The sequence below is a fragment of the Mastigoproctus giganteus genome, chromosome 6 (genome assembly GCF_048544385.1).
Source record: "Mastigoproctus giganteus isolate SK-2022 chromosome 6, ASM4854438v1, whole genome shotgun sequence".
In the NCBI taxonomy this organism is placed as follows: domain Eukaryota; kingdom Metazoa; phylum Arthropoda; class Arachnida; order Uropygi; family Thelyphonidae; genus Mastigoproctus; species Mastigoproctus giganteus.
Genome location: NC_143580.1, coordinates 54,433,636 through 54,505,724, shown reverse-complemented (window position 1 = coordinate 54,505,724; position 72,089 = coordinate 54,433,636). Strand labels below are relative to the sequence as shown.

The window sequence follows — 72,089 nt, the reverse complement described above, 5'->3', positions numbered from 1 at the left end:
GCAGGTTTCAGAAGGGGTAGAGGAACCAGAGATCAGATCTTAAGTCTACGACTGATTATTGAAAAATGCAAAGAATTCAATGTTCCAGTCGTTTTGTGTTTTATTGATTATGCAAAAGCATTTGATTGTGTTCAACATGAGAAACTACGACTATTATGGGTTTCCCAATCCACATAATTCAGCTGATTAAGCTACTGTACCAGGAACAGGAAGGAACTGTGTGAGAACGAACATGGGAAACACGGACTTTTTCACAATAGGAAACTCTGAGGAGAGTATGTGAAGCAAGAAATAAAAAAAGGAGTGACTGCTCAAACGATGTAAAGTGACGACAGCCAATTGCTAAAATGTTGGTCGCTGATCCAATAAAATTATAGAGAGATCATGATTTGCCCCCTAAAGACGAAACTGAGAATCATTGATTCGTTAATTTTTTCAGTTGCCACTTATGGATGTGAAGGATGGAATCCGAAAAGAGTTGACAGGAAAAAAATTAAGGCATTTGAATTTGTTGTGTTACAGGAGAATACTGCGTATTTCTTCCTTGGATCGAAGAACAAATGAGTGGGTATTGAATAGAATTGGCAGGCTTAAAATTCTTCATAGCATCGACAAAAGAAAACTCAAGTTGAAGCATCGACAACAGAATATAATGGAAGAGGTGCAGAGGAAGACCTGCAACTAGGTGCAAGGATGGGATCCGTGAACTTCTGGGCATGACACTTTGCGATGCTGCTAGTATAGCAACTATCGATATCGATGCAGTTGGAGGAATTTGTTGGTGGCCACAACAGCTCCTCAGGGACCTATGTGACTAGAAGAAGATATTGTATTTATCTAGTTGCAGTGAAGAATTTCTCTCTGCAATGAACAAAGAAAATTTTCAACATTTAATGTAATTCTAATACAATAAAGTATAATCTAATTTAGAATATGTCATACAGTATTAAACAACAAAATGGCGATTGTACATTTTGCATTGATTATACGGTGTAATAAGGTTAATTTGTAAATTTTGTATTACAGTAGTTACTCTGTACACTGTCTGTGTATAGGTGTACATACATACACTAAGTTATCACTGAATTATGACTACTCCTATGAAAAGTGAATGCGACCCGTTGACCACGTGAGGTACGAGAGTGTGCTCAGTTAGTCGACTACGTAGCATAGATAAGGTGTCAGTGGTTCAGTAGGTAGTAAATTTCCGAGCGTGATGGGTAAAAGGAAGGATTTATGGGACTTTGATAAAGGACATTTGTGGGTGCTCGAGAGCCGCCGTAGTTAGTGTACCAGGACTGGCGTCAAAATGGTCAAACAACGACCGGACGGCAAAACTGCAAAGGTCAGCGAATGTGAGAGGTGAGCGCTGGGTCCGACGACTCGAACAGGCGCAGCACTGTTGAAGAGTTGACTACCCAATACAACGTGAGCCAACCCGGAACAATATCTGGCATTACCATGCGTCGCACGTATGGGCTATACCAGCAGATGACCCCTACGCCATCCTCTCCTGACCAAGGTTCATCGACGTAAAAGACCCACCTGGTGTAAAGAGCATACACGTTGAACGTTAGAAGACTGGAAGAAGGTGTGCTGGTCGGATGAGTCACATTATTTACTCCACACCGTGGATGGTCGTATACGGATGTGGTGTCAACAACATGAGGCTCTTCATCAAAAGTGCAGGCCGGTGGAGGCGGTTGTATGATGTGGGGCATGTTTCACTGGCAGGAACTTGGACCCCTGGTGCATGTGGAACAACGTATCAGTGGTCTCCGCTATCGTCAACTGCTTGCTGACTGTATACACCCCGCAATGTTACCTTCCAAGATGACAATGCGCCGAGCCATCGGGTACTTGTTGTGCAGGAATGGTTTGAGGAACACAGTTCTGACTTCCAGCATATCGATTGGCCTCCGAATTCCGCCGATATAAATCTCATAGAGCACTTGTGGGACATTATGGAAAAGCATATCAGGAGTCTGGATACACCAATCACCTCCATACCTGCATTGCTGACCGCATTACACACAGCTTGGTTGGCCGTACCTCCCGACATCATGTTGAATCAATGCCACGTCGGTTAGCTGCTGTACTGAGGGAAAAAGGAGGACCTACAAAGTATTAGTTAGGTGGTCATAATTCAGTGTATATGTACTCGAAGTCATCCGATGGAAACAGATTGTGGCAACAAATCACAGGACGACTCGACACCCCAAACATCACTGATCTGATAAAAACTCCCCGAATTGCAGGAAGAAATCAAGTGTACCCAAGTTTCTACAACCTCAATGGTCTGGCACGCATGTTTCCAGGAAACACGGTAGAGCTGGTTAACAATCTACTCATCTACCTTGACAAATTCTGCCAGCAGCATACATAGAGACGCCAGAAGCTAATGGACACCTACAGAAATCTACCGTTTTGACTCACAGGAACACCACCAGAAGGAAAATATGGACTGCCTCAACCAAAGAAATGCTTTATATTTTTGTACATATATTTTTATTGTTCAGCACTTTTAGATAAATAACATTTTTCAAGTATGTAAATACTGTACCGTTCAGGTAAAGCATACATGTCCCCCCCCCGCAGCTTACTGCTGTCCAGTAGGTGGCTCTTGAGCAGAGCAATAAACAGATACTACTACTAATATATTAAGGTTCTTTCCATAGAGGGGGAAATTGGTTCAGACTTTTAAAATAATCTGTCAAAATGCGCTGTTTCAGTTTGCAGAGCATATATTAAAAAACTAATTATGAAGGTGCACAGTTCACAGCGGTTAATTCACTTTCGCTTTTAGACTGCGCTTAAAAAAGACTACGTAGAAGTTCTTATATTTGATGAGCGTCCTTCAACAAAACTTCGTGCTCAGCCACAATCAATAAAAATCTTACGTTTCATTACATATTCAACGAGTTCCTTCATTCGTGCATATCCTGAAACACGCAATATCCGCATTGGCCTAGTCTTCAAAACAAGCTTCCCCTTAAGTTTATCCGATGACGTACTTCCGCAAAAATTTCTTTACAATTATCGGAATACTGTTATTCGCGATTAATGGAGGAAGAAGCAAGCAAAGCTTTATTCTTTGTATTATTCAAGGTAAAAATCCAGCATGTTTTAGGCAGTTGGTGATCACTTTTTCTTCATCCTCAACCTATGCTGAAACACAAATGCATTGCCTGCACAATGTCGATTTAGCGTTTGGGACAAGACAATTTTGTTTAATAGCATTCGTCAAAGCACCCTGATCAAGTGAGATAGGGATTCCACGGCAATGAGGGGCACAGTTATCCTGGAACAGAAAATTTCCTTTGCTCATTTTACGATCTAAGTCTGATCCATTTGTAGATTTTTGATTTGGATGACATCCAAATCATTTTGCAGGTATAGACTGGTGCTCCATAGTCGAGCGAGCTCGGACGTAATCAGAACTCAGTATAACTGAAATAAAGTGAGATCAGCCCACTGATTTCTGAGAAAACTCGTAGCATCTTTAGGCAGTTAGTTCTCAACTCTTCTGACACACGTTCAAGAAATTTAGCTTATAGTCAAAGGCGACTCATAAGAACCAAATGTTCGTTTGAACTGGTATTGGTTGTGTATCTAATAATAATTCTGGGTCGGGATGAAGTCCACGTTGCCGACAGAAGTGAATAGATGTACTTTTATGCAGAAAGTTTGAAGCCATTCATTTGCGTCCATGTACCGGTACTTCGTTAGGGGCCCCTTGAAGCTATCTGTTTATATTTTGTAGTGAGAGGCAATGCTAAGATCAACAGAGTGCTGTGTTCCACTGTGTTTGGAAGCTGCTTTCAGCTATAAATAGGGCATGGTTAAGTACTGACCCTCCCTCTTTCTTCGAAAATGCTTTGGACGTTGTAGTTTTAATGCCTACTTAAATATGCACCTTGCAGAAAATTTTGTATGCAAATAGGTAGGTATCCACCGGAGTCCATTGCGATGCAATTCGCGAAGAATCTCGTAACCCCAAGTGGTAGCATAGTCTTTATTGATAACGAAACATACGTTGACTAAGAGTTCTGCTCGAAGGAACATTTCTAATGGAGTCTTCTAACTTTATGAATATATCAACCATCGATCTATTTCGTTTCACTCCGCCCTGGGTTATACGGATGATGTTCTAATTTTTTAGATACCATTTTCTTGAATAATTTACAAAAGCAGCTTGTTGAGGCAAAAGGTTTGTACTGTAATGAGTTGGATTGGCAGTATGATTTCCGGGTTTCAGGAAAGAGAATGGTAGCATTATTGTATTGGGTTAGGAGTGAACGTAATGGTCTCTTATTCATTTGCTTGACTGCCACATGTGAACGTTATCCGGTCCCACAGCGATGTTCCCAGATGCTGATATTGCTTGTTGCAACATGTACTGTATTGGTTATATTGTTCATCTCCTTTTGAAGAGTTTAACTTATGATTTTCTGAAATTAGTGAAGGGTTGTCATGGTATCTGCCATTCATTTTGCTGATCAGTTTCCAGATTTTTTTAGAGAGCTTCGTTGTGTACGTGTCTTAAGAGCCAGAACAACTAAGGCCATGAGGCGTCGGTATCTTGTGGGAGGATGGTAATTTATTGTTGAAGTGAAACGTATCTAAAAGGCCACTTAACTGGAGCGTCTAACATACCTTGCCACTGCGCGAACTTGTTTATATTGAAGAAGATTTGCCGTGGTTCGGTTGCGACAGAAATTGTTCCAGGATTTTCTCATTGAGTGTTTCAGTGGATGTCTTAGGAATAGCATTGTCAGCAGTGTGCATTATTTTTTTCTGTGACGATTGTCCAATAGTTTCCAAATCTATATAAAAAAGAAAGAAAAATCAATTTTCTTTTTATAATGTCGCTGTTTGATATTTTGCCCAGTCAGCTCTTTTCAGTTTCAACCTTGAGTATTTATTAAGATGGAGGTTTATATGACAGTTTCATTAGTATCGGAAAGTGGTCTCTATGAAGTGGATTACTGGTTGCTTTGCAGTTTAAGCATTGGAGAACGTACTGTTGGATATATTGCAGTGTCTATGCCTGAAGTAGTGTGAGACGAAGGAATTGTCTCACTCCTCAGTGGTGGGTTATTTCATTACTGAGGAGAGTGAGATTATTGTCATACAGGAATTTTTCAAATAGTTGGTGTATACAATCTACATGATTGTTTCTCCTTAGAGTGCGATGGCTGGTTGAAATATCCTAAAATACAGTGAGGTATTGGCAATTGTGTGCGAGGGCGTTGAGATCATTACATTGCATGTCGCAATTTGGCTGTGTAATCTGTTCTTTGTGTTTTAATTTCATTTTTACTCAATAAATTAAATGTGTATACAAAGAACAGATTGTAAGGTACATACCAACAACATTCTAGACAGCCCAACAGAGCACTTCTAGCTTGAGAAGACGCAACATAACTATCCTACTAGTTACTGGTGTGTTCTGAATAGCTAACGCGCGTACTGAAGAGTGAACATCACATGCAGTGGTTGTTATTGTTTATTTATTTTATTTTTTTCAAAAAAATGGATTTTACTTCGTTTCAGTACACAAATAACGTTTTTAGATTAAACCGCCGCGTGTCTTTTAATTTTGAAACATCCTGTACACATATAGTTATTGGAATTTTCACCAGAAACTCTTTGGGTAATAATTATCTCAACTTATGTTTATTTAACAACAGTTCGCACACGGACAGCAGAGTTCATCGGCTAAGTATCCCGCAGTTTCCTCGTTTAATTTTCTTTATCAGATAATTGGTTTTGTCATCAAGTAGAAAAAGAACACTCAGCAGCCGTTTTCATGGGCATATCATTGAGCTCATTCATCATTCAAAGAATGCAGACGCAAAGGATGTGTCTAGAGCGGAGGTGGTAAAACTTCGCCAGAAGATTTAGAACATCTGACTTTCGGTAGACTGTCTAGAAATAAGCACAACTTCTCGTAATATTACAGAATCTAATGTAATTACATGGAATCCCCGCACTTTGTTCCCAGTTTCGAATGAAAGCAAACGACCCCATTTCCTGAAATTAAAGATGCCAGTGTACAGCTGTTGTAGTGAGGCTTTAGGAGTATCGGCAACTAGGCCCATATTGCTTTGTGTATACTGTCTGAAAATTGCGTGTGTTCTGTGGTCGAGTTTCTGGGAGAAAAAAACCATGCTACCATCGCCCGAGACCCACTAACTCAGCCACGTTGTCAAAAAAGGCCCATAAAAATTTCTCCTGTCATCGACGGGACTCGAACTCGGGTCTTTTCCAGCCGGTGTGTGGAGGGCGGCGATTCTGTCAACTGTGCTACCACAAGGGCCAGTGTACAGCATGTATGAATTGAATTCAGCCACATATTATTAGTATCCGTATCGCAGCTATCCACAAGAAATAGTAAAAATTCTAATTGTTTGAAAGGGGACCAATATGGACGAAAAATAAAAGACACTGTTACATCACGTGAGAATTTATTTTAAGATGTTTACTGGAGTTTTACCACATCAATTCTATGCTTAATATAGGTTGGCTAAGTTTTTTCTTCTTCAGGTTGAATGTGATAATACTGAATACAGATTCTTATTTTCATTTAACTGCTAATAGTGTCAAATCACGTATCGTGTCCCTTTCAAGCAATCAGTTTTTTTTTTTTTTAACTGTTTTTTCCCCCACAGGCCCTGAACACAGAGTTCAACAGAAGTTTGGAACGTAGCCAACCTGTATTAAGTGTAGATTGATATCTTGAAACTAATTGTTACATGGTATGCTATGTACCTTTGGTTCTGAAGAATCGCGGAGTCATGTCCTTTATACACGAATTAGGTCTGAATTATTAAACACGGTCCGCAACTTACGTGAAGGCCAAGAATCTACTCTTCTGAACAACATCACTAACTTCGCTGCTCTACAAGAATTTTTTTGTGACGTCTTTGGAAAAAGGAAACACCTTTTCAGCCTTAAACGCAAATAACTGCCTCATCTTACAGTTCTACCTTCAACTTGACTTCTTCAGCATAGCTGTTCTTCATTGTCACAGGATCTTTTCATCTCCCTTGTCTGCCTAAGGATTGTATACATCTGTTAAACTGTTTTACCTTATGTCTTCTGCTTAAGTCTTTTGAATACAAACTACAAATCGACATCGAATTTATGTCCATTGTTCAGTACTCAAGTTGCAAAATTTTTATTTTTTCTGGCTTGGTCGTAGACCTTTTCTGAGCCAAGGAAAATGTTTAAGTTGAAGCCACTGAAGTTTATTTGTCTTCTGTATATAAAAACAGTATACACTCAGTGCTCACTGAATTGTAACAACCTACCTAATATCGTGTTGAGCCGCCACTCACACTGATAACAGCCGCAATTCGCCTAGGCATTGATTCCACTGGATCAGAAGACGTCCACGGGGAATCTGCAGCCATGCTGCCTTTCCAGTGTCGGTATAGAAGATGATTGTTGCGTGTCCATACGCCTCATTTCCCGTTCCAAAACATCCTACAGATGTTCAATTAGTCAAGGCGAATTTGGAGGCATCAAGATGGGTGATATTTTCACTGTGCCATCGAACCAGTTGTGTACAGTACGGGTCCGATGACATGGCTCATTATCGTCTTAGATGATCCCGTTTGTGTTTAGGAAGAAATGCAACGTGGCCTCCCAATAGCCGCCATTACACTTCATCAGTGAAGCGTTGGTGAACTAGGGATTCTAGTTCTTGCCAGCAAAACATGTCCCATATTACTCAACCACCGCCATGTGCCTGGATAGTGGGCGTTGTGCATGAAGGCGTCCTTCAGCGTGTTGCACCAGGTATTTGGACTCGTTTCCAGTCCTCCAGTATCCAATCAGCGCCTTGTTGACACCACAGTATTCGCCATCGACGACGATCAGCTGTGAAGAGAGGGTATCTCTTGGGTCGTCTGCTGTGGAACCCCAGACGTCTGAATATGCGGGGCATCGTCATTTCGGATATTGTTCTTTCATTTTCCCATATTGTTGCGATGTCAGCTGTTGCACAGTGATCTGCCGTTCAACCCCATACAACGCGCTGCACCCTTCACTCACTCTGAAGATCCACCTTGCGTAATCCTCTACAGTTCTGTCGGCAGGAGGTGGTTTGACGGCTTCGATACCATTCTTGGTACACCTTGCGCAGCCGACAAGACAGGTCGTTTCCGATGTGGAAGCACCCTACGCACGAGCTCCTACAATCATGCCCTTTTGAAACTCAATGAAATCTTTTCTACGTTCCATAATTGCAACTTCATCGCACGACCAGATGTAAATTATCACTGCTCTAGCATACGAAGCTTTTTATTCTGCAAGCTATGCGACATAATCTATTACGGATGGTGGTCAATTGTGATCACTAAGCGCATATACAGTATAATATGCACAGCATTTACCATCCCCCCTTTTCTTTGATACCCTGGTTAGGACAGCCAGTGGTACGGGATTCCTCCCCCCCACTGGTATCGCACTACCTCCAGTGGATGCGGGATGTTTAATGGGTCATCTATAGTTAGTAGATAGTCGAGGCCGGCCGCAGTACGTGCGTAGTTGTGACCCACCTCCCGTAGTGCAGACGGACAATGGGCAGGCTTTCCAGATGATCGCCTTCCTGGTGAAAAAGTGGCCAGGTAGAACTAAATAACCCTTTGATGTATAAACATAACATTACACACATTTCTGGCCGTTTTACAGAGTTCTGTATCATCACAGTATACCACTCTTCATAAGATACAAATACATGTCTACATGTAAGTTGGTACCTAATGACACTGCGTGGTCTTCCTGGAATATAAAGAGGAAATTTATTTATAATATAATTAGGTACAGAAGGAAAATGAAATGACATCTAAGGAGTGTTACGAAACCTCTTTCTGGATTCATCTTACTGTTCAGCATTGTAGAAGTGGAGATCTGCTGTTGTTCACTGAAACAGTACCGACTAACTGACTAACAAAAGCAAAGAGAACAAGGCGAAGAGATAAAGAGTCCATTATAGAATTGAATATACACGCAGACGTATAAAGACATGACGTACATCCATGGATACGAGTTTCCGAGCAGTTAAAAGTTGTCGAAAAATGGTTGTCAGATCTGTACAATGGCTATAATGGGGCCATTACCAACGTTTCACATGAATGAAGTGGCAGGAAGCACAAATAATATACTATTATGTCCTCTCGAAAAACACAGGATCGGGTTCTCCGAAAAAAAGAGCAAAAACAAGTGAAGAGAAGCTTCTAGTTATAACAGAAGAATTTTCTACTATAAGTACACTTGCTAGTCAATTTATTAGGATCTGTTCTGATATGTTTGTTGTTGTTAATGTGTGTGTGAGAGAGAGAGAAAATAGTAGTAGCCGATTTGCTGTTCTTTTCTTCGATTTAAAATGCGGAGTACGATTGAACAAAGTTAAATTTTGTGTGAACCTGGATAAAACCCCAGTGAAACGTTTACAGATGTTAAGGTTGGTTTATAGTGATTGCTACTATGACGAAGGAACGTTTTTAAGTGGTACAAAATGTTCCGAGAAGGAAGAGATGTTAATGATGACGAAAGGTGCGACGCTTCCGTACAGAAGAGGACGGATGACAATAACGAAAATCGTGGAAATAGTACATTCTGATCGCAAATTAACCTCTCAGATAGGTCACGAGCTTGAGGTTAACACAGTTCGAAAATTTTGGTGGAAAATATTGACATTAGCAGCTAAGCTGGAACCTCAACTTTTGATGAACGAACAGCAAAACGGTTCAATGTGTGCAAGAATTTTTTGAAACGAATCGAAGGAGACAATTTTTTTTATTTAATGAGGATGAAATTTGGTACTACCAATACGATCAGGAAGAAAACTGGCAATCGATATAATGGAGAACAGTGCATTCGCCTAGACAGAAGCATCTACGAATGGTAAAGTTAAAAACAAAACCATGTTGATCTGTTTGTTTTCAACGTTCATGGCATTGTTCACATGGATTTCATGCCAGAGGAGGCACCTGTGAATCAGACATTCTACGTGGAGTTTTTGAAAAGGTTAGACAACGTTGGGAAAAGGAAAGGACCTGTGGAAAAATCATTCCTGGATTCTCCATCATTACAATGCATCCGCTTGCTTCGATTTGCAACTAATATTATGAACACTGAGTAGTAACAAAGATTATTTATTTATAATCTTCCCTGTTCCTATGACCTAGCCCCGGATGTTCCATAAATTGAAAACTTTTCTCAAAGGAAGGGTGATGTTGAAGACATTAAAATAGCAGAGGCACTTCCCAGTGCCTCTGCTATTTCAATCCTTTTCATCCTTTGAGACCTTTCATTTTATTGCTAAAGAAGCCTTCTACTTTGCACACGTCACTGATAACATTTTAACCACCAGACAACCGGAACGAGTAGTAAGCTAATTGCCAGACCAATTAATCATTACGTTGACAAGTGCTAGAGCTGCACGCTTCACTCAGGCTATCAGTGGAGAAAGCAATATTTCCAGTTTATTATTTGTGTACTTTTTAGAAATACCGCCGCAGTTCCTGCTGTGGCAATTATTCATCGACGCTCGTGTCCGTGGTCAACAAATATTTAGGATGATGGTACAGTTCCTGTGTTTTTGACGTCATTAACCACGATTACAAAGCAATATTTCTAACAAGTATATTAGGCTGCTAAGCAAACCTAACAAATCTAATAAGGGGTAGGCAACCTTTATAAATGGCGAGGCAAATACTGTGAGGTACACGCGGGCCAAATTTTTTTTTTAGGATTATTAAAATGGTGTATAATTAAAAAATTGTCATAAAGTTTTATGTTATTTATACATACACGCGTATAATTAATTTTATTAATAAGAAAAACGAAATATCTTATTTTTATAATATTTAATGAGAGATTTTATACTGTTTAGTTTTATCAGTGAATCGATATTTGTCGTAGTAATGGAGGCCTTTTATTATATATTTTGAAAACGATCGCGGGCCTGAGGTTGCTCACCCCTTCAGGGGTGGCCAACTTAATTTGTGATGCAATCTACTTTTTTTCTTTTAATAAATATCTTAAGAATTTTATTGCACATGGTTAAAAAAGTTAAACACATATTGAAAAATGTTGTTTATAAAATTAAATACAATTTTAAATCTCTGTAGAAACTGACTCCGACTCAGCCACCTCACATCTGGTTCATTTTGAAGTCTCCTTTTAAGAGATTGTCCTCTGATGGAATTCACGATTTTGAAAGCTATGTGGTAACTAGCTTTCAAAATAATATAATGGTAATTATATTATGATGGTAACTCAAAAAACCTGGGAATTCATCATCCTTTTGGCACGATGCGATGAATCCATTAAGATGCCCCGTCATTGCTTTAGCTCCATCTGTTGTTATTGATACGAGCTTAAATAGTGGTAATTTAATTTTTTCATTAAAATTTTTGAATGCGTTAAATATATCAAGACCTCTAGTTCTTTCTTTTAACGAAACTCTACCCACAGATCTTCTCTAATGGTAGAATCATTGAAAACCATAAGAATAAAAACGAGCAATTGAGCTGTATCACTGACATCTGTAGATTCATCCAGCTGTAAAGAAAATGACACACAATTAGCAATGTGAGCGTGCAATTTGTTCGCTCACATTTTTGCTAATTTTTTGGAAGCGTCGCATCACAGATCTTGAAGAGCACTTTTAATTTCATTTTTGTTTTTAAATTTTTCAAAAAGAGAATGCTATTTCGAAAATGGCGAAACTACCAATACCGCTGGGTATGGTAGTTCCCCCACTGATCCCAACCTTTAACAACCACAGTTATGGTTGTTAAAGATCATCTGGGGGCCTATCGGCAATCTGGCTGGGGTGGAGGAAATCAGAATTTATAGTTTCGTCACTGCAGCAGATGCGAACTATGTTACCTAGCTTACTAATAACAACGTAATCTCACTTCTTCCATAGACATAACAGTGACTGTAGTTGCTATCGCTAATAATTATAATAAACATGTTTTTTTTTTTACTTTCATTTATAAATTGACAATTATAAAACTTAAATATTGATAAATTAAAACGGAAAGCTTCTACAGCAATAAAATGTAGTTTTATTATTGCTGACAATGAGGACAACGAATGGTAAAGAGAATGGTAGAACAATTAACAGGATTCCCACAGGGGATACTTCTGGGACATCTGCTTGACTTTCTTTGTGAAGTTCCTAATGACCATCCTTTATACTTTTAAGTACTGTGACTGAGTACAGTCCAAGGTCAAAATCTATTTCATATTGTGTAGTTGTAATGTAGTCTCTGCAGAAGCGACGCAATAAAGAATTCACTGATACAATCGTTTTCATACAAATAAATTTTCTATTTATGCTCCGGGACGATCATAAGATAGAGAATACGAGAAATATCACCGTATTTGAACCCCGATCACTCAAACCACATGTATTTATGCACCTCGCGCCTTGATCACTCATTTGACACTTTCAAATGAGTGATAAGTGCTGAAATTACTAGCTTTAAATAGCAGTTTTAAAGCTGCTATGCAATAGTACGTGCGTTTGAGTTGACCGTATTTGGAGCCCACATGATGTACTTTACAGAAACACGATGGTAGTTTTGCTGCGAATGAACAGTTTTATAATTCCGCAGTGGTGTGATGAAGCAGTCGCATGATTTCCCATAAAAATATCGATGCATGAAGTGGAAACAAACGCAAATTTCAAAATAATTATTTACTCAGTGGACGGTTTCCCAGCGGGGAAAAAGGAAAAAAAAAAAAAAAAAGATCCTTTTCAACTGTGTATTAAAGAGAAATACAAATGTTATTTCCTATTGTATACCATTGACTGTTTGAAGAGAACAGCTGAACAAACTATTACAGTTTCATATTGTAAACAGATGAAATACTGCCCATCGACAGTACACAGGTATTTAAAATTACTAGTGGTAATAAATCCGATAGCACTCTCCTACCCCTTTAAATCAGATATCATCCTTATTTGGCATACTTTCATTTTCGTTTAAGAAAACATAATAAAAAAAACTCTTAACCTTAATAAAGATTATATTCTATTAGGTTCTTTTATTTCTATTATTATTACATTCTTGCGCAAATGTTTGGTAAGACTAAATCTTTGTCTATGTACCACGTTACGTTGACTGCTCTGCTTATTGGATTGCATCCAATTTTTCTTTCAAATTGTGCTTTGTTCCCTTAACCATAAACTGTTTATTTACTGCTGTATAAATAAGCAGAGATCAGTACGTTATTTAAAAAAATATATATGTGTTTATAATGCAGCATGGCCACATACGTCAAAGGAGTTTACAACTGTACTAAGGAGAAAAACAATAGGCCGGTCAGAGCCATGCCATTTACTAGACGTATCCACAGAGGGAAGCCGTTTGAGTGACGTGTCGTTTTTTTTCTTATTATAATAATTAATCATATTTAGCATGTGACTGATATTAACCAGTCAGTTAAGGTGTGAGTATGTTGCCTGTAATTCCGTATATTTTTCGGTCGGTTTGTCAGATTTTTGGATGAACACCAGTTTTCCGGAGACCCACTAATACTGCCCTGACTCAACCACCCTTTCCCCTCTTCCTGAGGGGAAATGTTTTCAACGCCTGTCACGGAAATTGAACCTAGACATAAGAATCAGCAGCACTGTCCAGTGCCCTGTTTCCCACTTCTAACACAATGACTTTATTTTCATATTACCAGTCTTGGTTTATATCATTTTCATTTCTTTTATAATTTTAAACTACTGTACAAAGTAAATTTTCAGTTTCTGCTGATTATTTCTGTTTCGAAAATCTCATTAAAGGTAACTTAATAATTATATATAAATAAAACGCTTAAGTGCATGATACAGAGCAAATGTTTAGTTTATTGGGTATTTGATACAAATGTTCCAATTAAATAGATAACTTAACACTTTTTGGCTACGTTTAAAATTCACTCTGCAATTTGTTCCCAAGCCTGAAGAATGAGAACTACAACCTTGTATGTATTTATAGCTGCTGTTTTCAGATTTATTGCTATATTGTAAACATCGATTCCAGTGGCTTAGACAAAGTATAAAGAATCTTTCGTAGAGTGCATCTTCCAAAGCTTGTTTTGACTATGCAAAGACAGCACGAAATCTTGAGCATGGTGCGACTAAACTGATCCGTTCTCTTCTGAGATATGCTTATTCACATAATTTCTTAGTACAGATCATCATTTAGTCTGCCAGTACCACAAACTCTTCCTTCAGGAAGGCAAGGATGTGTACAGGAAGAGCACACGAAAGAAACACTCCCTCTTCCTCAAAATCATTTGTGTGCTGGCTGTGCTTTCTCGGGAAAGCCCTTTTACTCAGCGAAGCATTCATTCATTCATTTGAGAATTTGTCACACCATGCGTCACGTTCACCGTACAATCACCTTACAAGCACACGAGTTGTGCCATCTTCTGATTGGGCGATTTCCCTTCAAGGTTATAACTCAGGAAGAATTGCTTTTTAAAAAGGCTCGCCTTCAATCTCTTCTATGCTTTCCTTCGCAGACAGTCCACCACCTACTTCAACGAATTGTCGCTAGATGGCAGAACTATCGGAGTTCTCTTGAGTGAAGCAACAGTTTGAATGTGAAGTCGAGTTTTCACTTGCGACTCGTTTCTCTGACCGGACAGCCGGGTACCCTAGGGCAATGGAAGTGAGTGGCTTAGGATATGACTCATCGCTATGGTAACCAACATATAACCCTAGTGCATGGCAGACCGAGAGTAGTCACTGGGGAAAGCTAGCATTTGTTCAAACCCTGGGGTGTAGAAAAACACCAAAAGGACATTTGCAGATTAGTACACGCTCGTTTTCTCAATATTTGTCAAATAAATTGATTCTAGTCAAGTTGGTGACTCATAACTTTTTCTCTATTATGACAATGGCTCCAAGTGTATCAGTGGTCATCTTGTTTATCTCCATGTGCATTGCCATGGTAACCTCTGCAACCTCCGAATTATCGGCTATGGTAAGTCAGTTAGATAAAGATTTTATTTATAACATTTTAAAGTTACTTTATATGTGCTTTTACTCCATAAATTTGACAAGCCGTTGAGTGTGATTACTGATTACCAGTGTTTATCTTTATTTATTAGTATGATTGCTTGCTCGTATTGTATTCAAGAATATCCTTCTATGAACTGTAGTATTTTTTTTAAAAATATTATTGATCTATGATTGAAATAGAATAAACTGATGTGTGAGTATGTAGCCAGAAAACTGGCTACATACTCACAGTTTGCTTGATCGCTGTTGAATTACAATGAATAAATTGACGGGTGATATGATTGTAAATAAATCATCCATGCTTTCGCTAAATGTCATGCGCAAATATTTACATTTTTAAATGAAAAGAATATTTTGTAAAATTATTTGAAGGTATGTATTTTTTTAAAATTAACTAACGCTATCATCATAGTTCAAAATTATATATTTTGAATAAAATGAGACAAATATATTTTTAAAAAAAATGGAAAAATGCAAAATCTCAGGGGGCGCTGCAATCAACCAGTTTCTACGCGGAACTCATCACACAATGGTTTTCATCTGCTTCTTACACAAGAAAAAACTTAATATTTCACGAGTTTCTGGGAATCTGTAATTCACTGAAGCAAAACTATACGCCTGAGAAACTTTATACTTAGCTGAATACTTATTTTTAATGCTAATGGGAATTCGTAGGGTATCTCAAAGTGGAGTTCAATGTTTGTATTAAAAATTAAAGATCATATTAAAAAAAAATAAATAATTATTCTTAAATATGATTTCTACATATCAGGACAAATTCACTGACATCTTTTGCAAATGCAATGTTCCTTAGATTTTTAAAATAAAAAAAAATAGTTTACTCTTATATTTCAATGGCAAGGTATAACAACTTATTGTCTAGGCTTCGCGCGCGCACACAGAACTCTTGTTTCAAGAATTTGCCCTTAAATCTTTATCGGGTGAAGTCAACCCTAAACGACATCTGTTCAGTGCACTGTAGTAATTGGCCCATGAGTTTGTTTATGGAGCTAAAACAGATATTATCACTACCACCTGAAACAACACTGGTCTTTGAAGGTACTTAAGCAGTGTTTTTATCCAATTCTTCAACTTCCTACTTAGACGCAAATCGAAGCATAGTAGTGTACCAGTGCCTTCTGGTGGAGTCTCTATGCAACATTTAATTTTATCACTATCATTGCCAGTGTAATTTCTAGCGAAAGAGAAGCTTTATTCGGATTAAATGTTACCAGAAACTTTAAACTAATCAGAACTGTAGAGGAAATGGTCAGTTGACTTCCGTATATCCAGTCGATTGTGACAGTTTTGATACCTGTAAGTAGTGCAATGTTGAGCAATCAGTGCCTGTGTGTATTTTATTTTCTAACAAAGACAAGCTACTAATGAGGAAACTAGGCGGGAAACACGTGAGAGCTACATGTGATTTGTTGGATTCAACGAAGAATGAAGTGGAACAGAAAATTACGCATGATTCTAGTAATGATCTCAAACTGTCTGATAAATATTCCATTGTGTAGAAACGAGCAAATTGTACATGTGGCACCTGGATAATTATATTTTAAAAAAGTTATGAATAGAATTAACGTTCGTCACGCCGGACCCTCTGCTGGCGTAAAAGAAAAACTTAAATAAAATAAATCAAAAATTTGATAAAGTAATGATTTATTTTGAGACAGATTTTTCTTCTTATTTTTCGTAATTTATTTTTGCCTCCTTTTGTTAACTAGACTCAAAATACTAAGCAAATGTGAGCCCTGTATTTAAGCAACTATAACGTAAGCCACAGCACCTCTTATCATGCTGTGATACAAGCGAAAAGCATTTTATCGACATGTTCCTTGCTGAGATATGCTCCACACTGGGTGTGCGGCTGAAGGTAGTTGGACTATCATTGTAACCAACAAACAGCATTGGATAACTGTTGACAGCCATTGCTTACCGAATGAACAAATTATTCAAAATACAGGCCGTGGTGTCTGCATAAGAAAACTATCACTTTATTTAATACTCACGATAAAATCATTAAACTTCGGACTTCCACACAGTAATAGATCTTAAAATGATGCAAGGATTGACCTCTTTTTTTCATAACTGCGATAAAATATTAATTCCAGGTCTTCTGTTTATATTGGAAAAGATTTTTTATATATTTTTTGGGGTGTTTCCTCTGATTGCAGTATTTGGGTGGAGATCTTTTTCCTTTTTGTTAACGTCCGGCAACTGTTTTGGGCGTTACTTACCAAGCAGCTGCTTGAGCTGTTAAAAGCCTGCACAGAAGAAAGCAGAGGTTCAAGTTCAAAGTACCTTCTGACTACTAGATCAGTTTAAAAAGAGATTGATATCTATTTTGGATTCCTGCCTGTTATAAGGTTAAATGCCAGTGGCACAAAGTGACTCCGAAATATAATTCAATGTCCCCCACGTTTATTTAGTTCGAATCACGTGAAAATAAAATTTTATCTCTGCGAGAAAATTTTTAATGAAATTTATAAAGAATGATGAGAGATGCTTAAATGATTTGAAAGATTGAATAACATTATCCTGGATTCAAATGCGTATTAAAAAAAAAAAAAGTATTTTTCCTCAGATCATTTGTGTAGTAGCCTGTAAGGCCTGTTGAAAGAATGTCTGGGTAAGAGAACGAAATTAGTATTCAGCAACAAAGCAACCAAATACTGTTACTTACACACATAGTTGGGATGTCTTTGAAGACGTTGAACACGACTCCGGAGGTACGGACCACCATCCTGCTGTCCGTCATAAAAAAAATAACTGTCATGTTGTGAGTTTTGTGTATAATACTAATATCTCGGTTAGGGTTCTGATGTTCTGTTAAATAGACTGGTATGTGTCCTCTTTCAAGCGATTCCGACGCCATAAAACTTAACCTGATCCCTGTAAATCATACAACGGCAAGTCCTCCCACTGTCAGCAGTGAGGTTTGGTATGTATGCTTGCACATCAATATTATGAACTGCATCGGTGTTCCGGAACTTAGCTTGCTGAGAGATATAAAAGAATGTTCTTAGAAATGTTCAATAGCACCGGTTCGAAGCACCTCCACTAAGCTTATCTACCTCTTTCTTTTTCTTTTAAATATTTCTCTAATACGATGGTGCATCTTCCTTTATTTCTCCGGACATATACCAGTGCTTTGAAATTGTTAATTCCTCCCCCACTTCCCCTTCGCTCACCACATTCTCTTTGTTCCTGTCTCAGTGGATACAGCTGTTCTATAGTCCAGCCAGACGTAGACAACTGGCATTCTGTGTTTACGTCACTTATTTAACTAGTAACTACTTCAAAACGTACATAAAATGTTGATGACGTCAAAATGAGACGCAGAGAGTTTATGATATCTGTAAAAACTTCTTTTATTATTTATTACGCACAGCCTTGAAGAGAGATGGGGGGGACGGTAGGTGATGCTTCTTGAAGTTACTCCTTTTATTGTAGGGGAGAAAAAAAAAGCTAAAATAATGTATCATGTGAAAGGACAATCTGAAACCGTGGAGATAAGCAGCAATTCTAAGAATATTTAATCAATTAGAATTTTTATTTCAGTGTCCACTTATAAATACAACTGAAAATATTAGATTTATTTAAACTTACTTTGTTTTCCAGAGTACCCTACTATATGGATCTGAGATTTGGACTATAAAGGAAAGGCAAAAGAAGAAATTATTAGCTGTCGAGATGGATTTTTGGAGAAGATCTAAATTGGAAAGAGTCAGGAACGAAGATATAAGAAAGCAATGGAAGTTCAAAAAACAAACATCATAGAATGAATAGAAAAGACTAGAATGGTATGGACGCGTTATGAGAATGGGGGCAGAGAGGCTACCAAAAAAAGAAAGCAATGGAATGGATGATGCCGGGAGTGAGGGCGGCTATGGAAAAGAGGAAATTGAAGAACGGGGACTGGGAGGAACAAAATTAAAATATAATAAAAAAAAAAAGGGTTAGGTCATGGATAACCTTTGATACAACGGAGAAATCCAAGAAGAAGAACTTTCATTGAGTGAGGTTTATGGATAATAACGCCTTGGTAGAATCTTATTTAAAATTTTGAATTTGTGTTGGCTCGACTCATGCGCATTTAATTTATTTAAATTGCTCATGCTCAATCGTAAAAAAACAATGCTCGAAATGTCAAAAATTCTAATCTCATGCATCAGATTAGAATTCGTGACCTCTGTAAATTGGAACAACTTTTCTCTTTATTTTTCAATTGAATACGAATGCTAAAGTTTGCCGGAATGCAGTTTTCTTTTCAGAATGTTGTGTTTTGCCCGGGGAGAATCGTTAGCTATGAAAAGTCGCTGATTACGAACAGCTAAAAGACGTCCATTCATCTCAAAACATGACATTTTGATTGCATTAGCTGCTAGGCGTGTGGCCTGCGAAATTGCCGGTTTAACGTACGATTTTCAGCTGAGCTGTTGGGTAACGCAACAAAGTCTCAGAACTGATGATGTTATTATCTCCGGTAGCTGGCGCTTCTATCAGTCTTCATATTGCTGAGAAAACAAATATCTTTTTATTTTTCTTATCCAAAATGCTTTCATGCCCTAGGCTATGTAGATAAAAAGATATACAGTATTATTTTGACCGGCAGTTGAAATTATAGTTTTTATTCTTACGAGAGAATTTCAAATAGTTTGTTTCTTTTTTAGATGTATCTCCAGAGGTTTGGCTACATGAATGAAAGTAATGCGAATTCGGCTTCCCTTATAAGTCAAGAAGCAATTTCGACTGCTATTAAGGATTTTCAGAGGTTTTCTGGTCTCAACGAAACAGGTAAGTACTCTTAAAGTGGCCGTGGACCAGTTTTGTTTTTAGCAGTTAAGTTTCAATTATGTTGTATTGCTACTGATCAGATCCCTTCCTGCAAAACTTACTTTTTTTAAATTTCTATTGCTGGCTCAGAAATTGAATAGACAGACCAGCCTTTTATATGTACATCCAACCTTTCCTGTTGTGTGTGTGTGTGTTGTCCAGTGGGTCAAGGCTACATACAGTTCCTGACCGTGAGAGCCTTCGAATTCTCTTATTTAGAGTGACTTCCGTAATTTTTTTTAGAAATAAGTGTATCGTTGTAAATGTATGTCATTCTGGGCAATTTCCTTGTGACATATAAAACAAATAATGCATCGGTACTAAAGGAAAACAAAAGAGGGTAAAAGGGCTGAAAGATTAAATTGAAATTCGCGTTACAAATAGCCTTGGAAGCAAACAGACACGTGATCTATGTACATTAGTCATGTGATCTCTTTATACCTCTCAGACTACTGGGGTATACCGCGTCTGTACAGACTTGCACAAATGTCCATGCGATCACTTTTCGGAACAATCACCGATCTAAGTTTGCTGGCAAACTGTAACTTCGCAGTATTTTATAATCATATTAATTATTTGAAGTTGAAAGAGGCAAACTGCTGTCTAGAAGAAACGGAAAAAGAAAATAATGCCCGGGTTTAGTTTTTGCGCATGCGTGGATCTCTGTGAACTTCTGTATCAGCATAGTACCACGAAGATGAAATATCAAGGTCCAGTAGTTAGTGTTAACAGGAAATGGTGACCCACATTTATAAAGAGTAAGGGAAAGATAGGGTGGGAGGATAGAAAAAAAAAAAAATCGAAATTTTTCGTCACCTTGGTTACAGACAGACATGAATCAACAAAGAGTTTAAATATCACCAATTTGTCCTTGACAGGTTATTTCCTTCACCGACCTCTGTGTGCGTTTGCCTTCTGTCAAAAATACATTAACGTCCCTATTATAGAACCACGCAGTCACCACAAACAGCGTGCCTCCACATGTGAGGAGAAAAATACGGTGTTTTCACATTAAGCCATCCCAGCATGCTTCATAATAAGTCATCTGGGTGGAATGGCTATTCGGAAAGGTTAGTGACACTTTGCGAGTAGCATGTCTGTTTATTTCTCCTTCCATAGGACTGATCTAAGCGATAACAAAAAATTGCAATCGTATTTAAATAATCTTGTCATGATTTTTGTGTTGATAAAATATTTGCAATACAAATTTTAAATTCTTTTGCTGTCTGTTTATTCAAACAAATGTCGAAAATATTGCAGCAGCATGAGGTTTTTCTGTTATTTTTTTTTAAATACAATATAATGTATGTAGTTTCCTGCTTCATATTCAATTTTTCCTCTCCTCTAGGTTTCCTGGATAACAATACCATTGCTATGATGAATACACCTCGATGCGGAGTACGAGATAAAGTAGGACATGGAGGGTCTGCTAGAAGGAAACGCTATGCAATACAAGGTAAATCACATAGTTGTACACTAACGTCACAGATTGCGTGTGTACTGAATGTCGCACGTAGTGACCAAAACATGAAGTGAATCAGTAAATAAGGTGAATTTCAGTATATGGTCAAAACTGTGCTTGAATAGCATGCTTTATGATTTTATCAGAGATTTTCGTAAGGAATGACCCTTGTTCTCACACCTTTCCTGTTTTCTTCGGACTCAGCCAAGCAGACCTATGATGAGACAGCATCATCTGTGAACTAGCAGTCTGAAGTGCATATTGAAGTTACCCAAACGTGTATATGTACAAGGATCACAAATTTAAACTCCTGGATGCATTTCGTTGTTTTCTGAGAACTTTTGGAGAGTTTTTCGATGCTCATCTGCTACACATAGATACTTACGTTTTTTTTATGTGGCAACAGCAACCGGACTGGTGCAAATAAGAAAAACACAAAGTGAAGAAGCCCCAAAGTAATTTTATTTTTATTCAAAGTAATAATCACCTAATTAATGCACTTATTACACTTTTCTAAATGTTTCTGAAAAAGAGTCAGCGAAGACGTCCAAAGAGATGATGTTCAGTTCAGCGGTTACATTTTTCTTTATGGGCACATTTCGCCTTGGGAAATATAAAGAAGTCCGTTGGTGCTAGATGGATGATTTATCTGTATAGTGCCACGTTTTCAGAAATGTCTTCACAATTTCGGAATAAACGGGAGCGTTGTTGTGCAAAAAAGAAACAACCAGCCGCCTTTCTCCCGAAATTGTGGCCTTCCCCGGGAAATGCGCTTCGACTCTCTCTCCTTGTCAACATGCCCTGTTTGTCGAAAAACCTGATCAGCATCGTCTTGAACCTGGATTTCTGTAAACGAAACTTTATGGGCTTTGATAATGATTTTGAAGTTCGCTGCATGCTCTGGCACTTTGTTTCTGGGTCGTACTGAAACACTCAACTCCAGTGACAATAGTGTCGAGTAAATTAGGATTGTCTTGTCAAGTCTGGATGGAGTCTTCGCGACACAAATTTTGCACAGACCTTCCAGACATCCTCACGTCCGTCTTCGAACCGCTTATACCATTCAAACACACTGGTATGACTTAACATCACCACAGAAACATTTTTATTACGTTTCTGTTGCAGATTTTCCCAGTCTAAAGCAAAATCGTGACAGAGAACGTTAACGCTACTAACAAAACTGGTTGTCACTTGCAACCTGTCAGCCTACTGGACAATCCCTGTACCGTCGTCTGTTGGAAGAAGTTTGAACTACAACATATTACTTCCGTTTATTTGTAACTTTGTCATACCTCCTATATTTAGTGCGTACTTGTATCAGCGAAAAATAAATTCACCCTATTTATTGAAAACTTATTAGCATTTCCTTTTTGTCTTTTATATAGAAGACTTTGTCGTTAGAAATAAACTATTACCACTGATGCTAGAAATAAATTGTGGACCATTATTTTGCACAAAAACTGAACGATTGCATCTCTCTGTTCTAGATTTTTTAATATAAAATGCATTACTATAGCGATAATTATCAGTTATTAACTGTATGGATAAACTGCTGATCTTTAATTTCAGGAAGCAAATGGAGGGTTAAGAACTTAACTTACAGAATTAGCAAATATCCTACAAAATTCAAGGACCATGCAAAGGTGGACAGAGAAGTTGAGCGTGCCTTCAGAGTGAGTACATTTTTTATCATTATTAAAGTTTCCGACACGTTAAATCAGTTCTTTCCTTTCTTCATTTGATATATGATTTCTATATTAGATGCGCGCATGCGCCAGATTAACTGGCGCATGCGCGCATTAAACTGTAAATTGCGTGGTTAAACGATTTCCTAGAAGTGGCCACGTGACAATCTTACACTGTGACCTGTGGTAACAGCATGACGTACTGAATCTCAGTGCTTTGCCGGCCTTTTCTTTTGTTTATCGAATATTGATTCATGTTTGTATAGATAAAATATTGATTGCTGATATCAGCAGCTGAGAGGGATCTCTAACCTTCATGTGAAAGGAACAGTGATTGATCTGCATAATATATTAGGTGAAACTACGGAAATCCAAACGCACAACCAGCCACTATTACATTGAAGTGATTCAGTGGGCGATAATGAGGTGGAAACGTGACTCTGAATGAAGGCTGTGGGTTTCTCGCGACAAAAGTACAAGGTGCACGTGTAGGTAGAGCGACAAGATACGTGGCGAGGTATTGCCACTCCCTTTGGCAGAAGGCTGACGCATAGAAAGATATGCCAAACAAATTAAAATTTTATAAATAAGTTAAAAAGAAAAAAAGCTATAATACGTAAAGGTTCTGTCAAATAGGTAGCTATATAGAACTTTGAGAGTATACTTTGAACGCAACCTTACATTTCATTTTTATGCTGCAATCTGTCAAATTGTCACACAAGCATTTTGAGAATGTCCAAGCTTGGTTAAATGAACGTATGTGTTGTGGTGCGTAAGCTGCTTTGCTTATAATGCACCTATTTGTTTATGATAGAAACCAAATGCGAAAATACTTTTAAAATCACTTTAATTTACCAAATATTGGTTGCTGTATGGTTTTTAGGAGCATCAACAACTATTGCATGTGTTCTGTGGTCGATTTGCTGTTTTTTAATGGATGAAAAACCATCCTACCCTTGCCTGAGACTGGTTAACTCAGTCAGGCGTTGTCAAAAAGACCATAAAAGTTCCTCGCGTCATTGACGGTATTCGAACTAGGTCTTTTCGACCAGTTTAGGGTTTGTTATTTGGTTTTTAGGAGCATTAGCAACTAAGGCCATATTGCTCCAGGGATATGCGGTGGTCATTCCCTGACCTTTCCGCATCCTCCGTATTTGGTGGTCACAGGCTCGAACCCCGGTGTAATCAAGAAGCGTGTGCTATGCACTGCTGCGCCTGCCCAAGGAGGCGTCACTAGTTTAGGGAGGACGGCGATTACGAATTGTGCTACCCACGAGGGCATTTACCAAAGTCTGAATCAGAATTTATAAAATATTCCAATTCGCTTCAGGAAATAGAAAATTCAATGTTTGGGTCATTGCCCGTGATCGTAGTGCCACTGGTTCTAGAAGATTAACAGGGTTGAAATTTTATACTATCAAGGTAGTCAGATGTTCTGACATCTGACTACCTTGATAGTATAAAAGTATATGGTGGATCAGAAAGATATGTACTGTGCTATCCCCCCCTCACCATAATGTCCGGATCTGGTTTGAATGTTCCACTGTGCGAAGCATACTGCTTGAATGAAGAGTTTATAGTCTGAGGCTTGAACAGAGGATTTCTGAGGTTGCTGTTCAATAGATCATCGGTGTAAAGATAAGCTTCGACTGTATTTGAAAGTTTTTTTGTGATAGAATCAATTCTGAGAGCAAAAAGAATAGCACTGATTGGAACTCCTTCCTCCTGAGCAAATGCTGTAGAGAGGGTACGTTGTTATCAAACTTGTAAAGAATGACTTTGGAGAAAATTCTTCGCAGATATACTAGGTTTTCCCGAAGAACATCAGCTGAAGATCATTAAGTATGCCATGCTGCCAGGTAGTGTCGAATGCTCGCTCTATAGCTGTGGAAGCCGTTACGAACGGCTTCCACAGCTTCCATTTGACCATAAGATTCAAGGAACACTTACCTGTGTTGATGAAGGCCATGTTGATGGTTACTTAATGATACAGACAAGTCGACTGTGAATTTTTTTTTTCAAGGATTTTACCGATGCAGCCATAGAGAGAAAGAAAGAGATTTGCTCTAGCTATAGAGATTAGTGTGATCCTTTCCTGGCTTCAGGAACGCCAGGACAGTGTTTTCTAGAAATAGTCGGCTGTAAAAGCCCAGAGGAGATGCAAGGTTGTGCCATCAAGTCATTGTAGCATTGCAGCTATTAATGACATCTGGCCTGGCAACATTGTTCTAATGGCACATGAAAGAAGGAAAGCGATCTGAAAATTGACGAAACGCTGTTCTGCAGCATTAATTTTCAGGAGAATAAGCTGATGCTGAGACCAGTACAGTTTTTGTCCAAAGTGTTAGCTATACCTAAGATGATATCTAAAATTCTGCCGATTGTAGGAGAGAATTTGGGAATGGATGGTAGAAGTTAACTGAGGAAGCAGAACGAATTTCCTGACACCGAAATGTCGCAAAGACCTGGCTAATGCCATCCTAGGGTCACATTACGATTAATGTGTTGCCATTATTGCTAAAACTTTCTGTATTAGAGGTTTTCAAATACTTTGACTGTGTGCTGCCATATTTTGCAAATCCATAGTACTACACCGATATGAAAATAATAGTAGCAGTGGTTAATGGAAAATGTGCACCAAATACACTACATTTCATCAAAACTCATATAAAAGGTTATATTATCAGCTACGCAAATTGCGTGTTAGTTTACTAAGGTCCAATCTGCATGTGTCTGGGGATAAAATATTATATCTTTCTCCAACACCTGCAGACTACGGTTTCAAATGAGAAAAATGCTTAGAACTCCTCCACCCCGAAACCAAATTTTAGTCTTGATAGTCGAGAGATTGTGCAGTGGTCTATTACGCTAAAATATATATTATTTAATAAATAATACCACTCTAGTGTGCCCATCATTCGGCCCGCAAACGCTTATTCTTTTAGATAAGCAGTTAATATAGTACAGATCTCAAAAGTTATTATTCCATTATCAAACTTCACGGTTTTGGTAGGTTTAAAGTGGCACGTATATTCACATTAAAGAACTTTTTGAAGATGGTGATTTGTTTAAGCAAACTGATTGCCTCTTCAGTCGTGTTTCAGAATTTAAAAAAGGTATTTGAACTATCAGGCAAGACAGAACTAGAATTGAAATAATGTATGAAAACTTCAGTATCCAACTTAAGATTGTTTTGGTTTGCAATAAACAAATTAGTTAATAGAGCGGAATTAAATATCTTTATTGTGGATGGTTATAAAGTTTGTTCGGTTCAGTAGACATTTCAAAATTCAGTTGCAAAAACTGAAGGGATATGAGTTCTGGAACGAAATCAAGTCGCCATACTTAAACAGACATTTTCAGCATCCGGAAATTTTTAAACTTATTCTTTTCCGATCATTGCGGTTAAGTGGTATTTTTCATGCTCATTGACTAGTAGGCCTTCGTAGTAAAACGACAGAGAAATTCGAGAATAGAGGGTTTTTTATTTTATAGAGGCCTATATCAGGGTTTTGTAATTGGGGCTATCTATTACCAAATGCTTAAATATTGTTGGGAGTAGGCTGGTCGTTCTGTGAAACCACGCCTGATTTCTCTGCTCTACACTGGTATTATAAATGCATAATACCATTATAACGTATTAAGGTTACGAAACTTACATTTTACTCCAACATGCATAGGGACACTCAATGGAAAAAAAAAACTTTAATATCGAGTATGACATGAGTCCTCTGGAGGACACTTTCTGCAAGTTTTTGATATTTGGAAACTGGAATCTTGCTCCACTTCAACAAGGATGTTTTGAAAGAACAAGACATCCTTGTTCTTTCAAAACATCCCAAAGGTGGTCAATTGATATGTGTCGCTCTGGGCTGGAAATGACAGGTTCACCATTATTTTTCCTCTTATCACTGTTGTACTGACTATGTTTTGTGGCACACAGCGTTGTCATGCTGATCCAAGTACGATTCCTCTCTGCAAAGAATTCTTGGAGGTCACAATAGACAGCAAAGTGCATGGTTTCATCGATGACAATTAGTGGAGCAAGTCTAAGCCACGTAAACGGTGCCCACACCACACGCGGGTGCGTCTAAATTATGCTTTGACAGTGTAGCGAGATTTATTACTTTATACCACCTTCTAGCACTACTTATGTACATTGATGGGAGGCGGCTTCTTTTCAGTTATGATGGTCACTTACGAGTTGTGCGACCATCGTGACCTGTTCTTTAAGCAGTATTTTTCAGATAGTTGTTGGCCCTAAGCTTATCTTAGTTCTATAAATTGTCTTCACTATCCTTAACAACTATCAGCATGCTCTGGTGATGGTGGTCCACTTCGCTTGGGATGAATATTTGTGTTACCTTCTGCCATACCCCACACTTTTTGCTCTCTGGTCCCTTTTGTAAAAGGGATGTAGGTCTTTTTCTCATCATTCTAGTACTGCCATGTGACCTTTAGAATTGACTATTACTTCTCACTGGTGAAGTTTCTCGGACCCCAGTTTGGGAAACGCTGCATTAGAAAATAGCGTAGAGGTTGGTGGCAAAGTTTCGCTACACTGGCCCTAATGTTCTGCCTCTGAATCCTCGCGGGTAGCAAGGTGTTTATAATCACCATTCTCTTACACCGGATGAATAGGCCAGAGTTCGAACCTTGTCAATGATGCAAGGAATTTTTATGGACTTTTTTCATAACGTGGCTGAGTTAGTCTATCTCGGAGGGGGTTGCATGTTTTGCGTCCAGCAAACCGACAGAATGATACAGCAATTACAAACACAATATACTAAAGCCTCGTAACTTTATCACGCACCTGATCTTCAGTAAATATTTTGTGCGATTATTATATTAATGAAATGTTCCAGAATTCTTTGATTTTTGAATAAATCAGCCAGTGAGGGTATAGTATATATTGGATGTGCCTATCAATTGGTTACTGATCTTAATATTACAAAACGTGCTTAGATGCTCCAGAATAATGCATTTATAGTCTGTATATCGTTTCTGTAAAGCAGCACAAAAAATAGCTAGCTTTTCTAAACCTTAAGGAGAGAAATGCAAGGTTGCAGTCAACCCTCGAAGTGCAATGCGATAGACAGAAGAATGATATTAGTCAATAAATTACATATGCATTTTTCTGTTTGCTGTGTAAAAAGCGAAGGAACTTCAGGTTTCCTAGCCACTTAAAATTTAAGTGCAAATGCATCATGTCTATACGCAGTAAATTAACAAGTTATTGTAGTGGCATCTCATATTGTGAAAATCTTCACAAAGATTTCCCTGTTCGGTTATGCTTCCCCAATAGAGAAGATTATCGTTACTTATTTTCAGTGGACCTTCATCGGTGGGTGGGTACCCGACGGTAAAATAGTTGAAAGCCCAGTTGTGAAGACAATTCCGCAATGCGAGAGATGCCAAATGGTGTTTATGGGTTCATGCCTCAGACTGTGGGAAAATTTACTGTTATAAGTCTGAGGCTTTAGCCCTGAATTAAGTTTTTCTTTTTTAAAAAGTTAATTAGGTGTTTCCAGATTTGTTGTAGCCACCCTTTTCCTGTGTATAGGAATTTCGATGTGGGATCGTAAACCAGTTAAACGTGTTGAATGAGTGTATTTTATTTATACTTTTTTTTTTTTTTTTTGTTTTACAGATATGGAGTGAGGTAATCCCATTGAATTTCATGCATAAAAAAGGTGTGGGCAGCATTCATATCGATATCCGCTTTGAAGAAGGGGAACATGGTGATGGAGACCCCTTTGATGGGCCAGGACGTACGTTAGCCCATGCGTTCTTTCCTCAGTTTGGTGGTGATGCTCATTTCGATGACGAAGAAAAATGGACGATAGGCGCTCTTTATGGTAAGTATATTCTTCATTTTTCCTCTAAAATATCTCTCATATAACAGCATTCGGGCCTCAGTTGGAATTTATATCTCATTGTGTAATCTAGTCAAAAAAAGTTCCTCTTTTTTGTTTCATTGTATGATGACACTGATAATACGCATAATTTTTCACGAGTTTCACCTCACAGCGCCAACAATTGGCAATTTCTCGAACTCGTACCTCAACTACTTCATTCGTGACGTAATTTCCGTTCGTTAGACATAATCGCATATAAACTTCCTCGTTTTTGTGATCCGAATAGCTCATCTTTAGGTTTGGTATTTCACACTTTGATGAAAAAAAAAAAAATTTCCGCCTAACAAAGTGATTCATATTGTTTTAATGATTATAAAAGGGCCGGATATCGGCATAAATACCCTTGAGAAAATCTCTGGATGTAGTGTAGAATGTTTTCAGGGCATATAGTTGTAATTTAACACGTGGTTTCTGCTCTGACCTACAACCACAAACCGTTTATTTTTACAGGGACGCAAAGGACGCAGTCCAGTACACGCAGACGTGGCCGACGATCAGGTAGAGGGCGCTGTTAACGTTTGTATTGCTTAAAACATTTCTTTCTAAAAAAACAATCGAAAGCTTACCTTTCTTTGTTACACTAAGGCGCTCCTCATATTCTAAGATGTCATAAATTTAGGCACTCACACACAAAACAAGACATGCCCCTCCATAAACAAAAAGATAAAATGCATTCTATTGAGCACTAAGAGAGGGTAGTCGCGCGTTATCCTATAGGCAAAAAGAGACATCTGCCTAGGGCCCCAAAATCATATTGCTATTTTTTTATCGGAACTTTCTACCTGGCAAGGTCAATGAACTTCTTCGAGTAATTTGAAAATTACGCTTTTTTTTTTCAAAATTGGTTTTACCGAGTTGCAAACTTCCTAATATCGTGTCTTAATAAGTTTTAGAATATGAGCAGCACCGTTAATATAACAAAGAACTGTTTTTTTTTAAAAAAAATACTTTATTTTAAACATTAAAGCCGATTGTATTGGGTTAACTTGAGCTACATTCTATTGTATATCTTTAACGTTTCAAAACCGCTCTTAGAACCTTCCTCAATTATGAATTCCTTTTCTTGCAGCCAGTGGCAGGAGGACAAGACCCCGCACAAATCGCCGGCGAGATACCTCAGGTAGAAAGCGAACTATACTTGATTTGAGCGCTTAAAAATTGCGATAACCAATTAAATTGTATTAAACAGTTTGCGTTTTTTCCAAGTAATTCGTAGATGGCGAACCCATACTTATAATATACAGCAGCCCTGTACCGATAGTGGTACAGGAACCATAAAAATTGTACTTTTGAAAGCGGTTGGGAACTTCTGGTATAATATTAACTAATATATTTTTTTATTAAGGTTATTCTATAAACACTACAGAAAGCGTATCTGACCTAGTCTGTTTCTTTTTTAGGAACTAACCTGTTCCAAGTAGCAGCTCATGAATTTGGCCACTCTCTGGGACTCTCGCACTCAGATGTCCGATCTGCTCTGATGGCACCCTTCTACAGAGGTTATGATCCCACCTTTAAACTGGACGACGACGATGTAATTGCTATTCAATCCTTATACGGTAAGTTCATTTCTTTTTGAGAAATTCGTAGCTTTTCCAATACGTGAATGGGAATTCCAAGATATTGAGTAATGTGAGTTACTAAGATGGTGAAATATGCTTGCAGCGTGAGGTGACAGGAAATGTAAGACAATCTATTCGAAATATGAGTTAATACATCAGTAAATAATAGGTTTTGCAAAGAAATGCGCATCTTTTGGAGTTTTCGCTAGAGGGCGTTGAGTGAATATAGTTCGTCTGGACTGTATCAGATTGTCGATGGTCCTTAATCTTTATGAGCACTGTACACATCCCACCCCACCACTTTCAGTCGCATTATTTCGGATGAAAAATCTTAATTTAATTGTAACTGAAGGTATTCGTAATATTTCTACTTTTCGTCAATCCTAAATATGCAATTTATTATTCTTTCAGGCGCAAAAAACAACGCCACCCGAAAGAGGTCGAAGCCAAGATCGCGCCAACCTCAACGACGAAGAGGTAGAATACGTATTTTTGCCGATATTGTTTAAATTAGACAAAGGAAAAAAAATAAATAAAATAAAAATTCTGAGCATTATAAGGTACGTTATCGTTTAACTCAACACCGACTTCTTTCACACCAACCTGTACAGACACTCCACTTTTATTACCACACTTTTTTATAGAATAAGGATACATTTATTATTAAATTGAAAATTCTTGATAAACTATTAAGGATTTCTCTTTTGACGAAAAATTTTCGATTAATAAAATATATAAATACCGATTAGAATTTAAAGCGAAATGTTGATACCCAGCTCAGGGCCCTGGTGTGCCAAGCCCATACTAAACAGATGTGAGCCCCTGGGGTTAAAGGATCAACGCACTTAAGATCAACAGTGGTCACGTGCTATATCGAAGATGGAAAATCAAGTGCCCCTGAGTCTAATGACCATTCAAGCAAAAGCAACAAGAATTTATGAAGATATTAAGGATAAGTACGACGAACCCCAAGCCAAATTCTTCGCAAGTGCCGATTCTGCAGCTGCAGAGAAATTTCGTGATGTGTTGGAAAAAAATTATTGATGAAGGCATAATTGAATGCAGCAAATTTTTAACGTTGATGAGACTGCTCTGAATTGTAAAAAAATGCCGGATTGAACATACATTGCTAAGTTTCAAGGCTTCAAAAGATAGGGCCAAGCTCTCGCAGTGGGAGATTACAGATTAAAACCACTGCTTGTGTATCATTCTGGAAATCCTCGTGCATCAATAAAGCTTCCCTACCCGTGCATTTCCGATCGAACCAGAGAGCATGGATAACAGTATCTCTCTTTGAGGATTGGTTTAAATGCTGCTTCATTCCCGAGGTTGAAAAACATTGTAAAGACAACGACCTCCTTTCAAGATTTTGCTCTTGGACATCCTGCGCATTTGGATGATTTCAATTCGAACGTGAGAGTCATATTTCTACCGCCAAACACGACTTCACTCATCCAGCCTATGGATCAGGGTGTTATTTCGAATTTAAAAGCATACTATTTACGCACAACATTTGCTCAGGCATTGTCTGCAGCAGATGAGAAAAATTTTACGTTTTAGAGACTTGGAAAACTTACAATATTTACCACGCCGTCTTAAACATTAATAAGGCCTGGGCGGAAATTACTAAAAGTTGTTTAAATGGCGCACGGAAGAAAATATGCCCACGGCACTTAAAAGGCCTCGAAGGATTTGAAAAAGAGGAAGAAGAGAAGGAATTATCTAACGAAGAATTTATTGACTTGCAGGCAGCGATAGTGAAAGAAGACAATACTGAACCATCACTAGAGAGATGGCAATGGCGAGGTTTGAACAATCTGTGTGTTGCCGAAGAAAACTGGAACCCGAGATTTATCTTGAAGACCAACCTTATTGAACTCTTTGGGAAAACGAAACAGTATCATCTCCAGCTATAGGACAATTCTTCTTGACGTTGCGTTACTCTTTAACAATTAATTTATAGCAAAGGCAAAATTAATTATGAGTAAATAGAGAACACTTTAACTTACTCTTTAATGGACCTGAAGTCTAGTTAGATGCAATATACTCGTGGGTGTACTTACTATTTTCTGAATACGATTTAGATTGAGCCTGTAGTCCAATGAATAAGATATTCACACCTAAACACTATTTAATATACATAAGAAGGAAGGAAATGAGTTAATACTTCTGTGTAATTGAATCACGTTTTTTTTGTCTCAATATTTTCAAAAAAGGTTCTGCATAGCTTCAGGGGTTTGCCCCGAAATGAAAGAAAAGTAAATATATAATAATACTATTTATTAACATCTTTGCTACAAAAAAAGGGTTTACTTCTGAATCTCAGTAGCCGAGTGGTCATGAGCGGGAGTGCAGTAGCACACGCTCCTTGAGTAGACCGGAGTTCAAGCCCCTGACTGCTGAATACGGTCGATCTGCCAACCCGCACTGGACCAGCGTGGCAGATTATGGTCCATTTCCCTCAACATGAATTGTTGAGGAGGAGGCTTCCATCCTGCAGTTTACCTTTACCTTACCAGACCACGAGAAATTCACTATACGAACAGGTTGGTGCAACGAGTTAGTGCAATAACGTTACATCCGTTATTGCACTACGTCAAATAAGCATATAACAGGCAACTCGTTGTGAAGGCGTTCACAATATGAGATGTAACAAAAATTATGCCATTTCCACCCACTTCGATGATTTACTATGGACTAAAATGATAGTAAATAAGTTTAAAAAATCAGAACCCTTTCTTGGGTTAATAATAAAATTCAGTTTTAGCCCGAACGTCTTTTGTGATCAGTACGATCATCCCGAACCCATCATAGCTTCGTTCTCTTTCCTTGGTACTGCTTCCATGACTATGTCCTGGTGTAATCTCATCCCAAACATCGTTCAGGTTTAGTGTTGGAGGGAAAAAAATCCAGGTGAGAGCGCAAGTAATAGAACTTGTTTGACATTTTCCCATTATTTTCACTCAATGTTACCAAGAAGTCCATTCATATAAGGCGAAACGACTGCCAGGCTCAGCATCAGTTATTTTGTAAGCCAAAGTCTGCTTAAGGTGGCAAGGATCAAAGCTCTGATCCTTGCCAACAGGTTGTATATGCTTGGTGTCATCTGGAGCATATAACGTTTTAGCAAATTGAGTTACATTCCCAGCTTGATATGAAGGAAGTCAAGACTGTTTCTTGCCGCGCACACTCTTCTCCCATGAGGCAGAGAAAGCCAGGGAACTTATGGGACCACCTCGCGGAACCAGTATCTTGAGTCGGACGCAATCGCATTGAAATGGAATATTGTTGATCTGTACAGTCCTCCACTATCGCTGGATACCAACTATATGGTTGTGTCTGCGAGTTGAGAGGGAAATATTTATTTGATCATCGAAATAAAGGGGATGTCAGTAACTGCATATCGGGCTATCCGAGTGGGTAAAGTGCCTGCCTGGCAACCCAAGGGTCGCGGGTTCGAATCCCGCCTCGGGCTTGGATCAAAGTACTGCAAAAACCTTGGGAGGTGCATTATGGCCACAGAAGCCGATGCGCCAACAACTACCAAAAAAACCTTTGGTTAAAGATGTATTAGATTTAAATGAGTAAGAAAGTTCATAGTAATCCCCACCAATTTTTGGGTGTAGGCCAAGCACATCGTAAGGCTTATTAATGTATGTCGTTTTGCGCTGTTTTAACTCTAAATAATAATGATAAACTGTACTTCGCTAAATGAAATATAGTTGGATGGCCTTTCTTAACAAGTTATTTAATCGGCTGGTGCATTGGCATTCATTAACAGCGGATGTAGATAATTCTATTTTGCATCCGCTGTTTCGTTTTCCAGAGGGCAAGACATGATATAAACCCCCCCATTATCGATCTCACTTAGCAGAACGTATATTTGTCACTAAAGTCTGGTTGAAATAGGGACAGCGAAAAAGTTTGTTTTTTTTTTAAGCACTGATGACAGCTTTTTCGAAATCCATCTTTATGCAAAGGATTTCAAATGGTGTTATTTTTTCCTTCTGACGTATTTACCAATAGTGTAAACTTCGCATCTTTTCAAGGTGCTATGCAAGAAAGTTTGTGTTTTCACTTTTTTGTTCCCCAAATGGGAGGTGCTTGCATTTCCACTGTCAGTGATGTACTTAAAGAAGATGCTATATAATGAAACGGAGATTTCGAAACTTGATCTTGTAAGGAGTTTCATTTTTGTAGCACGTAGGCATGTTATAGTTATAATAATGATATCAACAGCCGTTGGACAAGAAACAAATATGGGAGTCTTACTGTTTTATAATAGCAAGCGATGCTTTATTCTGAATAATGTTCTTGTTTATACTCCGGCACGACCACCAAGTCAGTGGCGTTTACAATAAATCATCAATACAAATGTTAATTGTATTTAGCAGTGATGGGCTTGAACCCCGGCCCACTGCACTCACGCTCCTGACCACTCGGCTACGTCAGGCCTATACACTACAGTACTTCAAGCACCTGCCACAATGTTAAATGATTCATTGTTTCATGTTAGTTTCTTTTTTAGGTGAATCAGGTCTCCCTTTTTGATTGTGCAAGGAGTGGGGAGCAAAATCATAGCCCGCTACAAGATTTCAAAGGTAGTGGAGGGCTGAACGTGGAATCCATGCAACTTTGGAGGCAAAAACATAATTGCCATCGAATTAATGACAACGGACAGGCAACTGAGATGTTCTCAAGGAGCTCGTGAAAGTGGTCTCTCATGAAGTTGAGACCATCCTCAGGACTGAACTGTCTTTCAAACAATCGTTTTCTGATGACTGCGACAGAAGGATGAAATTTTCAGAAATTTATGTTGGCGGTTTTGTTAATCGACACAACTGCAATTATTGAGTAGCAGAAAATTCGGACATGTGTGTTGAAAATGCTCGGGGTAATCCAAAGGTAACAGTCTAATATCATCCACAGTGGTTGGTCCTTTCATTCTGCGAGACACAATGAATGCCAAAACGTACCTCGAAAGAAGGATCGTGTATGGCCAGGTATTTCACAATGGGAGACTTAATTGTATGCAGGATGGAGCATCTCCACATTTTGCAAATTATATCGGTACACGACCGCATAATGATTTCTCAGGCCGATGTGGTACCTTGTGAAATTTACCATTGCCAGTAGCGAACGTGCCACTTCATTTAAGGAAATGCTAGGCCCAAAAACCTCAAATTAATGTTAACGATAATTTAAAATTCAAGTTTTGTTCCAGCACGGTCACGTGACCCTGTACATATTGTATTAGCTCATTTCTAAGTTTGACGTCCGTGGGTAGTACTAGAAGTGAAAGATATGTGCACTCTGGCATATGTTTATTATTGTTGTATTTTGAGTGCACAGAGGAAATTTTCCCCACGTATGCCCCCTTAATATAAATATTAGTTGTATTTATGAGAGGGTAGGATAAAAAGATTTCCAGCTGGATGCACAAGTAACGACGTTTTTTCTCATTGATGTAGGCGCCCGTCAGCAACGCCCAAAACCGAGCCAACCCACACGACCAAACGAAAAGCCTCGACCCACCCCGGATACCAGTGGCTCTCCCGATTTGTGCCAAGATGCCGCGATAGACGCTGTTACCAGAACGGATGACGGACACACCTATGTGTTTAAAGGTACGTAAATCTAGTTTTCCATTTCAGTACGCGAATCCAAACTGTATTCCGAAGAACATCGACCTATGTTAAAGGGCATTTTCAGCAAGTCGAATAAAGGGAATCCTTTATTCGACTTGCTGAAAGAATTGGAAAATAAACTTCATTAGACCAGTTACTTAGAATTTTTAAATGTCACAGGGTTGATTTGCACGTTATTCAAAACGGATGTGCAACATCCTTTAGAGAAGTTCACGCAATAGGAAATCGAGTTGTCTGAAGTCCTCAGTGGCAGTTTTGATGGCACGATGAATCGACATCTGCTGTAACTATTCAAAGCCCTCTTCAATGGAAGGAGAGGTGATCCCCTGAATTAATCGGTCCACACAACATGCCCTTCGTGAAAACGCACTTCTGTTTACTGAATTATTTTTAACCGCCATTACCAAGATATGTGGCTAAAAGGAGCCAGTATGGTTGGTATTAACTCTCATAAGACCCATTTTTAACTATTGCGTACCATTACTGTACATTGTTGCTTAGATCAATGATTCTTCCTGTTGAAAGATAAAGTATACGCTGCGTAGTCCGCATTAGAGGAAATAAAACAGTTGGTTCAGTTGCATGTATATATTTTTTCTTACTATTAGCGGACGAAGTAGAGCCAAATAAGTTTGTGAAAGGGCAGATTCCTTCACAGCGTTGAAAAGCATTCGATCGTTTCATCAAGTGCAGAATACCTTGCTAGGAGAGAAATTTTACAAACGGCCCTGAAGAATATATTACAATTATCCCAACTTGGTAAACGATTTCCTCCGGCTGACAGCCCTATGCGCCCCAAAACGGTATGGACAGAAGCTGATGTGACTTTAATTACCGAAGATTTATAGCCTTCCGATTCTCTATGAAATAATGAAAGAAATTTATGAAGATTACGCAGCAGCTATAAAGACCGTTACGCCAGTCTTATGGTATAACGACCTCTAAAAAAATTATGGTTGTTTTTTAAACATGAAATAGAAAAATCACTCATATAGTGCGCAGTGATGACAGAAAGTAAGTCAAGGTTCCTTGAGACATAATTCTTATTTTTATTGCTCCGAGTTTCCTTTGAACTGGAGGTTAATATGTATCTTCATGCTGAGAGAAATGTTATTTATAGAGCACTACAGTCATTTATACGTGGAGGGTAGTGCTGCCATCTATTTTCAAAAACAATCGTTATCTGTTTCACAAACTATAGGACTGCGTTATATTTATACATTTTTCTTTTTTTTAAGGCGACTACTATTGGGAGATACTCCAAACGGGCATTGCTGATGGTTATCCACGCAAAATAGGTGAAGACTGGGGTAATCTTCCAGGAAACTTAGATGCAGTTCTTACCTGGTCGGATGGAAAGACATTCTTCTTCAAGGTTAGAAAGAAAACGTTATTTACAAATTGAATAGCGCAGTTTATTCCTTAAGACAGATAAATATTTGTACTGGACATCTTAACTCTTGCGTTTTCTTTTATAGGGTGACCAGTACTGGAGGTTCCATAACAAACGCCGAGATCCCGGTTATCCGAAGCAAATATCCGTTGGATTCGAGGGTGTACCTAACAATATAGATGCTGCCTTTGTGTGGAGTGGGAATGGAAAAACATATTTCTTTAAAGGTATAAAAATAAGATTTATTACCTCTTAGGACCGGAAACTATAGTTCGTTTAAAAAAACAAGCAAACTTTATCCTCATAATTGGCTTTTTCGTTATCTCTTCTTCTTTAGAGGATAAATATTGGCGATTCGACAGTCGAAGCAACCCTCCAGTTAGCAATCGTTATCCTCAGGCAATTGAGAAATGGGATGGCTTACCAGACAACATCAATGCCGCTTTCCAATGGGAAAATAAGCGAATGTACTTCTTCAAGGGAAGGAACTACTATAGGTTTAACGACAGAACTTTTGCAGTAAGTGACCCAATTCTTCCATAACCTTTCTGGGCTTGTTCCACGCCCAGAAAGGTTAAACAATGAATCTAATTGTCACACCTTGCTGTTTGAATTTTATAGTGGGATATGGTAAAATCATTGTTTTTAACCTTATATTTTGTTTCGTTTCAGGTGGACAATGGACGGCCTCCCTATCCACGATCTACTTCAATATGGTGGTTTGATTGTCGCGCTATGTCTGGGCGGGTACCGCAGACATCCGGATTAAGAGGTAGTGACCAGGGATCTATCTACGTAGGTAGCCAAAATGTGATAACAACTCCGGTATTAGAAGAGGAGGAAGAGAGGGCTAGTGTGGATGGAGAAGATGATCTGGAAGTTGCCATCGTACAACAGAACGGCGATGAGCTGACACCAGACCCCAGGACTCCTCTGGATGGTTATAGTGGCAGTGGACGTTCTTGGCCTCTAAAAATAACCCTTCTTATCTCGTTTATTTCTGTGATTCTAGTGTTTTGAACAACTCATTCAACTGAAAACTGGAGTTTATTGATGAGGGATATAATTAGATGGTAGTGTGGAACAGTAAACATGCACCATCAGATACTCCCCCTCCCCCCCAAACGTTCCTGTATGATTCCAGAGAGGAAATCCATATTAGCTGAGCTTGCCAACGCTTCGAGAGATCAGTGAAAGTTGTTGGGAAAGGGAACATGCGCCATATTGGTGAAGCATGCCACCGAGCGCACGAGATTTTCAGGTTTAGTCGGACAAAGGAACATCGTTGCTGTTTGTGACGTCATGACTAGTTTAGCTGAATCCTGTTCTATTATATTTATTTTACTTCGGTAAGGATGTGCAGAGAGGAAACGCTTGCTTGACACCAAATATTCCTATGTGATGTACCAGTTTTTTTTTTTAAATTATCGTCTTGTATAGAAAAATTATTTAAATTCTTATGGCAGTTTTTTTTTTTTTTTGATGACCTTTTCTTCGAATATTTCATTCACTTGTGGTCTTATGCCTGAGTTAGTTGCTCTTAAGATAAGAGTACTTTCAACTGAACGTTTTTTGTAAATGTAATTTATTTCATATTTGTCGGCTGTTTAAGTAGCATTACAGCGATGTACAGTAAAATGGAAAAACTCTTCGAAGTTTGTCTAGAAATAAAAAATTGCATCAGTGAGACCAATATTTGTACAGAACCCATGATAATAAAAACTATTTAACAACTCTTGTACATGTATCTGATTTATTATATACCAAAGATGCTAAAATTGTCGAAGATATTTTAAGAAGACTTTGCCCTCTACTGAAAAAAAAAAAAAAAAAGACCAGACTAGTTTCAAAAATATATGGATTCTTCGGAAATAATAATTTACAGGACCAGCCTGTAAATACTAGTCTACTACAAAGGGGAGGAGGAAATGTGATGACGTATATGTTGGTTCAATTAGGAACTGGATTTCAATATTAACGATGATTTAATTCGAATATCGTATTAATATAACAAAATCTAACAAAATCAAAGTTCGCTGCGTTGTAATAGACTTTTTAAAAACGAAATATAAGAATGGTTCAATTTAGAACTTTTTCTCACGGAGATATGACAACCATAATCTTATTGGACACTTTCCGAATGTAACATACCCTAAACAACAAGACTCAGATATCATTTTCTTCGATATAAAATAAATGTACCATTGTAGTTATATCAACCCTTCAAGAAATGTATTCATTGTCGAGCTCTGGACAGGCCTTTGTTGATGACAAGGCTCAAAAGTGGCCTTTCAGTTGTCAAGAGGAGTTCCGCTCCTCCACCCTCTTCACCACAATATTAGAATTGTTCCTGGCAACAAACAAGGGCTTCAGATTCTAACTTTTTCACTTCCGCGAAAAGGAGAAAATGGGAATAAACAACACCACGATATATCGTCACAACCTCTCCCCGTAGCTAAGCCAACCACTAGGAACATGAATAAAATGATGGGGAGCAGCAACTCCCCGATTACTCATATTCCTTACTAATCCAGACTGCTCTGGATTAGTAAGTTTGTTTCCCAGCCATAGTGTTTCAATAAACTGTGAATAAATCTCGAAAAATACTCTGAGAAAAGGTATGCAGGAAACAAATTTTAGAAGTTAGGTTTGGTTTTTTTAGGAGCATTAGCAACAAGACCATATTGCTCCGGGATACGCGGTGGTCATTCCCTGACCTTTTCGCATCCTCCGTATTTGGTGGTGACGGGCTCGAACCCCGGTCTAATCAAGAAGCGTGTGCTACACACTGTTGCTCCTTCCCACCTGGCTACGGAGGCACCTTAGAAGTTAGGTATAAGTCTTTAGATTTATGTAGTAGCAAACCCAGTATTCAATAGATTGACTAATATTACGAGTAGCACGGTGGCTATAGTCACTGTCTTCCTACAGCGAGTGAAAAAGACCCAGAATACCATCACTGACGCAAAGAATTTTTGTAGACTTTTTGCATATGGCTGAGTTGTTCAGCAAACCGACCGAAGAATACACAATCCAGATGCTTCAGTTGTTTTGGCGCTTAATACACACTTAACCTGACTTTTTGAACAATTGAACTATGGTACTTGCATCTAAGGCCACCGCAATATTTCAGTTTTTTGAGCCAACTGGAGTTATTAGGAACACGTGCCTTAATTATGGTAGTCGTCAAACTTTCTTAAAATGTAGTACACTAATCCCGATGATAACCTTCGCAATCAAGACACTGAAAATCATCCACGTTATCCAGAACTATAACAAAAATTGCCTTACCTACAATCGGTTCTTACCGTACGATACCAACTCTCCTTATGAACTCAAGTTCCCACGGATCCTTGCAGCCGTTCTGATGGAAGTTTGTGTTTTATAATATTTGAAAGCCTTACCCTTCTTTGTATTTCGAATGGTTTCTAGCAGAAGTTGAGTTCCAAAAGGATGTTTCCTGACTCCGAAGATATCGAACTTTAATTCCTCATTTTACTTTATGCTAATACGAGAGGTTATTTTTCATGGTTTTCAATTATTTCGGAGGGAGTGAAAGCTTCCTCTGGGAAGCTTTCACTCCCTCCGAAAGTTTTAAAAAAACTATCATTCGCAGTGAATGATAGTTTTTTTTTTTTTAAACTTGGTTGAAAATTTTGCTTTTGTGACTTTATCAGGCTATTCGTCCCAGAATTACTTGAAAATAGATTAATCGAGTAACTAATTCATGGGTTGGGAGTATAAGATGATTTTGAGCAGGAGAAAATTAATTTTGACAAAATTCACTGAGAAGTGGAAATGCACATGGCAATCCAGTGAAACAGGACTCACTACCAGGGAGTTCATTGAAGACGCAACGTTTGCTGTAAATAAGAAAGTTATGGGATGGTTTTATCCTTCAATCACAACATCATATTTAATAACTGGACATGGTTCACTGTGGAATAAATTGTGTAAATTTGGACTTGAACCTGACCCTTTGTGTTTCTGTGGGACAATAGAAGATTTGAGGCATGTTCTGCTTCATTGCCCAGCCTATGACTACTTCAGACAAGAACTATTTAACAGCACTCAACCTATTAGGACTGACAACCTCGATATTTTGATTCAAGATGCCAAGAACTTTGCAGCATTCCAATCCTTTTCTGACAAGGTGTTTAAAAGAAGGCGCACCTTGTTTACTAATTCTAGAAGTGGACAGTAATATTGACGGATGTATTCATGAAATTATATTTCTACCTTACAACTGTTAACTTAGAAACTAAATGTTGTGTTCTTAAATTAATGTATAAAATGGTATTAACTATATATATTTTTTTTACATAGAATTTTTATTTTTTCTTTCCCTCTGGTTTGGCAGCCTGAGGGTTCCTGTCCTTTGGTATTGCACTCGTTCCACTGGACGACAAATTGGTGCAGCAGCACTAGATAATAGAACCAGGCACAACTACTCCTGTTTAGAAATGGGCAGTGATTGACCGAGTGTTAATCGCTGTAGAGGGTAGACAGTTACTCTCTCAACACAGATTTTCCAAGGTGGAGTTCGACTAAACGTCTAGGTGCCACCCAAAACAAGTACATCCGCATACATACATAGTATATCTTTTATTGTGTTTTATTGCTTGCAAGTGAAGCTGTATAATTAAAATGATTGTAAATAGAAAGTGTTTGTATGTAATAAAAATGTATGTAAATAAATAAAAAAAAAAAAACGATGTAGCTTCAGGTTTGCACAGAGTCAGTACTGCATGGCGAACCATGAAACCCTAATAAGGATTCGATTCGAAATCAGTCCTTTTCCACCCAACGTGGAAGGACGGTGATTATTTTTCTGTATCACGAGACAGTGACCTTCCAAATGAATGCGCATGCGATAACTGTTGCATTCTTATCGCGTTTAGATTTTGGTTTTTTTTTTTTTTTTTTTTAGGAGCATTAGCAACAAAGGCCATATTGCTCCGGGAATATGCGGTGGTCATTCCCTGACCTTTCCGCATCCTCCGTATTTGGTGGTAACGGGCTAGAACCCCGGTCTAATCAAGAAGCATCTGCTACGCACTGCTGCTCCTTCCCACCTAGATACTGAGGCGCCTCGCGTTTAGAGGCCCACAAGATATACCTGTTTGGCTCCTTTACTATGTAGTACCAGGTGAACAATCTGAAACTACCATTAACAAATACACTTGGCGAACTCAGTGAAAAAAAAAATTACGCTTTTACCTAAGATGGTTTCTGAGGGATCTCTTAGAAGATACATCATTCCACTTGTAAAAGCTTTTAACAACACCCATTTTAGGTATGATTTTATGCAAGCATATATGTATTGTAAAACTTGAACATTTCACTAGATGGTTCCTAAAACCATCTAGTGAAAGAAGTGCAGAAGACAAATCCGGGAATGGAGTAGGTATAATTAAAGCAAGGAGATAAATACAAGAATTAAAGAAGGGACAAATCTGACTCTAGTGCAAGTTTATTCTCCCTAACAACGAGAAAATCGGATTTGAGGAGCAGTTGAAATGTGTCATAATTACAGTGCTATTGGAACTTATGGATATGGACAGAGAAATGGAGGCTAAAGGCTGGTGAATATGTTCTTGCGGAATGAATTGAAAATAAGATACTTGGTTTGACAAGAAGCTGCCATAAGATAATGAGATACAGCTGGGATGAAAGATATTAAACTGTGATAGATGTAAAGGTTATAGCCTCAGTAAGTATGGACAGTGACCACAGACTGTTGGTGGCAAATTTAGGATAACAGTTGAACTGGACAAAGATCTGGAAATTGCAGAATCAAAGAGAGAGTACCTAGTACAATGACATCTGTCAAAAACTGCTGTACAGGTGCGTGGGAGAACTGGTGGAATGATAGAGTTAAAAGGGCAGTGAAACTGAAGAATGATACTTTCAGGAAATTGATGAAAAATTGGAAGAGTACAGAAAGGCATAGGACAAAAGTTGGATGGAGTTTACACAAAAATTAGAGGAGGATATATGGGACGTTGAGGAATAGAAAAGGAACAATGAAGAACCTGGGTTCCTAGTTAATACGGGTGGAAAATTAGTCGCGTGAAGGAAATCAGGACAGTGGCAGGACTATTTTACAGACTTGTATAATGCCAATGGAAAGGAAGATGGTGTAAGAAGAGAAGAATTCGCAGTGGGAAATGAGCACAAAAGTTGGTCTTGGTGAAGTAAAAGTTCTTTTGCAGTTTCACCACTACGTCGTATATTTGATGGCCAAGAATAGCTATGAAGTAAAAGAAGCAATGAAAAAGATTAAGAATGAAAATCACCTGGACTTAATGAGTTACCAGGGCTGCTGGCAATATTAGATTAAAATGGCTGTATGATAGTATCAGCCTAGTTTGGAAAGAGAAAAGAATACTAGACGATTGGACAAAGGAAATCATAATACTAATTTTTAAGAAAGGCTCCAGAAGAGAATGTAACAAATAGAGGGGAATCACTTTATTATGCCAATGTACAAAACTTTTTGAGCAAATACTCGAGATAAGATTAAGGAATAAATCAGAAGAGAGAACAACAGTATTTATTTAGAAGAGGAAGGTCAACCGAGAACCTCTTTTTGGTATTTCTAGACCGTGAAAAAGGATATGATAATCATATCCTTGATTTGAAACTCAGATTGGTTTCCATTGTCCAATGGACTTCGACAGAGTAGTGTATTGCCACCACTACTTTTTATTATTGTCGTGGACAATATCATTGTAGCGGTGAAACAGCTGTTTACAGATGACGTTATCCTCTGGGCAAACAAGGAGGAAGAACTTCAAGAGAAATGAACACATTGGGAAAGTAGTTAGTGAGTATGGTCTAAAGATAGCAAAAAGATGGTGAAGGTTGGGGGGGGGAGGAGAAGTGAGTGTAAAAGGGAATGAAATGTTGGACAATTTAAAGTATCTAAGGGGTGTATTAAAAAAGGATAGCAGTCTAGATATGGAAATAACAAGGAGAATAGCAGATAGTCAGAGTTAACAGGAGAGACTGCTTCTACAGGGATGGGATACACTTAAATAGAAAGGGTGCAAGAATGTTTGCTGATGCTATCGAGGCAGTGTTACGTGGGTCGGAAAACTACTAGATTAGGGGGATACAAGGACTAATAGATTAACAGTAGCCACTGGCAGAGGTGAAAGTGATTCTTGCACTGCTTATATTGAAATGAGCAGCAGCTTGGAAAATAAGATGCAGGATATTTCAGAGACTGCTGGGAGTCATTGGGGTACAAGTAAACACATGGGTTGTGTTAGAGTAGCTAAGAAAAAGAACAGGTGCATGTATACTTGCGTGTAAACCAATGCTAGGAGTTTGGTAAATAAATTTGATGAATTTGAGGTATTGCTCAAAGCATCAAAGGCGGATATTGTTGGGATATCGGAGACGTGGTGTCCACAGATATAAGTAATGCTGAACTGGAATTTGGGGAGTACAACGTCTACAGAAAGGATAGGAAGGGAGGAGGGGTTATACTATTAGTTAAGAAATACATAAAATCCAAGGAAGTGAAGCCAGTCGACATCGCTGGACAGTGCAGTGTCGAGTCAGTTTGGTGTGATATAAGCATTGGGAGATCAAAATTGAGCGTAGGAGTGTGCTATAGGCCTAATGACTCTGATGAGTATAATAAGAAACTGTACAGGGAAATAGAGTGGGCCATTAAATCAGAGAGTTATAATGGGGGATTTTAATTTCCCAGATATTGACTGGAATTTGTGGGTTGGTCACTCACACACTAGCAAGGCTTTTGTGGATTTATTGGATGATTGTTTTCTAAATCAGCATGTTCGGGAGGCAACTAGAGGGAGCAATACTCTTGATTTGATTATCAGTAGTGATTCTTCATGCATTAAGAATCTGCAGATACAGGAACCACTAGGTGGCAGTGATCACAGTGTGCTGAAGTGGGATTTACTCAAAGAGGTAACTACCATCAGGGGTAAAGGCGACTACGATGGTCTGAGACAGTATTTAAATTCTATACAGTGGGACCAACTGATGTTGTTACCAACAGCAAACTCAAAATGGGAAGCATTCAAAGAACTTATCTTGGAAGCCACTAGGTTTTACATACCAACTAAGAAATATTGTTCAAGGTTCATGCCTAAATGGATGTCAGATGAACTAATGAGACATATGGCAGAGAAGAAAAATGCATGGGATACATATAAATTAACATGTGACACAGAAGCCTATGATAGATATAAGTTGATCTGTAACCAAGTTACAAAGGAGGTTAGGCAGGCGAAGGCAGATTAAGAGAAATCTTTGGCAAGGGATGCAAAGAAAAACAGCAAGGAGTTTACTTATGTAAACTCTAGAAGGAAGGGGATGAATCAGATTGGTCCACTTGATATCGATGGTTCAACTGTTCATGATCCTGCTCAGGTAGCTAACAAACTAAATCAATATTTTGCATCTACATTCACACATGAGGAGTTATTCAGCGAGGGGAATGCCATAGATGAAGTAAACACTGGCAGTGAGCTAGATGATCTTGTAATAATTGAGAGTAAAGTGGAGGAGAAATTGTTGAAGATAAATACAAGAAAGGCACCTGGGGGTGGATGGGATCTATCCAGGTATATTAAAGGAGGCAGCAAAGGAAGTAAGCAATCCGTTAGCCATAATTATGAGAGCTTCCTTGGACTCAGGGGAGGTACCCACAGACTGGAGATGTGCAAATGTAACCCCAATTCACAAAGGAGGATCAAAGGCCTACACAAGTAATTATAGACCTGTGAGTTTAACTTGTTTCAGGAAAATTAATGGAAGCACTGGTTAAAGAAGCACTGCAGGATCATCTTGACAAGAATTCAGTTATCGCTCAGACACAGCATGGTTTTGTTAAGGGAAGGTCTTGCCTGACCAATCTGATTGGATGCTATGATGTAGTCACAAAAGAATTGGATGCAGGGAATAACTTTGATATTATATATTTGGATCTTAGAAAGGCTTTTGAGACCGTTGCACATGGAAGACTGCTGCACAAATTGGAGCAGTGTGGCATTGGTGGCAAATTGTTGCTGTGGATAAAGGGATGGTTGAGTGGCAGAAGACAGAGAGTGGTAATTAATGGACACTGCTCATCTAGGACTAATGTTATTAGTGGAGTCCCTCAGGGTTCAGTGTTCGGTCCATTGTTGTTTTCTGTAATTATAAATAATATTGATGATGGTATATCAAGCTTAATGTCCAAGTTTGCAGACGATACAAAAGTTGGCAGGGTTGTTAAGGACGCTACTGACGCTATGCTGCTGCAACAGGATCTGGAAAGGTTGAGCAGATGGGCTGAGAGGTGGCGAATGAAGTTTAACATTGACAGATGTAAAGTACTACATATGGGAAACAGCAACCCCAGAACAACGTATCAACTCTGTGGTACTACACTGACAGTGGTAGAGAACGAAAAGGACCTGGGGGTAATTGTGCAGGCAGATATGAAGTTCTCTGAGCAGTGCAGACGGGCTGCAAGAGTAGCTCATGGTGTCTTATCAATGATATACAGGAATATTTCTAGCAGGGACAAGGAGGTGATTATTCCCTTGTATAAGGCAATGGCCAGGCCGCACCTTGAGTACTGTATACAGGTCTGGAGGCCTCATTTCAAGAAGGATGTAGAGCTGCTGGAACGAGTACAGAGAAGGGCAACAAGGTTAGTGAACGGAACGAAGGGTTGCTCTTACGAAGAAACGCTTAAGTTTTGCAAATTACAGTGTCTGGAGACTAGGCACCGGCGAGGTGATCTGATAGAGGTGTATAAAGCCTTGAATGGTTTGAGCATTCTCAATGCTGATGGGATACTGCCTCTTGCTCAGAATAATCACCTGAGAGGGCATAAATTCAAATTGAGGAAAGACAGATGTAGGATATATGTGCGGAAATTTGCCTTTAGCCTGCGGGTAGTTGGTTGGTGGAACAGACTTCCATCCCTTGTTGTGGAAGTTGATAGCCTAAATAAATTTAAGGCTCAGCTGGACAGGTATTTCGAACGAACGGAGGGGTGAAGTGGAAGGTTTTTTTTTTTTGGCTGATGCTGCATAAGCTTGCTTTCTTGCATCATATGCCTCTACTAATGCTAATGTTTCTTCTGTAACGTTAACAGCGTGTTATTGGCTAGTGAAGTTCCAATGAAGTGTAAAAAGCTGATAAATAGGATATGTTTTGTCCTATGCTGCTGAGACATGGAGGATGAATAAAAAGGATACCAGCAGAATTAAAGCAATGGAAATGAAGGTGTAAGGACTGTGCTAGCTAAAACTAGAAGGGACGAAATTAGAAATAGAAAGTTTGAGGAAGAAGATGACTGCGTCATGTTTGGACACATGAAGAGAATGAACTCGAACAGAATACCAAAAAGAATGTTTGAGATGAAAATGGACAAGAAGAGGAAGAACTCGGAAAATACGGTTAAGGAAGATGTGGAAACGAAGGGAATTGAGTGGGAGAGAAAGACAGAAAGCTTTGATTCACCTGACCCAACTCTAGGGAGATACAGATTAGTGAAGTTGGGCCCGGTTATAAGCGATGCTATATCTTGAAATGCTTTTCAATATATATCATTATAATGGGAATAGTGTATAATAATTTGGGATTATCTCCTCTTCCCCTTCCATGGATCAGCCAATGCGATGACTGCACAATTTAGTTCATTGTTTTTTAGATTCGAATCAGGACTATTTTGTCGGCCTACAAACACATAGAAATAAAAACCCATTAAATCAGGAAGATATCATAAAAATACATTAAAACATTTCTTTAATGTGCGAATTAAAAAGCAGTCTTCCTGCTGTGCTTCTCGATGATTTGAACTCTGAGAAAATTCTCGCACCTTGGATGCAAAATCTGCTTTGGATTCGAAAAGCCTGAATAAACAATTTTCACTCCCACCCCCACTAATTTAGTCAATTTTCGTGTATCTGGTAAAAGGGACTGACACTTAAATACATTTTAGTAGTGCTAGATTCTGTACGAGTTTCCATTTGGACAAGATGTGCCATAGTAGAATTAAAGCTCTGTTAAAAAGACTTGGATTTCTTCTTAATTGGATCTGGTCATTTTATAATTGTACTGGTATATCGGCACAGAAGTGCTACAGCTCTGCTCAAAGCTAAAGTATTAACCAGCTCTATCTGCTACTTCGATACATCATTAGTGATTAATTTTGTAATGTAATAAGAAGAAATGAAATGAAAATATACATAAGTACATTTAAACTTACCGGTACTTATTTTGGTAACTTCTACACAGGGAAAAAAGGGCCATATAATTCAGGAACCATCCTTATAGTAAAGAAGGCGAAGGGAAGCTAGAAAACCAAAACTGCTATTAGTTATTCATCCATCGGATCTCTAAATTCATGCAGAATTGTTTATAGTACAATAGGGAAAAATAAATTAAAATATACACTGCCCTAACAATTTATTAGCGAACCTTCCGATATCTGTACATCTCCTGTCGTAAGCAAATGAATAAAGAGTTGCAATTTCTCGGTGGAGCTATTCATGGTGTACTATGGGAAAGGCAGGAGACATCAGCGCAGTTTCATCGATGTAACTAGCAACCAGTTCAAGAAGAAACTATAAAAGTGGAACAGCAGGAGCCCATAGGATTGATTTTGCTTCGTTATTTTGGAGGGTGTATCTGAACGTTCTTGTACACTAAGTCCATCCCACCATGTCAACTTCGTACTCATCCGTTCCAATACAACCGTGGCACAGTCCACGAGTGATATAGAGCACTCCAGCAATATGCATCACTTGTGGCCCACTTGGTCTCTGAACCATCACTTGTGGCCCACTTGGTCTCTGAACTTAAATCCCATAAAGGTCATCTGGCACGATGTATATGAGACAGGCCTCAACAAACTAACTATTCTTATGGATTTAAAGGTTTTTGCCGAATAGGAATGGAATGACACAATCAGAGATATGCATCCACCCCTAGTTCAATCCTTTAATGCTGATAACAGCTAAAAGATTCGAATATGTGCAATTTGGGTACGTTCTCTAATTGGTAAAGGCAGAGTATAAGATGAAATACAACGAACGCAGTCTCCCCCCCTTCTATTTATAAGATTGATTGAGATACTTTGGACAATTCTACTGCTGTCATATCGGGAGAAGTAATGTTATTTATAAATTGAGGCAAAGTAATAATTGTGTTGGATGAACAACAAGAAATGAAAGAAAAATGACTCGTATGAAAAGCAATTCAAAGTGAGCATCAAGAATGAACGATGAAAGGGGTAGAGTGATGCTCTACGGTATTTTTGCTCACTTTGAGTGATTTGTTTAATTATTATAAAAAAAATAATTTATTGAATAAAAGTTATGTTTATATGAATGGTAAATGTTATTTTCCATAATCTTTACGTTGAAGCCATTTCAACACCCGGATTTGATAGGGCAAAAAATGGTAACCCTAAATAACCACTCCCATCAGGGTTCTTCGATCCATATTCGTAAATACTCTTCGTCTATGGGTTCGTAGTTAACTGTTGTGCCAACTTCGATGTTCATCTTTTCAGAACATCGTCTACTGTTGGCTCAAACCAGTTTGCTGGAACGCATCAAGGAATCACTGACTTTTATATTGACGAAGATAGAAAGAAGTAGCCTTTCGCCCAGATCAGTTATAAAAGCTAAATGAATTCAGGGCAAAGTCTCATGATACGAGGGTTAAAAACCATTACTGTACAAGGAGGGCATTGCCTCATTCTGTACGCGACAATGATGAAACTAGGTTGCTGATTGGTACATCGATCTTATTTGTGCTTCACGAGTTGCCTCGGGATTGCACTACGAACTTTAAATAAAACTTACTGCTCCGATAAAGAAGTATACTGCTATTTACTTAGTGTATGCCATTGGGTTGATTTCTTAAAGCGAGTTTGAGACATGCACTCCGATCCTTAGGATTTTCTCATCATGTCCAATGTTCGTGAGTTTTTTTGCAACCCCACAAAAACTTGCTCGTTCAAATCGAGACAACCTGGTAGGTGTAGTGCAAAAGCAATTTACCTTGACGAAGATTGTACACACGACTCTAATCATCGACTACGCATATTCCGGGAAAACTTATATCAATCGACAACAGAAGCTGCGTTTCTTAGGGTGTCAATATTTGAAATATTTTGGCTCCAAAAACTTATGATCGCTGATGGAAATGAAATACATATGCTTCGAATGAACAATATTGCCTCTTCTTGTAGGTTTGGTTTGGTTTGGTTTTGGTTTTTTTTGGCGCATTAGCTTCTATGGCTATAATGCGCCAAGACCATGTCAGTTATAAAAAAATTTAAACTTTCAGTGACCTAATTACCAGGTCACTATGTCCAAAGGTATAACAAATATATAAAGGGAAAATGTAAATTTTATATTCGATTAAAAATATTTATTGATTTTAAAAACCTAAAAACTGCAGACACATTGCCATTGTCGGATAAAATCTGACTGAGTGTATATGGCTCAGTCAGATAATTAAAAGCGGTAAAACGGATATTTCTAAAATGTGGACAATCAATTAAAATGTGTCTCATGGATAAAACGGTGCCACAGTTCTCGCACATAGGACAGTCATCTGCCCTCAGCAAAAACGAATGTGTAAGATGACCGTGTCCTATGCGGAGGCGAGCTAGAACAACTTCCTCCTTGCGATTCCTGCGCAGACTAGACTGCCACGGTTCAATTACGGGCTTTATTTGATATAATTTATTCGCAGTCTGTCTATTCCACGAATCCTGCCATTGGGAATGTATTTTCTCGTGTATGATTTGCCTGTAGTCTGTATAGGGGACTAACAGGCAGCGAGTATTATTGGGAATTGCTGATTTGGCTGCAGCGTCAGCCAAATCATTTCCCCTAATCCCAATGTGGCTCGGAATCCAGCAGAAGCGGATGTCATATTCGCGTTCATGGAGAACGTGAATCTTCTGCTGAATGCTAGACAGAACTGGATGAGGATTATATCTCAAGGATATTAAAGCCTGTAACATGCTAAGAGAGTCAGTATATAAAATGAACCGTTGATATTGGCAATCACTAATGTGATCCAAGGCTAACTCAACAGCGTGCAGCTCTGCAGTAAATATGCTGCATTCAGAGGGAATCTGCTCTGATATAGTCCTGTCTGTAAAGACAGCAGCAGATCCCACATATGAATCTGACTTCGAACCGTCTGTGTAGGCTGGCGCGAAGTCGGAATATTCAGTTCGGTGTGCTGAATGAAGCTGCAGGTAGACACATGATGGAGTGTCCGACTTTGCCCAGATTCTAAGCGACAAGTCGCATGCCGGGACACGAGCATGCCAGGGTGGAAAGGGTTGCTTTGATGTTCGGGCAACCTTGTCTACCTTGATATCAAGTTCTTTGAGTAGCTCTTGGATACGAATACCAAAAGGACGATTGGCAGTCTTTCGAGTATTGTATAAATTTTCCCATCGTGGCTCAAAAACGAATGGCCACGTAGGATGGTCTGGCAGGGCTTCTTGTAGGAAAACCTGTACGTGTTACACCTCGATATAGTATGACATCACATTCAGGTGTTTCATCGAAAATGGAGGAGTTTTAAGTTACTTCCTCTCATACCATCTGTGTGACCCACCCAATTTTCTCTCATTCACCTGAATAAATACTCGTACCCATCAAAGGTGGAGTGGAATATTCATCCAGTAATGCTCTCCACTACTAACACAGTTAACACTGCGTTAGTAGTGGATAGCATTGCTGGATGACTATGCCACAGATTAAGCCTCAAACAGACGGTCAAAGTTCAGAGATACACTAGTAATACAATTGGAGGGGCATTCCACAATCCATACCATCTGTGTGGTATGGTATGGATTGTAAAATGCATGTGTAAAATTGTAAACAGTATTGAAATCCCCTTACAGTGCACGTCCTTCAACAAAAACATGCAAATTTAGGTGTGCCACTACTGTTTTGCTAAATACTCAACCACATCAAACTGATATCGTTCCAGGGAGACTTTAACCTACATCTTATAGTATTAGTATTGGCCGCATGGTGCAAGAAAGCCTATGGCTTATGCTGCACCAGCCAAAAAAAAAAAAAAAAAAAAAACCGAACAAAACAATGATAAAAAAAAAAATAAATAATAATAATTAATAAAAAAAAGGAAATTAAACCTATCATCCTATGTGCTTCCCTGACCCGAAGGTACTATCCAGATGACCTTTGAATTTTCCCAAACTGTTAGCCTCTGCACCCATGTAGGCAACTTATTCCAGTAATTTATAACTCACTGGCTAAAATAAAACTTCCTGCAATCCAATATAAACATTTCCCCCTGTAACTTGAATTTATGTCCACTAGTTCTGGCATTATTTATAATCTTGAAAATTTCGTCCTCGTTCATTTTACTGATGCCTCTCAGAGCCTTAAACACCTCAATCAAATCTCCTCTAAAGTGTCTAGTTTCCAAACTCTGCAACCCACACATTCGAAGTCTTTCTTCATAAGGACGCCTTTTTGCCGACCTCACCAGGCGAGTGACCCGTCTTTGCACCCTTTCAAGAAGCTCGATATCTTTCTTTAGGTGCGGTCTCCATACTTGAACACAGTATTCCAAGTGTGGTCTAACAAAAGCCTTATATAATGGGATTATCACGTCCCTGTCTCTACTTGCAAAAGTTCGATAGATCATCGATAGGACACCATGGGCCTTCCTTGCAACCTGTTTACAATGCACAGAGAATTCCATGTCTGACCGTATCGTAACACCCAAGTCCCTTTCCTCCAGTACTGGGTTTAGTTGAACTCCACCAAGTGAATAAGTTATTTTGGGATTACTGTCTCCCAGGTGTAATACCTTACACTTCGTTGGACTAAAGCATAGCTGCCATTTTTGCGACCATTCCTGAAGTCTATCTAGATCTCTCTGAAGAAACTCAGCTTGACAGTGATCATTAACCACTCTACCAATTTTAACATCATCTGCAAATTTAGACATCACGCCCTCTATCCCTTCAACGATGTCGTTTATGAAAATTAAAAACAACAGTGGTCCTAATACTGATCCTTGGGGAACCCCACTTCTTACATCAACCCAATCTGAGGAATAGCCATTTATCACAACCCTCTGCCTCCTGCCCTGAAGCCATCCATCTAAGGATTTTCCCAGTGATTCCAACTTGTTCCAGCTTATAAAGCAACCGCTCATGTGGGACTGAGTCAAAAGCTTTGCTGAAATCTCAATAAACAATGTCAAAATTATTCCCTAAATCGAGCTCGTGAGTGACCCTTTCGAAATAGCGAATCAGATTTGTTAAACATGATTTTCCCTTTACAAAACCATGCTGAGTATCCTTGAGAATTTCAATTCGATCCAAATGATCCTGAATTCCACCCTTGATCATTGCCTCCATAATTTTCCCTACCACTGAAGTCAGACTGACAGGTCAATAATTTCCCACTTCACTTTTAGAGCCACCCTTATGTATGGAAGATACATTGGTACTTTTTCAATCCAAGGGAATCTCCCCAGATTCTAGTGATGCTCGCATAATTAGTCTCAATGGTTCAATGCACTCACTTGCTGCCTCGCTTAAGATTATGGGGTATATTCCATCAACTCCAGGAGCCTTACTGGCCTGTAGGCTCGAAAGTTTTTTCATTAAATAATCTTGCGAAATTTCAATATCATTAATTACATATTTTTCAACTTCGCTCCCACAATTTTCCATTGCCACAAAAGGTTTTTCGTCTGTAAATATCGATGCAAAATAACTGTTGAGTTCATCTGCAACGGCAGCTGGTGTATTTAATACTATCCCCTTTCCCTTACGTAAAAGGTCCGATCTGGTTTGTCCTGCTCCTCTTGGCATTTATATATGTGAAGAATTCCTTATCCCCCCCTGTTTACTCTGTTTGCTAGTGATTTCTCATAAACTGCCTTTGCCTGTCGAACCTTTTCTGTGGCTCTGTTACAGATCATCTTGTAGCTGTTATAGGTTCAGTACTTTTTATTGCTCTGTAACTTTTCCATGCCACCTTTTTCTGCTCAAGTAATGTGGCAACTGCACTATTCATCCAACTTGAAACCCTCCTCGTGGAGTATTTTTTTAATGGTATATACGCATTCAAGACATCTGTGATTAATGTTTTAAAAGCATACCACAGTTCAAATGTGTTCATTCTCTGCGCGATATCTACCCAGTTAATAGAGACCATGTACCTTAAGGCATCGTAATTTCCTTTTCTGAAATTAAAACCCATTCCTTTGCCTTTTACTGCTGCTACATCTCTCATCATCATCCACCGTAGAACTCCGTGATCACTTCCTGCTACTGGTTCCTCTACTGTCAGCCCTGTTATGTCATCTGGTTCATGGGTGATGATGAGGTCTAGGATATTCTTTTCTCTAGTACTTTCCCTGACATGTTGATACAAATAACAGTCATCTAGTTGATTTAAAAATTTTGTTCCCCATATCGAGCTTCCTTCCCATTTTCTCCAATCAATTAGAGGCAAATTTAAATCACCCATAATAAGACATTGACACTTACTTGTCCATTCCATTTTCATGTAGAGGCTTTTGTCATAATCTTCACAATCACCTGTCTGTAGATTACTCCTATTCGCATTATACCTTTGTTTCCAACTATCTCACACCATACAGATTCTATACTAGCATGTGAAACGTCTGAATCCTGGAAAGCTATCGTCTCACTCAGGCTGCTTCTGATAAGAAGCATTACCCCACCACCCCCTTCTATCTACCCTATCCTTCCTAAATACATTATACAAGCCGTATTGAAACTCATCATCCCCAATTTCCGGGTGGCACCACGTCTATAGATTGGACTACGTAGATCGGAAATACATTATATGAAAGATTATCGAACAAACTGATTGTTACTCATCTAGTAAGAGTATAAGGACTCTAATATCCTAGATATTGTTCTCAAATGAGGAGCTTAACTGTATCGAAAACTTGAGTGGGAGAACCAATGGCAGGCAAAAAAGAAACCTACGTGGTCAAAAGGTAAAGGGCGAGGATTCAAGAGGTGAAATTAAAGTCCTCGCCCTATGATGATGAAGTGAGATATTCCTTGGAGAGACTACTGTGTGCTATCGGATACAAGTATGCTATGAGAAATATTCAGAGGATTTATTGTCAAAGCCACAAACGTATTCTCTCCAGTAATCAAGTTTCGTAAAAGTAAGATGCCAAAATGGGTAGCAGGTGATGTTAAGCGCTTAAATGAGCAAAAGAAACAAGCATGGGATAATTATAATCAGGTGATTCCTTGTACTGTATTAGCATTAATAAGAAAAAATGGAACAAAACTACGGATTGGATAGGACAGAAAAACAGAGCTACAACGATGGTTAAATTGTAACCATTCATAAAGTATTCAAAGTATTTTATTAAAGTTTTGCGGGCTCCAGGGTTTCCCCTATCCGCTGCTAAAAGGTAACAGTATACAATTTAAAGCAACTATAGACAATGATAAAGGCTATTTACAATGGTAATGATACAAAAACACTGGACTGATTAGTACATCAGGTAAGAGAACCCAAAAACGGAAACAGTCTACAAACAAGCCAAGGTTATCAGTTTCCAACAACCAGCTGATTGTTACAAAGATTTATACTTCAAAAGAATAGTTACAATCTCTGGTTTCCAAAACAATAAAAAGGGCCCTAAACCCTTCCATCTAAAGTTAAAAAAAAAAACAGTAAAATCTTTCCAACTATTTTTCTATCAATTAACATTAGGTCAGTATTTTACTGAACCTCAGGAGTAAGAATTCTTTTCCTCCATTTAAACATTTTCTCCGCATAGGTGGAGAAGGCAGAATAATACTCAGGACAGGTAACTAGTCTTGGCATTTAAGAGCAATTGAATACATTTGCGAGAAGTTGAAAGTCCAGTCTTAAGTCATCATACAGAGAACAATGAAAGACGAGGTGCTCAACAGTTTCTTTGGGCACCACAATTGCAAAGAGGAGCGTTACTTAATCCGAATGAGAACAACTTAGAGTTAAAACTGCCATGACCGATATATAGAAACGTAACATATAAGCCAGGATTGAACCAGTCCATTTTCTTATCATAATCAGAAATCTCGGGGAAAAACCTAAAGGTCTCCCTACCCAAGTATTTTGCCACGCTCTACAACATTCATTTCTCATTCTTTTAATGTCTACATTTGCTTGTAAGTCAGTATTATATGTTATACCATTTACAATCTCAGGAACGTTTTTTCTTCTACAATATAAAAGGTAGTGTAACATTACTTCATATTGGATTGGCAGTGAATGACTGAGGACCTGGAGAACAGCTGGAGAGACAGTTCGACAAGCTCTACTTACAGAGAGAAGAAACAATCTTTGTGCTTGAGTAAGATATTTTTGAACAAGGGAGTTACTGATTCTGTATCCCCAGGCCTCAGCCGCATAACACACAATTGGTATAAATATACAAGAGTAGTATAATTTAATGGAAGATTTCTTTACACCAAAAGTACTCCTGGTAATCTTAATAATTTTATAGGTCATAGCTTTTATTTTATGAAGTACATATTTTGCACGGTAATTAAAATTAAGACGGTCATCAAAATAAATTCCTAAGTATTTATGCTGCCGAGTACTCCTAATCATTTCTCCATTCAACTTAATAACAGGTGGTCTATTCACATCAAGAGAGCCCTTTAGCAACATTTGTTTTGTTTTATTAGTCGATTGAAGTTTGTGTTTGACACCACATATTCAAGTCCTCTAGAACTTCATTTGCTCTGCACTCTAGCTCTCGGCGGGAATTACCAAAAATCAGGATAGCAAGGTCGTCTGCGTAAGCTGTCTGAAGGGTCTCCTCAATCAACCGAGAGCCACCCATCAGGGACTATGTTCCAGCACACAGGGCCAAGAACAGATCCCTGAGGGCAGCCCCTAGAAACAGATCTGGAGACAGAGCAGAATCCGAGGAAACTGATGCTGCGAGAATCAAATTAATTCGAAAGGAGACGGTAAATAGGAGCAGAGATCCCGGCCTCTCTGGACCTCGCCAGGACACTCGGCCACCAAACAGTGTCGAATGCCCCTTTGAAATCAACAAAGAGACAGGACATATTTAGAATTAGAATTTTGAACAGAACTCAAAACCTGACAAATAGCATCAACAGAAAACCTTCCACGTGTAAAGCCAAATTGATGTGGGGAACTTAGGTTTCTGTCTAAATAGTAATTTAGAAGACGAGAAACAATTAACCAGAAGTGATGTTTTGGTTCAATTGTATTTAATAATAAATAAATTTTTGACTAATTTTGACACACATTTTCTAAAGATTTTCTTCTTTCATTCACATTATTAACAAGACAGCTTTTTAAACCTTTGGTTGAACTGTTTTGGCTCAATTTACCCAAAATTTTCTCCGTTGTTCCATGGGAACGATTTGAATTTTCTGTCTCGCTTAAAGCAAAAATTATCAACATTCTAGTTGTGGACAAGCAAGAAAGCTTAGAATATAACAAGGCAAGTACACATCAAACAAATGAATAGAATTAATTTACCTTTCGGCACTCAAACTTACTATCATGATAATTAAACTGACTTCATTTCGTTCATTAGATGACGCAGCTAGAAGACACTGAACTTGTATGTAATCAGCGCATGCGCCGGCCCTCAAGCAGAAGTATACGCAATTTTACTATGAATGTGTAACACGTATTTGAACCACCTGTCCCATGTAAACAGTACTCCCACCACTCTAGCACGTGTTAAGAGCAGAACTCGCATATTTCGCAACAGGTTTTATTGTCATCGCTGTACCAGTGGACAGGACTTCTACAATATTGCTTGTTTCAACTTCTGGGCGAATACAAATCTTATTCGAACTCACCCCCTCCTATGCATAAATACAGTGTTCTTGAATTTGTGGTCCAATTTCGAATGGGATTTGTAGTATGTAATTAATTATTGGTATGGGAGAGTTTTGTTAGAAGGGTATAGGAATGTGGTTGCTATTTGTGATCAATCCCTTACAGTTCGTACAATGAAGTGGTAGTTGAAATGGATTTTCAATTGCAGTGTTTGCAAAGTGTCGATACAGCAACCTTTAACCATCTTTATTTTATGAGGGGGAAAAAATAAATATTATGCGTTCATGAAAGCATTATACTGTATATTTTGTGGAGTTTGGTTTATATGTACCAAGTTTATGCGCGGGCTCGCCGAGATGCCTGAGTCCCTAAGCTGTTAAATTTAATTACAACTGTATAATATTTATTATTCTTCTCCCATATACTTTTAAGTCCCTTCTCTCTACATATACAAATGACAAATATAAAATTTAATGAAAATCCGTCCACCGGGAGTCCCTCTGTTACATGCGGACGGACAGACATGGTGAAGACAAATAGATACATGTTAAAAGTAACTTAAAGAGAAAACACTTAAAACTGATTTTTAAATAGAGAACCGATTTATTAGAACCAATGCAAAATAAAAGTTTGGCAACTACAAATACTGCGAAGTACTTTACAAATCTGATTTATCAAAGATCTACGAAATATGACAGATTTTACAAAGCTGTATAATTCTGCAATCAGAGTCTATAAATGTTCACTTGCACGTGTTTCACAGATGCAGACTCGACATTATGGGGTTCTGTTACAAGCTTGTAAGAGAACCCTATAGCTGCATCTACCACTACCACCTGTTATTCCTTTGTCTTTTCATGCAAACATTCGCACTTTTTAAACATGCGCAGATCAACATAGAAGGTAGAAAAAGAATGCAACTGTTAATGAGCTTTCATAATTAGCTCATTAACAGCTGCATGCAGAATCTCTCCATTATATAATGGAGAGAGATTGTAACCACAGAAATTCTAATAAAACTAAACAGAGACACGTAAGACAATCTGTAAAGATTCGTGTCAATGGATGGAGGAAGTGGGGGGGGAGATGGTGTAAGCCAATTTAAACGTCAAGCACGACACTTTTGAGTTTCTCTGTGGTTTGAGCCTTCGAAAGTTCTTAAAACAATCCTATTAGGATCTATAATCTACCACATTAAAAGGTTGAAAAACATTACTAAGGGGAATCGTTGATTCATCAATATTTGCTACCACAGAACTATTAAGTGAATTGATCAAAGCAGAGGTACACCTGAAGTACGCGAAAAGGGGGAAGGAGTTTGAGTAGATGCGTTATTATCAGTACAACAATAATTTCAAATTATTGTACCTTAGTTCAAGACTAAATAGCGACACACATTCGGGTCAACTGTATTATGCACCATCTTTTGAAACCAATGCATGCCTCGATAACAAATGAACTGTTATTTAACTCAATCCGAGCAAAATACTGTGCAGATACGCGATTCTGAATTTAATTCACATTGAAATGTACTCACCTTTAGACCAAAATTGGCGTGGAAAGGACATTCTTGAGCTGAAATCTTATGGTGAATTTGAATTACGTGATGCCTCACAATCTGAAGTAGTACGTTCTTTGAAATTCAGAATCCAGTGGTGATCGCTATCTCATTCGTAATATTTCACTAATGGTAGTTGTTGAAAACACACTTTGTACTCACGTTTTCATTGTTCCTGCATGAAGTATAACTTGGTTTTCATTTATGGAAAGAATTCCAGTATCACAATTATTAAAGAGATTCGCACTAATACCATTGTACTCTTTGGGACATCAGTTAATTAATAGGGACATGTCAGAGTACAGCTAACAACATACCACTTGGAAGGTCGAGAGAGTACTTCGCGCCTAAGTTTTTTAGCAAAAGGATTATGGGTTTTCTTTATCACTTCTTTACTGAAGATGGAGCCACTTTACCGTTCATCGCAATAAACTATCTTCTAATGCAACTTGATAGCGATCACTTTTACAGACACTAGCTGTCAAAAATATTTTAGAGGAGCATGGAACTACCCTACCCGGGAGGGTAGTTCCATGCTCCTCTTCCTGTAGGTATTCCTTGAAAATCCAATACACCCAAAAACGGGTGTATTGAATTTTCAAAAAATACATGTATGGGTCTGCGTTTTCTAAGGCGGATTTTCGGTCTGTGAGGGGAAACCTCACGTCCACGGCCTGAGATCGGCTAACTCAGCACCGAATGGAAGTAGGCAGGGAAAATTTCCACCTAAACCTTCGACGGGGATCGAACCCACGTCCTTCCACGCGGTGGACAAGCACGTGCCACCGTGAACCTGATAATGATTCGACTAAATCATGCTTATATCATTACGTTTAGAGGATACTATGAAGGATCGCATCAACCACCGTTTTGTACTGAAATTGTTTAGTTCTAAATACATCAACATGCTGTTACTGTAAAATTCAGAAGCAGCGCCCATGACACTACTTCTTCAAATATCAAATGGAATTTAACTTTAAAAAAAGTTAGAACTTCAGAGTTTCTACATCTTAGGATCACTTTATGTCTGGGGGGGGGGGATCTATTGAAGATAAATATAAACCTAGCATTGAACGCTTGGAAATATTTCAAAAAATTTTTTGACCCTTTTGGCATATTCAGAAAAATTGGATTTTTTAGTCCAATTCCCTGCATCATTTGGATATTATAATACTAAAAACAAGGGTCGGGCATGAGCGAAAGATGACAGTCACTTTTTTTCTGTGTATGATACAGAAAAAAAAAAGGTTTGTTAATTACAAGAATGGTTCGTGGATCCTTCTGAAGCACTTGGTCTTTGAGATAATTCCAGAGACAAAAAAATCTCATGTGTTTAAACATCATGTTCAAAAACCAATACCGGTCCCTTAGGCACATGCACAACTCCTGTCACTGGTCGGAATATTAAAGCAAGTAAGAGAAGGGAGATGACGTCATAAGCGAGCAACTGACCCCCAAATGGTCAACGGAAATGTGGAATCTCATTGCCTCGTAGATTACCCACAGAATAAAACCTCATCTGCAACATTACATCAAGGTCATCCTGAATTGAATGAATTTCTGGTTGATTGTACCCTTGATCATAATAATAACTTCATCAGGGAGACATCAGCTAAGCGAATTCCAAATTATAATTTAATTTGAATTGTACTTCTGTGGATTCCTGTGTTTCATATTCCTCTGTGGATATAGAAAGGTAATAGTAATCTATATTATCTGTTTCAGCTAACCATTATATGATTTATCGATGCCACCGTCTGAACGAAGATGAAAACTTGGAAGCGATACATCGAATTCAAAAACCATATGAAGCAATGGCGATAGGACAAGGTCCTGTACATCCAAAGAATCCATTTATATTGATGTGCAACCATCAGCTGAAGATATAAATAAATAAATAAAGTTTCTGTCTATACTACGGGACAACCACACGGCCAGAGGAGTTCACAAGACAGAAAGAATATCAGAAACAGTACCGTATTTAGCAGGACTTGAACCCCGGTCACTCAAGGCTTATGGACCCTCGTGTTGACCACGCGGTTATGTAGTGATCATGATTCCTTGCATGATTTGTTAGTACAACTCCTAATAATCATATAATACTGTATATGGAACTTTTAGCAAATACCATGTTTTACCAACATGCCACAAAAAATGTTCCCACGTGCCACCTGGTGGCAAGTGCGCATGGGGTTGCCGATCTAGCTAAATACTGTCAACTTATACGGCCATGAAACTAACGGAAACATATAAACTTCTCTAACTATTATAATAAAGTAAAATATAAAGTGTATAATTGGATATCTGATTTCAGCGAAATAAGATTAAGGTTTCTTTAAAGAAAGAAAATTTCAGCCATAACTTCAAGTAACTAAGGAAAATTTAACCCAGAAGGACGGACAACTGAACTGAGAGCTTTAGTATACTATTCATGGTCAAATTATGCGCTGCTGCTGATCACGTAAATAGAATGAGCCAGTAAGGATCGTTATTGCAATAAGAAGATTACATGACATGGTGGTACAACGTTGCGACATATCAATCTCGGTCTGAAATTAGGGCCTCACGTTAGAGGGACAGTATAATGATAATATATTAACAGAATATTTACAATGAATAGTACTTTACAAACAAAACTGGTTATTGCTCTCCCTGCCTGAGACCGACTAACTCGGCCATGCAGTGAAAAACAACAACAACAAATGTTTTTCGTTTCATTGATGGACGGCGTTCGAACCCGGGCCTGTCCCACCCGTTGTGGAGATCATGGCGATTCTACCAACTGTGCTACTCACGATGGCCTCATCCTAGAGATATATTGCGCACACATTGACCACGTATATTCTCGCCTAAAAGTTTGGAATCACAGCGTGTGACAACATTTTTCGTTAATTTTTTTGAAATTAGCTTTGAAATTTTAATATATTAAAAAACAACACACTACAAAGTATATTAAGATTTTTTTTTTATTACGCATTGAAAAATTTACAGCAAAAGTATTGAAATGATTAATATTAACAACTATACTGATTTTTCATCAAATTATCCTCCACAGACGTGGCCTTCTTGCCTTACTGTCCTTGTGCCGTAAAGTCCTTAAACAAACAACGACAACAAATGTCTTGACTAACATTATTCCAAACGACATTCGTGGTTTCCCATAAATTTTGAGAAGATAAACAGACTTCACGGACTTGACGGTATGGTTGATCCCATGAAACCTCTGTTGGGTTTAAGTCAGGCAATTGGGGTGGCCACATCATAATTTACAACACCCCCTCCTATTGTTTAGTTGCTAGAAAGTCCCTGCACAGTTCAGAGATGAGCTATCGTCTTGTAATATAAAATTTCTTCTACAAAGTCGATGTCCAGAAGATATCGCATTATGTTCAAGAATATGTTAATAGCCTTGTTTCCTTAAAATACCTTCAATTCTGACGATGACACCCACTCCAGAAAAACAGAAGCAACCCCAAATTATGATGGAACCACCACCGTTCTTGACTGTAGGCACTAAACAATGTGGTACCATTTTTTGTTCAGTTGCTCGTCTCACAAACGCTGAGCTTGGATTTGGATTCATCCGTCCACAATAGTTTTTCCACTCTTTTAACTGTCCAATGTTAATGGGCCTTAGTCCAAGCCAACCGTTTCTTTCGATTTTCTGGATCGCTACACGACCATGAAGTCCTCCTTGTTTAAGACGAAGTTTTACAGTGGATGAAGACACGGTATTTCTCTGTTCCCATTGAACTCAGCTGCTCGGATTTCAGGTGCAGTAAGTGGTCTATTGAGTTTAGAAATCAGTGTTATGGTTTTATCGTGTGCTTCCGTTGTTACATGCGGTTATTCTGATCGTGGTTTGTCCTTTAAACTGCCAGTCTTCTTGAATAGTCAAATGGTAGTTAAACAGAGTTATAATAGCACTTCTTTTTTTTAACACTCAGTTCCTTATTTCTGTTTGGTGTAAGACAAAACTTACACCAAACACTCTTTCTGAATGACGGGTGTTCGATTTTATAAGTTATAGCTCTTACTCCTCAATTTATATTATTGCAAAAACTCTACCATAATCCACAATCTTTCATAATATTGAAACGTTACTCCCACTTTCTAAAATATTCTAGAATCATCCACAACGTTCAGGAATCTTCTACGATTTTTATCACATTCAAGAGTCTTCTACATCTTTCTGGAATATTCTAAAAATTTCTTACGTAATTGAAAATATTTTAATTGGTAAACAATTTGGTCCTATTTGAATAAAATCTTTAAAAATTAAGAAACACGATTCCTAGCAGCCTTCAACAACTACTACAGCCTGGTTGAGCCTTTCGAATGATTTATGATTTACTTTCGTAGTCATAAATATAGACAACACCAAAAAGAAGCTTCACCTGCATCTAGAAGGATCTATTAAGAACTTGCCTTGCTAACAGCTGTTGTGTTTCAACTTGTTGGGGGAAAAGCACTTTTGAAGCATGCGCAGATCACCATCATAAGAGAAAAGGAAAGTGAGTCGAATCGTTTATAAACAGCAAGCATCTGTTATAAACTAAAGGCAGCTGTTGTTAATTCACACATTTACAAGCTGAAAATGTTCCTCTTACTGAAGATTGCTCTTCTGTTGGCTCTGATTCCTGCACGATTACTTCAAGTGCAGTCTGACATTCCAATATCAAAGAAAGGAACTTGTCCTACTGATGGGCATGCGACTATCGATTTGGACAGAACTCAGGTAACACCAATCATTAGTTTGCTTTAGTTTCTTTTCCATAACATTGGGTGTGCTTAGAAAAGAAAATTTCTGCCTTCACAGGCTTGTATTAGTTCGATTAGCCAGCGCGGGTCATTTTGGGATCCTGAACCAATCTCTCGAAGACCCCAGAATGGACTATAATTTCCATAGCAAATATAACCACATTTTATAACCATCTAGACCATTTATAATTTTAGTCTGAATATTTTCAATAAGTAACGTGAGATCTGTGTTTTTATTTTTGATGTAATGTGTTTTAAGAGCCAAAAGGAACTAAGGTGATGAGGCGTCAGTATATTGTGTATATAAACTGAGGTCGATCTGCCTGTTTACTGGATGAAAAACATGCAATTCCTCGCCTGAGACCGATTAACTCGACCATATCGTGAAAACAGCCCATAAATATTGCTCGCGTCATTGATGGGATTCGAACTGAGGACTTTTTCGCCTGGTGTTGGGAGGACGGTGATTATTTCAACAAGTGAGGGCCTGTGTTATGTCTTTTATGTTATATTTACGTTGTGTTTTAACCATACACGTGATGTCTGTTCATGGTGTCTACTATTTTAACGCTTGGCAGTGAGCATACTAGGTTTGCTACTTCGTGCATCGGTCTCATATTAGGGACACCCTTCGCCATGAGTTGCCTAGGTGTTGCACTACTCTAAATAAAAAAAAATGCTCCAAGAAGTATATTGATATCTTCTAAAAGTGTATATCATTAACCAGACCTGCCGGTTTCGACTTTGCTCATTGGTGGGCAGGTAGGCATTGTGAAGATCAGTGAAACCCAGTGAAACTCAAGTAAATTTAAGGCAAAAGCCTCACGCCAAGAGAGTTATGAAACATTACTGTACAAGTAAGGTACAGCCTCACTAGATAGCAAACCTAGTCTGCCCATTGCTATACAGAATGAGGCTACAACCGACTGGTACAATAATTTTTATAACTCAATACGCCCTCGTGGGTAGCACAGTCAGCAGAATCGTCATCCTCCCCACAACGGGTGGAAAATACGTCAGTTCGAGTGGAGCGAGGAATTTTTATGGTCCTTTTTCATATGAGTTAGTCGGTCTCAGGCGAGTGTACATGATTTTTTCTCCTGGAAATTCGGGTTTTTCGTCCAGCAAACAGAAAATCGACCACAGAACCACGCAATATACAGACAGTATATATGGAGGAATATGGCCTTAGTCGCTGATGCTCCTAAAAATTTAAAGAATATACATCTCTTCGTAAATTCCTTAATCTACATCCTCTTGTGGAAAGAGTTCTTAGTTGGATCTTACAAAACTTTGTATAGCCATTAATAAACTGTATTACTAAGGCATACCAGAAATTAAAATTGCAGTTCAATACTCCACAACAAATCTATGTTAGCAGTGACATAGGCAAGTAACTCCTTTAACCAATTATCTTCAAGCGCTGACAAGTTAGGCATCGACCCATTTAAATGATCTCCGTTATTTAGTAAAACAAATAATAAATTGATCGCAGTGCAATATTCTATTGCAATAAAATAAAATAACTTTCCTGTAAACGTCTTGTATTTTGAGGTCGGTTTGTTGTTTTTAAGAAATTAAACACATTGGAGAAAACTATGCAACCGTCTCAACGGACACTGGCTATATGGGCCATGGTCTTATGAGAGCAATTTTTATAGGCTGTTTTTTGTTTATGACAGATTTATTTTTGCAGTTGGGCCAAGTTTCGCTGTAGTTAGGTTTCTGTTTCTAGTATCTAATGTCTACAAACGGATTAGAAAAGTAGATCTCAGTACTGTATATCCTGTACAGATGTTTTGCCAGATGCAGGATAAACGCCAAGTGTCACATGGGAAGTGATATCAGGCAGGAAAGTGTGAACTATTCTGAGTCGCATGTCCTCAGACGGTCGTGCTAATCAACTATTCCCAAAGTCTTTCGATGGCAAGTTTTTGGTGAAACACATGTATTTTAGGAGAAACTGGAAGTAGATTTCAATCGGAACAGTTTTAGTATTAGTAATGGCCGCATGGTGCAAGAAAACCAATGGCTTATGCTGCACTAGACAAAAAAACAAAAACCGAATAAAACAATGATAAAAAATAAAATAATAATAATTAATAAAAGAAAAGGAAATTAAACCTATCATCCTATGCGCTTCCCTCGCCCGAAGGTACTATCCAGATGACCTTTGAATTTCCCCAAACTGTCGGCCTCTACCACCCATGAAGGCAACTAATTCCAGTAATTTATAACTCGCTGGCTAAAATAAAACTTCCTGCAGTCCAATCTAAACATTTCCCCCCGTAACTTGAATTTGTCCCCTAGTTCTAGCATCATTTATAATCTTGAAAATTTCGTCCTCATTCATTTTACTGATGCCTCTCAGAGCCTTAAACACCTCAATCAAATCTCCTCTATGGTGTCTAGTTTCCAAACTCTGCAACCCACATATTCGAAGTCTTTCTTCATAAGAACGCCCTTTTGCCGATCTCACCAGGCGAGTTACCCGTCTTTGCACTCTTTCAAGAAGCTCGATGTCTTTCTTTAGATGCGATCTCCATACTTGAACACAGTATTCCAAGTGTGGTCTAACAAAAGCCTAATATAACGGCTTTTGGTGTCCTATCGATAGGACAACCTGTTTACAATGCTCAGAGAATTTCATGTCTGACCGTATCGTAACGCCCAAGTCCCTTTCCTCCAGTACTGATTTTATTTGAACTCCACCAAGTGAATAAGTTATTTTGGGACTACTGTTTTCCAGGTGTAATACCTTACACTTTGTTGGATTAAAGCATAGCTGCCATTTTTCTGACCATTCCGGAAGTCTATCTAGGTCTCTCTGAAGAAGCTCAGCTTGACAGTGATCATTAACTACTCTACCAATTTTAACATCATCTGAAAGTTTAGACATCACGCCCTCTATCCCTTCAACGATGTCTTTTATGAAAATTAAAAACAACAGTGGTGCTAATACTGATCCCTGGGGAACCCCATTTCTTACTTCAACCCAATCTGAGGAATAGCCATTTATCACAATCCTCTGCCTCTTGCCCTGAAGCCATCCTGCTATCCATCTAAGGATTATCCCAGTGATTCCAACCTGTTCCAGCTTATAAAGCAACCGCTCATGTGGGATTGAGTCAAAAGCTTTGCTGAAATCTAAATAAACAATGTCGAAATTATTCCCTAAATCCAGCTCGTGAGTGACCCTTTCAAAATAGCGAACCAGATTTGTTAAACATGATTTTCCCTTTACAAAACCATGATGAGTATCCTTGAGAATTTCAATTCTATCCAAATGATCCTGAATTCCACCCTTGATCATTGCCTCCATGATTTTCCCTACCACTGAAGTCAGACTGACAGGTCGATAATTTTCCATTTCACTCTTAGAGCCGCCCTTATGTATGGGAGATACATTGGCACTTTTCCAATCCAACGGAATCTCCCCAGAGTCTAGTGATGCTCGCATAATTAACCTCAATGGTTCAATGCACTCACTTGCCACCTCCCTTAAGATTATAGGATATATTCCATCAACTCTAGGAGCCTTACTGGCCTGTAGGCTCGAAAGTTTTTTCATTTAATAATCTTGCGAAATTTCTATATCATTAATTACATATTTTTCAACTTCGCTCCCACAATTTCCCATTGCTACAAAATGTTTTTCTTCTGTAAATATCGATGAAAAATAACTGTTGAGTTCATCTGCAACGGCAGCTGGTGTATTTAATACTATTCCCTTACGTAAAAGTCCGATCTGGTTTGTCCTGCTCTTCTTGGCATTTATATATGTGAAGAATTCCTTATCTCCCCCCCCCCCCTCTTTGCTCTGTTTGCTAGTGATTTCTCATAAACTGCCTTTGCCTGTCGAACCTTTTCTGTGGCTCTATTACAGATCATCTTGTAGCTGTTATAGGTTCAGTACTTTTTATTGCTCTGTAACTTTTCCATGCCACCTTTTTCTGCTCAAGTAATGTGGCAACTGCACTATTAATCCAACTTGGAACCCTCCTCGTGATGTATTTTTTATAATGGTATATACGCATTCAAGATTAATGTTTTAAAAGCATACCACAGTTCAAATGTGTTCATTCTCTGTGCGATATCTACCCAGTTAATAGAGGCCATGTAGTACCTTAAGGCATTGTAATTTCCTTTTCTGAAATTAAAACCCATTCCTTTGCCTTTTACTGCTGCTACCTCTCTCATCGTCACCCACCGTAGAACTCTGTGATCACTTCCTGCAACTGGTTCCTCTACTGTCAGCCCTGTTATGTCATCTGATTCATGTGTGATGATGAGGTCTAGGATATTCTTTTCTCTAGTACTTTCCCTGACATGTTGATACAAATAACAGTCATCTAGTTGATTTAAAAATTTGTTTCCCATGTCGAGTTTCCTTACCATTTACTCCAATCAATTAGAGACAAATTGAAATCACCCATAATAAGACATTGATGCTTACTTGCCCGTTCCATTTGCTTTCGTCATAATCTTCACAATCACTTGGTCTGTAGATTACTCCTACTCGCATTATACCTTTGTTTCCAACTATCTCACACCATACAGATTCTATACTAGCACGTGAAACGTCTGAATCCGGGAAAGCTATCGTCGCACTCAGGCTGCTTCTGATAAGAAGCATTACCCCACCACCCCTTCTATCTACCCTATCCTTCCTAAATACATTATACAAGCCGTACTGAAACTCATCATCCCCTATTCAAGGGTGGTACCACGTATCCATAAGCCCTATTATGTCCGCGTTACTTGTTTTAACCAGCAGTTCGAATTCGCTCATTTTATTGACGACACTTCTAACATTACTGTATAAACAATTAAGATTTACTGTTCTTGTATATTTAACAACCCTAACACAACCCTTGAAGATTTTTAGGCTCTCTTCCCTGGCATTAGCTACCCGCTCACTTGAAACGTTTCTGCCCCTCAGAAGATCCAGATAATATGTCCAGTTGGGATAGTGTCAAAGTATCAAAGTATTTTTTTGTAGTTTACTGGCGGTTTCCAGGGTGTCCCCTATGTCCGCCGTTCGTTAAGCTTAATTGTGTGCCAGCAGAATCGTTTTTTTAGTTCATCTAATTAAAATTTAAGTTTAAAGTTAAGTTTAAAGTTGAAGTTTAGATCAAATCGTTTGAATGTGTTTTAGTTAATTTAAGTTAATGTTTAGTGTTTAGTTTTAGGTTAGGGTTAAGTTAAGTTTGAGTAAAGTTTAAGTTCTGTTGTGTGTTTAAGTTGAGTGTTAGTTAATTTAGTGGGCAAGTTTGGGTTTGAGTTAAGTAATTATGAAGCTGGTTTTGACATTAGTGTAGGTTCGGTTTAGGTTTAAATTTAAGTTATAGATGAGTTTAAGTTTAGGTTGTAGTTTAGGTTTAAGTTTAAGCTTAGATTTGAGTTACTGTTTAATTAAAGTTATAAGTTTAATTTATGGTTGATGTTTCCTAATTTAATTTAGTTTTAAGTTAAGCTGAAGTTAAGTCGGGTTTGAGGTAGAGTTAGGTTTAATTTAATTTTAGTTTAAGTTTAGGTTGAATGTAAGATTTAAGATTTGAGTGTGATTTATAATTATAGTAAGTATTTAGTGAGTGATAAGTACGCGAGCCTTTACGGAATTTAAGTTATCTATCGCGGTTACTATTTATAATTGTCATTAGTGTGTGTAATGTGTTGTGTATGTTGTTTGTGGCTGGCATCTGGCATTTAGCAGCAGGGGGCCGCGGAGAACTAGTCCCGACCCCCCGCTCCCGTACCGCGCCACGAGGAGGCAGCCAGATTCTCTTTTTTTTTTTTTTTTTTTTTTTTTTTCCTCCTTTCTCCCTTCCTTTAACATGGTTATAAGCTTAGTATTACGTGGTAAGCCATCCCACACTTGCAGGGCCCAATCCTGACCTAGTGTGAGGGATATCTAGGTATGTCACTTAGTCATTACGTGTTTATGGACCGTCCAAATGTAGTAGATACCACACTTGCAGGGCCCAATCCTGACCTAGTGAGGAAGATACTAGTGTTGACACATGATTTGGACTGTTCAATTGTGATGGATCCACTCTCGCAGGGCTCAATCCTGACCTAGTGCGGTGCCTCATGGTGAGTGAAAGTCTGTATTTACATGGTTTAATATCCATTTTGGCAAAGGCCCTGGCATTTTCGAGCCCATGCTGGTCTGGTGAGTTGATGGTAGTTTAGGGCACATATTGAAGACACATATTGATGACACTTAAGCGTGAGTATTGCCCAGAGTGGCATGTCCATTTGTGGTGGACCACCACGTGGTTCCAGTTTAATGACGCACATCACAGTGTGGATTGAGTCCCAGTTCGTCCAGTCCAACCAGTCAGTCCAGTTGGGATAACAGATAAGAACTCTTATGGTATGTGCAAGAGTTACTTTGACCAATATTATCAGATAAACGCGTGTCAGTATTACCCACATCCCGCCTAACTAGCAGTTTCCCTGTACCTTTAAGGTATCCTCAATAATACTGGCAAAAACTTTTGCACCACCTTTGTTTAAGTGTATCCCGTCTCTACAAAACAAATTACTTCTACCTACAAGTGTGAACCCGTTAAGATTCAAGCAGGGTTCTTTCTACTGTGGAGGCCTTGCGTAGCCTATCGGAATCAGCAGCAAACTGTAATAATAAATATCTACTAGTCATCTCCGTTGACTTCGCTGGGGCGTACGACACCATTTGGTGGCCGAGCGTCCTGGCAAGACTAAGGCACGCATACGTGCCGGCCAACTTATACTCCATAATTAGGTCATATCTCTCCGAGAGACGCATCATCGTGGAAGCACTTTATGGTAGAGTGAACCGTGATGTCCCCAGGGTTCTGTTCTGGGGCCACTCCTTTGGAACATGGTTCTGGACGGGTTCTTGGCTTTGCACCTCGGCGATATGCGCTCTCAGGCCTTTGCCGATGATTTGGTCCTCACCATTGCTGCGGATAGCAGGGCTCAACTAGAGGAAAAGGCCAATCAGGCAATGCTGATATTGCAAAACTGGACCAGAACCCACTGCCTGACGATATCAACAACAAAGTCGTCCTCCATCCTGCTAAAAGGCAAGCTTGATATACGTAGGCTGCCACAAATAAAGGTGGGATCTACCACAATAAAACTAGTGACCCAATTAAAATGTTTAGGGGTTATACTGAATGGCATTCTTTCCTTTAAACACCATCTAACTTATATCAGAGCCAAAATTAAAAGATACTCTGGATTGGTGGCTAGGATCGCCAGGCGGGACTGGGAATTAAACCAACGCATCCTGTCATTGTTTTATACACATTAGAGCAACTGTAGTAAACCGACGCATCCTTGATGCAACGCAAA

At 38.5% G+C, this 72,089-nt stretch overlaps 2 protein-coding genes across 3 annotated transcripts in view; both read left to right on the top strand.

The window, feature by feature from the left end:
* Positions 1-14,548: 14,548 nt before the first annotated feature.
* LOC150084282 (matrix metalloproteinase-14-like) lies at positions 14,549-39,001 on the top strand. Of its 2 annotated transcripts, XM_090375143.1 has the most exons (13): positions 14,549-15,008; positions 19,726-19,849; positions 21,237-21,344; positions 22,920-23,023; positions 28,686-28,893; positions 29,404-29,451; positions 30,023-30,073; positions 30,354-30,512; positions 35,987-36,142; positions 37,402-37,538; positions 37,642-37,783; positions 37,894-38,075; positions 38,229-39,001. In XM_090375143.1, the coding sequence occupies exons 1-13, from the start codon at positions 14,916-14,918 to the stop codon at positions 38,574-38,576; spliced, it is 1,860 nt and encodes a 619-aa protein (XP_090231269.1). In that variant the 5' UTR covers positions 14,549-14,915; the 3' UTR covers positions 38,577-39,001. The 2 variants fall into 2 exon arrangements, with proteins under 2 accessions (XP_090231269.1, XP_090231271.1); XM_090375145.1 differs by lacking the exons at positions 29,404-29,451; positions 30,023-30,073.
* A 25,580-nt stretch (positions 39,002-64,581) lies between these two features.
* The window catches only part of LOC150084281 (uncharacterized), a 14,650-nt gene continuing 7,142 nt past the window's right edge, over positions 64,582-72,089 (top strand). Inside the window, exon 1 of the mRNA XM_090376171.1 lies at positions 64,582-64,722. Coding sequence (XP_090232297.1) covers positions 64,582-64,722 — 141 coding nt within the window. The remainder of the gene's footprint in view (positions 64,723-72,089) is intronic.

Excerpts from the sequence above, each read along its gene's own strand:
- LOC150084282 (XM_090375143.1), top strand. The coding sequence starts at position 14,916 with ATGACAATGGCTCCAAGTGTATCAGTGGTCATCTTGTTTATCTCCATG. Across the intron at positions 19,850-21,236 it reads TTCTGGTCTCAACGAAACAG|GTTTCCTGGATAACAATACC; the intron begins GTAAGTACTCTT and ends CCTCTCCTCTAG. Across the intron at positions 30,513-35,986 it reads TGCTATTCAATCCTTATACG|GCGCCCGTCAGCAACGCCCA; the intron begins GTAAGTTCATTT and ends TCATTGATGTAG.